Below are 69210 nucleotides of genomic sequence, written 5' to 3'. Positions count from 1 at the left end.
CCACCGGATCATTGAGTCCAACCTTTCCCATCAATCACTAACCCATGTCCCTCAGCATCTCGTCCACTCGGCCCTTAAACCCCTCCAGGGAAGGTGACTCAACCCCCTCCCTGGTCTATCACAACCTAATGAGTGTTATTTGCTTTTAGGAAGCAGGAGGAGGTCTGCTCCAGAACCTTCCATCCCTCTGCGCTTCTTCCTTCTTGGGAAGATCGGGATTAGAGAGATGATAATGGCCTGAGCAGTGTGAGCCCCTCTGGGCCCCCTTAAGGTACCTCTGCTGTCATGGTATGCGAGCACTTTCCAGGACTTGGTATGGTTTTGCTTGAAATCCGGAGTGCTCAGGTCATCGTCAGTTTACAGGCATAGCTGACATCCCACAGCATCCTTTCCGGAGCACAGCCAGCCTTTGAACTTAGGCTTCCCAAATCCTATTTTAGGAATCACTGGCCTGTTCCTTTTCTTCCTCAGGCAGTTATTGCAGCTGCTGTGACACATGTCTTGGAACTTTAACCCTAAACTAGAGCTGCTGCTATCCATCTCATCTGTCCTCAACCAAGGAAAGGATACCTTATCTTAAATCCAGATTTAAGTAGGTATTGTATAGGTATAATTTTTTATTATACCTATAATAAACCCCAGGGAGTGCAGGGACAGGACAAGAGGAAACAATTTTAATCTGAAGAAGGGGAGATGTCGATGAGACCTTAGGTAGGTGTGTTTTGCTGTGAGGGTGGGGAGGCCCTGGAACTGGTGGCCCAGAGCAGTGGTGGCTGCCCCATCCCTGGAGGGGTTCAAGGCCAGGTTGGTCCCTTCCAACCCAAACCATTCTAGGATTCTAAGCTTGGTCACTTTTAGACTTGTTGGTGCAAGCTACTTAGATCAGACTTGCTGAATCTTCAGCCTGGGATTAGGGAATAAATCATATGTTCAAGGAAATAATACTTTACTGAAAAGCCTCCTGCACTTTTTGCCCTGTCTCCTTATGCCAGTAGTTTGAGTGCACGTGCTTTTTCTCTGCTAGCTAAATACAACCTAGGAAATAAAATAGTTATTTGTGCTAATGCACAATGCTAATTAAAGTTCTGACTTGCGTGATTTTTCTGATGCTGTGAAATGCAGTGCTTAGTTTGCCAGTCAGCAACTTCTACCAGCATCCTGTTTGTTCAGTCTCACAGAATGCCATCCCATAACGTGTACTGGGTTGAAGCAATGCCGTGAGTTGCAGAGAGCTGGTTTTCCTTCACCTTTTACATTATGAAATATCTTAATCATCGGGTTATCTCCTTCTAACACATGTTTTCCATGTTTACCTTTACCAAGAAGCAGCGTGTAAAGCTGGGAAGGAAGTGGCTACTTCCCAGAGTTGATGAGATTGCATGTGAAGCACTTGACACCCTCATGATACTTCCTTGCAGTAGGTGCAAAACGGAAAGATGAGCTCCTGGTAAGTTGAACTATTCCTTTTCTTCAGTTCCCTGTACCTGCTGGGCAGGGAATTTCTGCATTTATTGGGATGGGGGTTTGAGTGCTTATTGGGGCGGGGATTTGTGCATTTATTGGATGAAGTGGGCAAAACACTACCCAGAATGATAGGGGAAAGGCAGAAATTTCCAGTCCCTGATCAATATAAATGCCATGGCATGAAGATGTAGCAAACGTTGAAACCAAATGTTTCAGGGATGTCTGAGTGTGCACTGTACTGAAAAATATGACATATAATTTATTCCCATGTCTCCATTAAACACACCCTATCACCATGCCCCGCTAGTTCCTAGATAACAAACCTACAGTAATTATTAAGTGATTAGCAAAATGAGCAGACCAGGGTTCTTATCCATTTGCATGGGAACGCTTAGGGAGTTTGGTTTATTGATTAACTCACTAAATGAACAGTTTCTATCAGCAGAGTAAGGACAAGCCAGCCCTAAGATGAGCTTACGGTTTGTGTTTGGGGAGGAAACCAACAGGCCAGCTCAGCCCAGGAGTTGGGATGTGGATAAACCCTCCCCTCCTGTCATCTGTGGAGGTTTGGGGGCTGGCAGCCCCACAGCCACACACTGATCGGGCTGACAGGTACTGGCCGCAGCTGGGTTATATTCCACACAGCACCTGGCTGGCACATGGGACTGAGCAGATTGTTTAAGACAAAACACCCCAATGTCATTCCAAGGTCCTCACCCGCTGCATGCTCAGCTCTGGATTTGTGCATTCGCTCCCTTTGTGCACCTGAGCGGGGAGAAGTGCAATGAGTTATTTTTCAACGTCAAAGGCTCTGGGCTCCTGCCTAGTATGAAGAAACTGTGTCTGAGCAGGTAGCTCGTTACACAACTCGACGTAGGTGAAGACAGAACGTTGTCTTCTTTCTGCTCCTGTGCAGCCAACCCAGCAGCCGAGCTGCTTTACGTAAGTTTGTGCAATACCAGGATTTCCTCGCAAGAGGGATTCTTCCAGCATGCCCACCTCACCCATACACGGGTTCTGCAGAGTTTTTGTGTATCAGACACAGTTCCCATCTTGGACTGGGAGGCAAAGAACTCAGTTTTCCCCGTGACTGATGCTGAGAACTGCAGGACCATAGCAGGTAACTAACTTGTATGCTGGGCAGGCTGGTTGACCTCGTTTTTCATCCAGATCGGTTTGCTTTCTGACATAGTGAACGATTTCTAAGGCCATAGTGATGATATTTAAGCCCATCTGCTTCTGTCTTTACAGTGCTGATATTTAAACCCATTTATTTCTGCCTGTATCTCCCCCTTCTGAAAAGCCTCTGGCAGCAGGCGAGCTCGTGCCAGTAGCGAGCTGGCAATCCTGCAGAAGGGACATTTGTCCCTTGGTAATTGACTCCCATATTCATTTCCAAAGAGCTGGCAAACAGCTGCCAAAGGACTGTTTTCCATCTCTGTTGATCAATATTACCTTTCAACGAATATACAGCGTTACTGGGTGTTAACAGCTAATAGCGCTATGCTTCTTGCACTATTTTAAGGACTGTAGAATACCCCAGAGTCCTTGTGTTTGAGAGAAGACATTTGAGTTAAATAACATCACATCAGATGTTATGTATTATCCAGTTCTAACACACTGACCCTATTTCCACCGTATCTTACGCCTGGTTGCTGCCACAGGACATTTATCTCCAACATTATGTTAGTGGCTTCTTAGGTTAAGGGGAAAATGATTCTATGCAGATTTTAAACAGACAGGCAGCAGGTCGGGCCAGGACTTTCTGAAACCAGATTGTGAGCAAATACCTGATTTCCCACAGGAAAAGGGTGAGAGGAGTTGTTACCTGCCACGCAAGTCTCATTTTTGCTGTCACTGAAATCAGCAGCAAAACTCCAACCATGTTCCAGAGTCGCAACTGATTAAATTGCTCACTGCCTCTGGCAAAACCTTTATTGATACAACACACTGCAGCTTTTATCCATCCATTGGGAGACAAAAATACCCTTCTCTGAAGTTTTCACTTTGTAACTGACTGTTCTTCAGTGGCTGAAGATGCAAGTGCGAGCAAAGGACAGGTGAGCGAGCTGGGAGACCCCACGATGACACGTCCCTCGAGTACTCTGGGTGCTGGAGGTTCTTCTGCACATTGAGCAGTCGGTGATTATTTTTGTTTCTTTACATGTTTATTTTATGAATTCATTAATAGAAATGTTTGGGACACACATCTTTTTAGAGATATTTAGTACCCAGTGGGAAAACTGAGCTGTCTGAGCCGCACCACCCTCCCTTCTTTATGGTGACAGAGGAAAGTCACTGCCACAGCGTAATGAAGAGACGGCTTTCGATCACAGAGGTACCCACAGTGTTTAGCAGAAGAAAGATAAAAGTAAGCTTCTTGCTTTTGATCTTAGAAATTATCTTTCCTGAGCAGTTCTGGATCACGACAATGAAATGAGAGCAGCGCACAAGAATCAGGCAGGCGGGTTTTTAGCCTGCTAAGGGAGAACCCTTTGGGCTGAACTTTTAGTGCCCACGTGGCTGCTGGAGAATAATTCTGAAAGAGGATTTTGCTGGTTAAAGATCAAGTAGTTCCTCCCTCATCAGCAGAAGTGTAAATACTCCAGGTAAATTTGCCCAGGAGTGCACCAAGCACCCCTAAGAGAGCCAGAGAAAGCCCAGCTGAACAGTCCTTACATTGCTGACGTAAACCACAAGCATCTCTTTTGGAAAGGGGAATGTCTACAAAGCAGTCTCCAAGCTCCCTTCCTTTACTCATCATGAAGGAGAGAGAACGAAAAGAGCAATTTGAAAAGCAGAAACGAAGTTCCCCCAGCGTTAGCAAATTCTCTTCTGCTGTCAGGTATTGATTCTGTCCCTAGGGAAGCAAAGAGGGAATGTTCTAAAATAGTCCAGCAGTAGAGTACCAACTTTGTATTGCTTCACCATTTTATAGAATCATAGAATGGTTTGGTTTGGAAGGGACCTCACAGCCCATCCAGTTCCACCTCTGCCATGGGCAGGGACACCTCCCTCTGGATTTGGTTTCTCCAAGCCCCTGATATCTCATCTAAATCTCCCCTCTTCTGCGAACTAGATCTAACTGCCTCACTTACTTCAGACTCTGGGGTTTTGGTAACACTGATGAGGGACAGATAGATTTTCTTTTGCCAAGTAATTAAATTTCTGGCAGCCCCGAACCTGTTGTGCCTTTTGTTTGCTCCCCAACAAGGAAACCATTTGAGCACTGGGAACATGTATCCGCTACCTGACCATGCAAGCCCGCTGACTCACATCTGTGCTGCTGCACTGCCTTCATCAGCTTGTAAAATACAGAAAACGAGTGTTACTAAAGGAAAAATTGGAAACCTTCTCTCTCCCTGAATGGTGAAAGCACCTCTTTCCTGCATGTCTCTAGAAAATCTGTTTGTATTATGTCTTCCGATGTAACACAGTTGGTCATTAGGCCAAAATATTCCGATTTCTCTTTGTTTTTTTAAGTTTGTTTCTCTGGTTATTTTTGTGATGTTGCTTTTTGAGGCTGGATGTGTTCAACCGTCTCTGATAAGACTGAAAAATAAAATACTGCCAATCATGAGTATATTGGTCTTAACCAAATCAGAAAGAGTTTATATTTTCCCATAAGGAAATCAGTTCCTTGGGGTCTTTAGGCTTCTCATCAGGTTTTCTGAAACTCGCTTCCAATTTCGAAATGGTTTCTTTTTTCCCCACTGTGAATGATGCCATCCTAGACTACGGAATGGGGTAATTAGAAGCGGGTATTTGTGTGTGCCCTAAGCAGGATGAGACTTGTTCAGCTGCATGATGTAGGCTTGAGACCACGAACACTGGAATGACATTTTCCTCTCACTGGCACGGGGTTTCTGTTGAAATGTGCTTTTGTTTTCCTCTGCTCTGTCTGGAGAAACTGGGACCTGTGTGCTCTGTAAGTAGCGCAAAACTTGCATCCACTTAAAAGCCCCATCGCTTGTTTACGAGTTCTTAAACCTAAAAGAACTCTAAAACCTGTACTTAGTGCTACTGTTTACTCAGCTTTCTCCTGGCTAGGGGACAGTGAAAACAGGCCTGGCAGTTTCACTGCTGTTTATAGTTTCTAATAGTTTTCTCTTTCATGTTATCACTGCCTCGCTTAGGCCTGCACTGACATAAACTACAAACAGATCTGTACACTACTTAAAACCAAAACTTGCTGGATAACACGCCCTTGGGCTGCAAGCCTGCTTTAAAAATTAAACATTGAAAGAAAGGAAAGCAATTGCTTGTAGTCTATGTGGAGTTTCATAAAAGCCTTTTTTGAGTGTTGTTCGAGCCACACTTGACCTCTTGTTTTCCCTTCCAAACAGGGAGCTGAAGTCAGCGGAGCCTGCGGAATTCTGCTCGGTGTGAGGAAACAGCAGGCGTGTGCAGCCAGCAGAGTCCAAGTCCGCTGCAGCTTGTCATGAATCCAAAAGGCTGATCCAGAGTAAAGGCTGAATGAGCTGTGAAAACAGCTCCTCTGAGGTCCTAGGAAATAGCCAAAGGTTAGGACGGAACTGAATGCAGTTGGGCAGAGCATTATCAGACTCGCATATTTCGAATACCGAGAAAGCAAGTCACCTCCCACTCTCCCCGTAGATGACATTAAGAAGAGACGTCTAGGTTTGAAACAGATGGTTTTCTCCTTTTGTTTGTCGGTGAAGGGTTGTGTCCTGCGTAAGAACAGAAGCAGACCGCCGCTCGTTTATTTGCATCCAGGAAAGGGAAGGTAACTGATACAGGAGACCAGCAGTGATTGTATCCATGACAACCAGCAGATATGGCCTCGCTGCCGCGCAGCTCATTCCCCATCGCCTCCCCTGCCTTCCCAGGGCACATCCCAGCTCTGAGGGGTCACTCTCCTCAAGTCACCTCTTCGCTACAATTCAATGTGCCTGAATGATAGGTGCAAAAGTCACAAATTAAGTGCATTGCTTGGAGCCAACAGCTTAATCAATTCTGCCAGCAAAACTCTTCCCTGGCTGCAGCCGGGGGCTCCCTGTGAGGTATTTCAGAAGATGTGGTCCATGGGGCTGGCATGGTTTACAGTAACGCCACGTAGAAGCAGGGTGAGCTTAGCAGACCTAGAGTCAGTTTGTGGAACCAGCTGGCAAAATACAACGTATTTTGCAAAAGAAAAGGTTGTAGATGTGCTGGATACCTTCATGGTAGCATGATGCTGACCTTTGCAGGAGTTGTCAGCAGAAATTAAAGGTTAATGGTTGGACTTGATGATCTTGGAGGTCTTTTCCAATCTAAGGCGATGGTTCTATTCTACGGTGATGGTTCTTCAGCCCCTTGCAGGGCAATGACAGCCGTCTGGGCTGTGCTCACCCCCCAGGACCTTTCCTGCCTGCTGTGGTGTAGTTTCTACATTCCGACCGCTGCCTGGACCTGCCTTGGAAAACTCTGGCATTCGAGGCAGCTGCCATTGCACATGGTGCTAAGGAACGGAAAGAAATCCGTCAGAAAGGCAAAAAGCAATTCTGCTGTGAAACACAGCCAAGGTTCCTCATTTCCAGGGCCCCTGCTTTATATCTTCAACACGATGTTTGTACCACGCAAAGGAAAAGCGTGTCCCTGGGATCAAAACAAGGCGATCTATCATCTCTTCCTCTGTAGTGGAAAAACAAAGCAGAAGAGGCAAGGAAATGAGATGGTGAATTGAGAGCTGGGGATTAAAAGACAGGACGTGGAGTTCAGGTTCTACCCTGACGACCTATTGAAAACATGACTCGGTTTCCCTGATTAGTGCAGCAGGGATAACGAGGAACTACAGAACCGATTAGTCAATCTTCAAAATACAAAGAGGGTTGCTGCAAGCACTAATTGAATGACTCTCTTAGCGTAAACACAAAGCAGATTACACAAGTCTGTAAGTCGCAGCAGGCATTTCTCGTGCCTGCAAGCTTTTTGCATTTCCTCGTGTGTGTAAAAGGAACACAACGTGAAGCAGGCAGTTAGCAGCGATGCTCCCTGGCGTTGGGGAAAAGAAAGGATGTGGTGAGCCATGGGAGCAGAGGGTTGATGTATGGGGAGATGGAGAAGCACGTGGGCAGCTTTTGGAATAACAAGGAACGATTGGATCTGGTAATGTGGATAAGGACCAATACGTCCACTTCTGAAGTGCTTCTTTGGGAACAACCAGCTTAACAAATGTTGTTAAACTCTCTGAAAAGGAAAGCATCGCGCACCGATGCAGTGGGGAGGGACTGTTCACAAAGGCTTGGAGTGACAGGATGAGGGGCAATGGGTATAAACTGGAGAGGGGCAGATTTAGACTAAACATAAGGAGGAATTTCTTCATGGTAAGAGCGGTGAAGCACTGGAACAGGTTGCCCAGAGCAGTGGTGGCTGCCCAATCCCTGAAGGTGTTCAAGGCCAGGTTGGATGGGCCTTGGGGAGCCTGATTCAGTGGGAGGTGTCCTGCCCATGGCAGAGGAGTTGGAACTGGATGGGCTTTGAGGTCCCTTCCAACCCAAACTATTCTATGGTTTTATAACACCAGCCAGCTGCGGAGGCAAAAATACCTACAATTGCATTTGAGGAGGATTTGGTGTTTGTAAAACCAAGCTAAGACCACAACATTTTGAATTTTCAGCAATACAACACTAACAAGGGGGCTCCCAGCTGGGATGTGATGCCTGTTTACCGAGGCAGCAGCAATCCCTAGCCTGCAACTGTCTCAGAAAAAATGCCAGTAGATCTGGTTTAATCACTGTATTTAGCCACAACACTCACCCAAACATCAGGCTCTGCTCTTCAACTCCAAAGAACGCTTTTTGTACCCTGCTTTTTATAGCTGTGCTTTGCCTGGGAAATAAACCTCAGGGGAGATCACTACCTCATTTCTTTCACCCAGGCATCCTGCCCTGGACTCACCAGCAACCCCGCATGGCACATTTCTCGTTCTGTTAATCAGCTACGGTTCAGCCTTAGCTGGTGCAGGAATCAAGGGAAGGTCAGTCTGATAACAGCTTCTCTCAGCAGACAGAGTGCTTCTCTCTCAGTCCTTCACTTGTCTTCTCAGCTTGATTGCTGTGGTACAACTTAGGCTTTTGGGGGTGGGGGGACGTGTATAATTTTGAGAAAAAAGGGAACTTTTACTCACATTTTACCAAAGCACCGTGTTTTCTTGTTTCCTTACAGAATTATTGGTTACAAAAAAGACCCAAATCTTTTTCAAAGGGTGCATCGCTAAGGGTTGACTTCATCAAGGTGTGGCTGGAAATACTTAATGAGCCTAAGTAAAAGCATGTAGAGCTGGGGTTTAGCATTCCGAAGGCAGCTGTCCCAGGAAGCTGGGGCTCTACAGCCCATAACCCATTCGGAGAGGGAAGTGCACTCCAAAAAAGGTGAATTAGGACAGAGCTTTGAAAAATTCCAGTTAATCTTCCCAGCACTTGGAGCTAATCTGTAAGTCATAGAATCATAGGCTCTGCTTGTGATTTCAGCTAGAGCTGTCATCTCTCTTCCCATGGGGGAGAATGTAGCGTAGAAAATTCCCACAGTGTTTGAGCCAAGCCCAGGACCTGCTGTCTCCAAGTCCTGTGCTCAGAGCCCCCTCTCTGTGCCAGAAGCGTTGGAGCCCCAGATGAAGGCATTAAATAACACAAACCCACCAGACTGGGACTAAGTGAGGTCCTGTTATAGCCAATTAAACTTATGTCACTTACTGTTGGAGCAAGCTGAGGCAGATCTCATGGAGAGTTATTCATTCAGCTCTGAAGCTACCCATAATTTCCCCTTATTGCCTGGTACACGGTGTGCCGTCTGCTTACATCCATCCTCCAGCTGCTGCAACCTGCTTTAAGCGGCATCAATAACATGATGATGTCAGTACCAGCATCCCTTTTACCTTCTTCATTTGGCTGCAAAATGCATCTCCCTTTCATAGAATCACGGAATAACCAGGTTGGAAGAGACCTATCGGATCATCGAGTCCAACCATTCTGATCAATCACTAACCCATGTCCCTCAGCACCTCGTCCACCCGTCCCTTAAACCCCTCCAGGGAAGGTGACTCAACCCCCTCCCTGGGCAGCCTCTGCCACTGCCCAATGACCCTTTCTGTGATTTTTTTTTTCCTAATGTTCAGCCTGAACCTCCCCTGGTGGAGCTTGAGGCCATTCCCTCTCGTCCTGTCCCCTGTCCCTTGGGAGAAGAGCCCAGCTCCCTCCTCTCCACAACCTCCTTTCAGGGAGTTGGAGAGAGCAATGAGGTCTCCCCTCAGCCTCCTCTTCTCCAGGCTAAACACCCCCAGCTCTCTCAGACGCTCCTCTTGCTCTCCAGCCCCTTCCCCAGCTTCGTTGCTCTTCTCTGGACTCGCTCCAGAGCCTCAACATCCTTCTTGTGGTGAGGGGCCCAGAACTGAACACAGGATTCGAGGAGCGGTCTCCCCAGTGCCGAGTCCAGAGGGAGAAGAACCTCCCTGGCCCTGCTGGCCACGCCGTTTCTGATCCAAGCCAAGATGCCATTGGCCTTCTTGGCCACCTGGGCCCCTGCTGGCTCCTGTTCAACCAACCCCCCCAGGTCCTTCTCCTCCAGGCAGTTTCCAGCCAGACTTCTCCTAGTCTGGAGCTGCTCAGGGTTGTTGTGCCCCAAGTGCAGGACCCGGCATTTGGCCTTGTTGAACCTCATCCCACTGGTCTCAGCCCATGGATCGAGCCTGTTCAGATCCCTTTGGAGCCTCCCGACCCTCCAGCAGATTTCCTTCCGCTCTGTGTTGGGTGGATCCAGAGCAGGGGTGGGGAGGGCGTGAGGGTAGGACAGTGCTCTCTGCATCCTTTCTGGAAGGAGAACAAAGTGAGACAAGTACTTTGTGACCTGGTCCCATGAATCCAACCTTTGGACATCACGTTCTGGTGCACTTGGAGCTGTGGACAAGCCCACAAGGAATATTTAAATTGTAATGCCATGTGCAGTTTTGCAGTGAGGGGACCCACCGAGTGCCTCCCAGCTTCCAGGGAGGGTTATACAGGGAAATTGGGCAGGACCAGGTGCTGAGCTGTTACCTGCAGCAGCTGAGGGTGTAATCTCAGCCTGGCTGGTTATTAACACCTGGGAAATCTCTGACTCCAAGGTCATGACTGTTCTTATAAACAGGAGGGAAAATAAGTTAGAAATAAGAGAAATTCCTTTTGAAGTGTGGAAAAGCAGAGTTACAGGGCGGTGTAGAAACCAGTGGAGAAGCAAGTCTGCGATTTCAAGGTCACGGTGGGAGGTTAACAGTAAAATATCCAGAGGAACCGTTTGAAAGGAAGAGCGAGGCCTCGTGCAGCTCATTGAGGAAAGGGAGACAGGGACCTCAAGCTCCACCAGGGGAGGTTCAGGATGGACATTAGGAAAAGATATTTCATGGAAAGGGTCACTGGGCACTGTCAGAGGCTGCCCAGGGAGGGGGTTGAGTCCCCTTCCCTGGAGGGGTTTAAGGGACGGGTGGACGAGGTGCTGAGGGACATGGGTTAGTGATTGATGGGAATGGTTGGACTCGATGATCCGGTGGGTCTTTTCCAACCTGGTGATTCTATGATTCTATGACTGTAGGTCTATTGAGATGCAGAAAACCCCTCCATATTTCACAGCAGAAAGACAGGCGGGCTGACCATGAGCTTGACAAAAGGCAGGAAAGATGAAGCTTTATGGAGCAAAGACTTGTTTAGGCTGGAAGAAAAAGACGGCTGTGCACCTAACTAAAACTAACAAATTCCTGTTTCTTTTCATAAACCAGCAAATTAAAGATTTGACAGGCTGAGAGAGTTGGGGATGGAGAAGAGAAGGCTGCGGGGAGACCTTAGAGCAGTTTCTAGAGCTGCAAGGGGCTGCAGGAAAGCTGGGGAGGGGCTCCGACTCGGGGAGGGCAGGGATAGGACGAGGAGGGGCTGCGTTTAAGCTGAAACAAGGGAGGTTTAGATTGATTAGGAAGAAATGTTTTCCTGTGTGGGCGGGGAGGCACCGGCGCAGGTTGCCTGGAGCAGCGGGGGCTGCCCCATCCCTGCGGGTGTTCCAGGCCGGCTCGGATGGGGCTGGGAGCGGCTTGATCGGGCAGGAGGGGGCTGGCCCCGGCCCTTTCCCCCCCCCGGGTCCTCCCGGGGGCGGTGACCGCCCCGCCCCGCCCGGTTCGGGCTGCGGGCACGGGCGCTGCGAGCCCCGCGGGGCCCCGGCAGCCGCGATGCCGCTCGCCCAGCTGGCCGAGCCCTGGCCCGACATGGAGATGGTGCATCTGGACACCGAGGTGAGCGGGGGCCTCCCCGGGCTTGAGGATGGATGGATGGGGTGGGGGGGGGAGCTGCGCCGAACAAAGGAGCGACCGGCACGGCCTCTCCGAGCTGCCTGCCCCCCCCCCCCCAACCTCGGCTGCGGGGACAGGGACCGGGGGGACGGGGCTCCGGGGTGCAGGATGGGGCTGCCCCGGGGCTGCTCTCGGGGCTTGGGGTGCGGTGCCCGGGGCTCTCAGGGCTCAGGTGTGCCCGGTAGGGCTGCCCAGTGCGGCTCCCGGAGCTCGGGGTGCGGTGCCCGAGGCTCCCAGTGCTCCAGTGTGCTGTTCGGTGCTGCTGCCGGTGGCCTCCGGTGCTCGGGTGTGCACGGTAGGGCTGCCCGGGGCTGCTCCCGGGGCTCAGGGTGCGGTGCCCGGGGCTCCCGGGGCTCGGGGGTGCACGGCAGGGCTGCCCGGTGCTGCTCCCGGGGCTTGGGGTGCGGTGCCCGGGGCTCCCGGCGCTCGGGTGTGCACGGTAGGGCTGCCCGGTGCAGCTCCCGGAGCTCGGGGTGTGGTGCCCGAGGCGCCTGGGGCTCGGTGTGTGCTGTTCGGTGCTGCTGCCGGTGGCCTCCGGTGCTCGGATGTGCACGGTAGGGTTGCCCAGAGCTGCTCCCGGGGCTCGGGGTGCGATGCCCGAGGCTCCCGGGGCTGCGGTGTGCCCGGTAGGGCTGCCCTGGAGCTGCTCCCGAGGCTCGGATGTGCATGGTAGCGCTGCCCGGAGCTGCTCTCGGGGCTCGGGGTGCGGTGCCCGGGGCTCCCGGGGCTCCAGTGTGCACGGTAGGGCTACCCGGTGATGCTCCCTGGGCTTCAGTGTGCACGGTAGGGCTGCCTAGTGATGCTCCCGGGGCTCAGGGTGCGGTGCCCGGGGCTCTCAGGGCTCAGGTGTGCATGGTAGCGCTGCCCAGTGCTGCTCTCAGGGCTCGGGGTGCGATGCCCGGGGCTCTCGGGGCTCAGCTGTGCACGGTAGGGCTGCCCGGTGCTGCTCCCGGTGCTCCAGTGTGCACGGTAGGGCTACCCGGTGATGCTCCCGGTGCTCAGGGTGCAATGCCCCGGGCTCCCGGTGCTCGGGTGTGCACGGCAGGGCTGCCCGGAGCTCGGGATGCAGCGCCCGGGGCTCGGTACGGGCAGCCTGGAGCTCCCGGTAGGTGCCCAGCGCTGGGGCTCTGGGGCTGCTGCCGTGTTGGGGCTCCCTGGCTGCACTGCTGCTCTTGCAGCCTTCGATTATCCAGGGAGCATAAGCAGCGCGCTCCTAAATCTCCTTCCAGACATCCAGGCGGCCACCACTGAAGGCCCAGGGAATAAATATCTGCGATTCAGGGTCTTGCACGTCTCCTCTCTCTCTTACTCCCCAGCCCCATCTGCACTCAGAGGCCTGAGTTTCAAACTCTAATCACAATCCTGTGTCGCTTTAGGTGTCTGTTCTTCCCTCTTTTGCCTTGCTCTTTTCTTTCCAATTCAGACCTCTGAGCCAGATGTGCGGGGCAGCGCGCAGCATCTGTCCACATCTGCAGGCTCCATCACAGCCCCTTCGGAATAAAGGGACAGCTTGGGGCAGGTTGTGCCTGTGCTCTGGCGCTCATTAGTTAAACATCATCTCATCCAAATTGGAACCAGCAGCTCTCCCGGCGAAGACTTTGTCCCAGGTGTTTACCCACACCTTGATGCTTTCCCATCATTTAGTGATTGATGGGAATGGTTGGGCTCAATGATCCAGTGGATCTTTTCCAACCTAGTGATTCTGTGATTCTCTTTTCCCTGGATTCGATGCTGTCGGGCTGTTTGCTCAGACCTTGATGCTTTCCCATCGTTCTGTCTCGGCTTCGATGCTGTCAGGCTTCTCTATCGCACTTAGGGATGTTGTTGAGGGCAAATCAGTCAGATTTGCTTATTCCCATTCAAAATTACGAGCCGTCGGCTGTGAGTAGAGGCAGCGTTTCTCCGCTGACAGCGGGGAGCTGCTACCCATCAGAGGGGAGCGTGCTTAATTTTCATCGGCTGGATACAGCACGGATTCTCCTGGAGGGAGCAGAGAGCATCTGCTTGAGTATCAGAAACGGCGTGGCCAGCAGGTCCAGGGAGGTTCTTCTCCCTCTGGACTCGGCACTGGGGAGACCGCTCCTCGAATCCTGTGTTCAGTTCTGGGCCCCTCACCACAAGAAGGATGTTGAGGCTCTGGAGCGAGTCCAGAGAAGAGCAACGAAGCTGGGGAAGGGGCTGGAGAACAAGAGGAGCAGCTGAGAGAGCTGGGGGTGTTTAGCCTGGAGAAGAGGAGGCTGAGGGGAGACCTCATTGCCCTCTGCAACTCCCTGAGAGGAGGTTGTGGAGAGGAGGGAGCTGGGCTCTTCTCCCAAGGGACAGGGGACAGGACGAGAGGGAATGGCCTCAAGCTCCACCAGGGGAGGTTTAGGCTGGACATTAGGAAATAATTTTTCACAGAAAGGGTCATTGGGCAGTGGCAGAGGCTGCCCAGGGAGGGGGTTGAGTCCCCTTCCCTGGAGGGGTTTAAGGGACGGGTGGATGAGGTGCTGAGGGACATGGGTTAGTGTTTGATGGGAATGGTTGGACTCGATGATCCAGTGAGTCTCTTCCAACCTGGTGATTCTATGATTTTATGAGTGACAGGGATGGGCTTGTGCTCGAAGGTGGAAGACGAGAAAAGTCCTGGGGCAACTGGGTTGTTAAAACCATGCACCCCGAGCCAGGTTGTAGCTTATTCCTGGGAGACAGGGCTTTTTTATTTGTGGTTTCTCTTCTTCTAAGTGGGAAAAGATAGCCAGAAAACGCAACTAGACTCGTAAGAGGAGGAAACGAAGCCTGTGCCCAGGGCAGCGAATGCCATGGGCGAGACTCATTTACTACTTAATCTCAGGTCTCCCAGGTGCCAGGCAGGCGCTGTGTCAGCACCACGGGATCTCTCCGGAGCGGAAACTGCTGGCTGGGTCCTGTGTATTTGTCAGCTGTGGAGATAAAGGGCAGCAGCAAGAGCTGTTTTTCTCACTGCTTTAGTAATGAGTGTGTTAATTGTCAACTGAAACTGGAGGGGCTGCCTCTGCTGTATCCCCTTCCCCCATCTTACCTTGGCCGGAGCTCTAGGTCAGGGTCAGGAGCCACTGGAAGGTGATACTTCTGCAGATTGGCCTTTTTATCTCTCAGGATCACAAGTGGGATGTTAGCAACTTACATCCCTTTGTTTTGAGGTGAGCAGGTACCTGCAACTTGACTCCAGCGAGGAAAACAAGGATGCTCTTCACCAATGAACCTGGCTGCTGCCAGGTTCAGGGATTGGGACTGGGGCTCAGGGGGAGATTTGCACCTCGAGAGGTTAAAATCACCAAGGCTAGGGGCCCAGGAGAAAGTTTTCACCTCTCCTGGCCAAGGCAGCACCGCTGAGAAACCAAAGAGACTTTTCTGGAACGCCAGTTACGTAAATTACCCTGGGATCGCTGCCATCCAGGTTAGAAACCGGCTTTCTCCAACCTTTGCTTTCTGAGTCACGGAGCAGAGGTGCTGTCACCGCACCGGTGGAGGCATCACTCCTATTGTTAAGGGATTTGGGTTTTTTCCACTGCCCTCCAGGAGCGTTGGGCATGGGCTGCTGGTGCCCCTTGTCCTGCCCCGCTGGAGCCATTCTAGGAGCGGGCGGCAGTGGGAGCTTGAACTGAACCCTCGCAGCAGACGAATCCCTCTGTCCCGGGGACTGCGCTGGCTTTGGAATACTTTTTCCTTCCTCCCCTTCCGTCCCCCATTCTCTCTGCTGCTTATATTATTCCAAATATTGCTTATGGAGCAAAAAAAACCTGGCCGGGGCAGAGTACGAGCAGCAGAGAGTGGACCCGAATGACTTTATCACCATAGCGATGGATGCTGTCATCGGGGCTGTGCTTTTCTTTACGCTCTTGTCTTGCTACACAAACACAACTGATGGGGGATTACGCCAAGACCAACCACTCCAAGCTAATTCTTTTTTGTGTCATCCTTAACCGAGCAGGAGCTTATTCATGAATAATTATCTTTTTCAAGCATCTTAGCTGAACAGTGCATAAAACAATGATCAAAAGACAGGAGGAAGCCGAGTGGCTGTCGTCTCTGATACGTCTTGTGCAGACTCCTCAGTCTCTTTGGGCTTCCTGAGTTCTTTTGGAGAGCTTAACATTTGCAGAATTGTTTTTTCATAGAATCATAGAATCATCAGGTTGGAAGAGACCCATTGGATCATTAGGTCCAACCATTCCCATCAATCACTAACCCATGTCCCTCAGCACCTCGTCCACCCGTCCCTTAAACCCCTCCAGGGAAGGTGACTCAACTGCAGTAGGTGAGATCCATAAATTCCAGTTAATAATAATAATAAAATGCCTTGTTCTTATGTTGAAGTAGCATAAGTTCTGGGATGAAGGGTCTCTTCCCCTGCTTATTCCTGCTTGAATGCTTCACAGTTCATCCCAGTTGTCCAGAGCAGTGGTGGCTGCCCCATCCCTGGAGGGGTTCAAGGCCAGGTTGGATGGGGCTTGGAGCCCCTGATCCAGTGGGAGGTGTCCCTGCCCATGGCAGGGGTGGGACTGGGTGGGCTTTGAGGTCCCTTCCAACCCAAACTGTTCCATCGTTCTATAAAAGAGCATCTCTGGATACCAGGTACCCTTGCTGGATTGTGTCTGGGCATCTGAGAAGTGACCGGTCAAACCCAAGAGGTCCAGAAATAGCATTGGGCTGCTTTTCTCTGCAGAGTTGTCAATAATCCAGGCTGACTTATGCTGATGGTGCTGACTGCTGAGCGCAGCCCTCGACGGCCCCAGCAGTGGGCACGGTCTTGCTCAGTCCCACCATGGGTGCAACTCGTCCTGGTTTCAGTTCAGAGCAGCGCTCGCCTGTCCTGTAAATTGTTCCCTGTGCTGCAGATTATGTGGAATTAAAGGGATTTAAAATGCAAGATGTCCTAAGATAAATATCTCCCAAGTTCAGCCAGGCTGGCAGTTGCGTAACCGCGTGTGCTTGTTTCCAATGTACTTTTCTGCGTGCAATTAAGAAAACTTATTAGAGCGGCGTGTGTGCAGGAGGGTTTGTACTACTTCTGGGGCAGTTTTAGCTCTCGCTCCCCCAGAGGTGCCCTTGCTGCTGGGCTGTGGCTCCACGTGCCCATCAGATTAGCTCTGTAATCCCTGTTTCCGCTCGCCCCAGAGCGGTGCCGGCTGGAAAGCTGCAGGGACGAGCTGCTGGTCCCAGCTGAGGCACATGCCACAACCTTCTTGGTAGCCCAAGCCTTGCTCTGCCACCATCCGTACCCCTCTTTACGGACCTGGGCACCCATGGGAAGAGCCGTGGCTCTGTCTTAGAATCACAGAATCACCAGGTTGGAAAAGACAAATCAGATCATCGAGTCCAACCATTCCCATCAATCACTAACCCATGTCCCTCAGCACCTCATCCACCCGTCCCTTAAACCCCTCCAGGGAAGGGGACTCAACCCCCTCCCTGGGCAGCCTCTGACAGGGACCAATGAACCTTTCTGTGAAGAATTTTTTCCTAATGTCCAGCCTGACCCTCCCCTGGCGGAGCTTGAGGCCATTCCCTCTCGTCCTGTCCCCTGTCCCTTGGGAGAAGAGCCCAGCTCCCTCCTCTCCACAACCTCCTTTCAGGGAGTTGCAGAGAGCAATGAGGTCTCCCCTCAGCCTCCTCTTCTCCAGGCTAAACACCCCCAGCTCTCTCAGACGCTCCTCTTGTTCTCCAGCCCCTTCCCCAGCTTCGTTGCTCTTCTCTGGACTCGCTCCAGAGCCTCAACATCCTTCTTGTGGTGAGGGGCCCAGAACTGACCCCAGGATTCGAGGAGCGGTCTCACCAGTGCCGAGTCCAGAGGGAGAAGAACCTCCCTGGCCCTGCTGGCCACGTCGTGTCTGATCCAAGCCAAGATGCCATTGGCCTTCTTGGCCACCTGGGCCCCTGCTGGCTCCTGTTCAGTCGCTGTCAACCAACACCCCCAGGTCCTTCTCCTCCAGGCAGTTTCCAGCCAGACTTCTCCTAGTCTGGAGCTGCTCAGGGTTGTTGTGCCCCAAGTGCAGGACCCGGCATTTGGCCTTGGTAAACCTCATCCCACTGGTCTCAGCCCATGGATCCAGCCAATTCAGATCCCTTTGAAGCCTCTCAACCCTCCAGCAGATCCACGCTCCCACCCAGCTTAGTCTCACTCACAAACTTGCTAAGGGTGCTCTCGATGCTTTCATTGCCGCGGGTATCGCGTGGTTGCTGCCTGCAGGGAGATCTCTGGGGTTGCTTGCAGAGCAGGACATCCAGGAGGCTCCTTTCCAGCCCCGAGAACAATGTGCTGCGAGAGGGCATCTGGCACGGAGGCAAACACGCTCCCGCGCTCTGCGTGGTGTGCAGGGGGAGTGCAGCGAGAAAGCGTTTGTAAAGAGATAAATGTCAAACTGAGAAACCCACAAATTATTTCAGCTCTACTTACAACGTGGTGAATGGCCGTATTTTATCTCGGAGGTGATGAGTTTGTAGCTGCGAGTGTGTTTCCATCTCGGACGCTTACAAATGGCTCTTTAATTCCTTATGAGGGAATAAGGACTGGGTTTGCTCTGGGGTAGAAGGAAAGCTCTTGGCTCTCAATACTGCAGTTCTCTCCTTACACATCTGTCTTATGTCAGCTTGAGAGTGTGAACGTTTCATCAGGAGCTTCATCCCTCTAAGACCATGGATCTGCAAGCCCAGGAAACCTCCCTGGCATGGACTTTCTTTCCGCATCCCTTCCATCCCCAGGTAGGATGGATTCCTGGCTACAGCAGCGTGTAGGACACGTGTTCCTTGGGGTAGGGAGGTGGTGAAATGCAGCACTCAGAAGGCCTGGAGGTAGCACTTGGTGTCTCCTGACTCCTCCTTGAAGGTGAGGGGTTGGATGGACCCTGCGTTCACTCACCATGTGTTGCTCTTCCCTGGGGGAATAAAGGATTTTGTCCTCTGCGTCAGCCCGCCGCCCTCCTGATATGTGCCTTGAAGATCTGTTCTCTGGAGCATGATCCAGGCAGAATGGAAATTCTACTTTGTAAGCTGTTTTAGATGTAAACAGCCCTCCTTGAGCTTTGGTTTTGATTAGCAGAGAGTTATGAATTGTTGATCAGAGGCAGCTAAGCCAGTAAACATAAGCGCGTTTCCCAGTCTGGTTATCTTGAGCATGATACCTCCCCCCTCTTTATGGAGGCTCTACATAAACATGAAACCTTACTTCACTTCTCAACTATTCTTTGTGTTAATGGCACCAAGAGCTCTGTGTAAACGTCAGGGCAACGGTCCTCAAGAAGAACTTGGCTTGCTGGTAGCGCTGTTGCCTTTGTCAGCCGTTGGCTGGAGATGCTGAGGAACTCCATCCCAGTTTAAGTTGGTGCTAAGGTGAGTTATGGAGCTCGGGGTGGATTCTTATTGATGTAAATGTTGCAGGGCCAGCATCAGGCCGTGAGGTAGGAGGTTTTCTCCCCAGCTGGTGCGGGGGTCGTCCCTGTTGTGGTGGTCGTCCACATCGTGGAAGGACTAAGCTGTTCTGTGAGGGGCTGCAGGTGGGGTGGAGAGACCTAGCGATGAAGATACGTGGAGACTCAGGCTGTGGATTTGAAGTATCCGAAAACTGAACTTGTGCTTAAATTTAGCTTTTTAGTGTTCCACCTCTTCTTGCGAGCTACCCGCAAGCACTTTGAGAGCAGCAGCGATGACGACCTTCTGTAAAGCAGGAGAGCATCAACCTGGAAGCACCCATTGAATGTCACAGAAAGCGAGGGCGTCGTTAGAGGGAGGTTTTCTCAATGGCCCCAAAGATCTCTCAAGACCAACAAATGCCAGTTTCGCTTTGCATTAAATGGCAGTGCAAGTTAAATTTGGCACGAGAGGGAGAAGGGGATAGTGTACTCCTAACGTGGATGTCAGGTTGTAGAATCATATCATATCACAGAATGGTTTGAGTTGGAAGGGACCTCAAAGCCCATCCAGTCCCACCCCTGCCACGGGCAGGGACACCTCCCACTGGATCAGGGGCTCCAAGCCCCATCCAACCTGGCCTTGAGCCCCTCCAGGGATGGGGCAGCCACCCCTGCTCTGGGCAGCCTGGGCCAGGACATCCCCACCCTCACAGGAAGGCATTTATTCCTAAAATCCAATCTAAACCTCTCTTTCTTCAGCTTAAACCCATTCCCCCTCATCTCATCCCTGCCCTCCCTGATCCAGAGCCCCTCCCCAGCTTTCCTGGAGCCCCTTTCAGTCCTGGAAGCTGCTCTGAGGTCTCCCTGGAGCCTTCTCTTCTCCAGGCTGAACAACCCCAACTCTCTCAGCCTGTCCTCGCTAAAGAAAGTCCATCAAAACAGGAGTGAATAAATCTGCCTTGTTAAAAGAGAGAGCGACTTCCATGAATTTTTGGAGCCTGAGACCGTGGTACAAATAGGTCTCTAAGCAAAAATCTTCTTGCCCTTGTTTTTCTCCACAGCCTGCAGGAAACCTTACGTACGTGCTTATCTTGCTCTGTGTTTAAGTAAATCCCACCTGCTTCTGCTCCTGCTGGCTCCTCCAGGCACAGTTCTGTTTGGAACCTGCCACGTCTCCGGTGCAGCGCGGAGTGTGACCGGCCGGTGCCGTTCCAGGCGGTTGAGGTCACCTGCTGTGACTTTGTCTGGAGCTCCAGCAGCACAAGCTGGACTCGCGGGCCAGAGGTGGCCTGGAGCCAAGCAGGTGATGGGGATTATGGCAGCATTATCAGCTGTGATAGGTAATAAAGAACTGATAAGCGTTCAAATTAAAGCCAACATCACGGCAAAATGGCTGTTTAACTGCATCTAGCAGCACTTCCACCTGATCTTGGGCTGAGACCAATGGGATGAGGTTTAACAAGGCCAAATGCCGGGTCCTGCACTTGGGGCACAACAACCCTGAGCAGCTCCAGACTAGGAGAAGTCTGGCTGGAAACTGCCTGGAGGAGAAGGACCTGGGGGTGTTGGTTGACAGCGACTGAACAGGAGCCAGCAGGGGCCCAGGCGGCCAAGAAGGCCAATGGCATCTTGGCTTGGATCAGAAACGGCGTGGCCAGCAGGGCCAGGGAGGTTCTTCTCCCTCTGGACTCGGCACTGGGGAGACCGCTCCTCGAATCCTGTGTTCAGTTCTGGGCCCCTCACCACAAGAAGGATGTTGAGGCTCTGGAGCGAGTCCAGAGAAGAGCAACGAAGCTGGGGAAGGGGCTGGAGAACAAGAGGAGCGTCTGAGAGAGCTGGGGGTGTTTAGCCTGGAGAAGAGGAGGCTGAGGGGAGACCTCATTGCTCTCTGCAACTCCCTGAAAGGAGGTTGTGGAGAGGAGGGAGCTGGGCTCTTCTCCCAAGGGACAGGGGACAGGACGAGAGGGAATGGCCTCAAGCTCCACCAGGGGAGGTTCAGGCTGGACACCAGGAAAAACTATTTCACTCTTCTGTTAAACACGTTTTCTTTCCTTGGCAGACAGTGTCCTCTCTGGGTATGGGAGTGTTCAACCGTCTCATACTGTGTCTCAAACTGGCATCCTCCCCTGCTTGTCCTGCATGAAGGGCTCCTAAAGCCACCAGCCTTTGTACGGGGGAGTGAGGAGCAGTTCCATGCATGGTGTGAGCTAACAGCAGGTTCTTTTCCTTTGCAGAATGGACAGGCTGCTCCAGAAGAAGGTGGGAATCCTCCATCCAAGGTAAAAATGTTCTGGGTTGCGTCTTTTAAGTCCTCCCTCAGAGTTGCGTGCAGGGTGTGAGCTGACTTGGGGGAAAGGGTTGGGGACGGCTATTTTTAAATCCTGTAAGCTGTTGCTCTGTAATCTGGATCAGTGCATATGGGAGCGTAAGGGAGTGGAGTAAGGGAAGAGAAAAGAGAAACCCATTTTTCTTCCTCTCCCTTGCGACGTCCAAACAGATCTGGAACATTTCCCAAAGGGCCACCTCGGTCCAGCACATGGGAGGTGGACTGGAGGCTGTAGCAGAAAGCTAGAAGTGAGAATCCCTTGGGGTGTTTCGGTGCCGTGTTTACACCCTTCTCTATGCTGTGATCTTGCCAGATGGGATGAGAGATACAGGAGTATGTGATGGTTTTGGCACAGCTGCCCTTGCTGAGCGCCTGGTATCTGTTTATTCTCTTGGTGGGGCTGGGAAAAGCTCCATTTGTGTCAAGTTGCTCTCGGTGGCCCCGTTAACATCAGTGGAGGGAACTGAGCTGCTGTGTTTGGGGTGAGGATCTTCATCTGCTAGACCTTCTTCAGACACATAAAGCTCCTCCTGCTCTGTACACGAGCAACATGAGGTTGAAGGACTTGATTTCTTTGATGTGAGCCCTCTCCAAGTAGGAGATTGATGACCAATGTTGTTAGCATGGATATTTCCTAATTGTGCCTGCACTTCTTTGTCCTGGAGACACAATGCAGGGTACAAGAGCCCTATCAGTGTCTTGAAATCATAAGCCTTTCAGGATTTCCTTTGCTGATAGGTACACACTCTAACCATGGAGAACGACACGGCGTGTTTGGTTTGGCTTGGGAGACCTTGCTGAACAGGTTGTCAAGAGTTTGTCGTGTTCCTTACCCTCGGTGCCCTGCAGCAGTTTCTCTCTCTGAATCATCATCGTGCTAAAGGCCACGGGGGTTTCTTGTATTGTTTTCCCAGTTGGTTACTGTTGTGTTTCTGTCCCAGTTGCTGGATTGGTGCGTTTCCAGTGGTCTGCAAAGAAATCTGGTGTGGGTCAGATTATAGAATCACGGAATGGTTTTGGGTTGGAAGGGACCTCAAAGCCCATCCAGTTCTACCCCTGCCATGGGCAGGGACACCTCCCACTGGATCAGGGGCTCCAAGCCCCATCCAACCTGGCCTTGAACCCCTCCAGGGATGGGGCAGTCACCACTGCTCTGGGCAACCTGAGCCAGGGCCTCCCCAACCCTCACAGCAGAACATTTCTTCCTAAGATCTCATCTCAATCTCCCCTCTTTCAACTTAAAACCATTCCCCCTCATCCTGTCCCTGCCCTCCCTGATCCAGAGCCTCTCCCCAGCTTTCCTGGAGCCCCTTTGAGCACTGGAAGCTGCTCTAAGGTCTCCCTGCAGCCTTCTCTTCTCCAAGCTGAACAACCTCAACTCTCCCAGCCTGTCGTTGGATGGGAGGTGCTCCAGATGAACTCAGGTCACTGAGACTCTGCACTTCCCTTCCCTGAGAACAGTGGTTTTATGGTTCTTCATTGTGCCTGCAACTCTGGCTTGGAAAAAAAAACTTAATCTTTGTCTTCTGGTTGGATTCCAGCTGGGTTTCTAAGACTTGAGGTTTTGCCTCTTTGATCTTCAAACCCTTGGCTAAACTGCCCTCCTGTAAAAGCAGCTGAAGGACGTTGCTTTAAAAATAATTGAAGTTTTTTTTTAGTTTGAGGGACATCACTGAGACAAACCCTGGGTGATTCCCTCTGTAGGTGCAGCCCCTTGCACTTCATAGAGGAAAAAAAACCCTAGGAGTTCTCATTGCTGCTCTGCCTGTCTCTTTGTGGGACATGGAAGCGACGTCCCCGCGCAGCTGGGGAGCTGGAACAGAGCAGCAGGCGAGTTGTCCAACATCCCGTGGCCGGGAAAGCCCAGGAGCCCTGTGCTGCACGCAGATGTCCTGCTTGGAGCCCTTCCAAGGCGCGGTGGCCAAAGCGCCTGTGAACAGTGTCCAACAATCCCATTTTCGGTAACTTTTGAACGTGTGAAGCCCTGCTACGTGCTCCTGAAATAACCGCCGTCGGGTTTTCCAAGTTTGTACAAGGTATATTTGCTCCCAGCGCAGACAACTGAAATCCCTCCTGTAAACACACCCCATCAACATTAGGAAACAATTTTTTACGGAAAGGGTGATTGGGCAGTGGCAGAGGCTGCCCAGGGAGGGGGTTGAGTCCCCTTCCCTGGAGGGGTTTAAGGGACGGGTGGATGAGGCGCTGAGGGACATGGGTTAGTGATTGATGGGAATGGTTGGACTCGATGATCCAGTGGGTCTTTTCCAACCTGGTGATTCTATGATTCTGTGAACTTCAGGGCAAGCTCTGAACCAGCTGCGATGCTGCAGGCGGGGAAAAGGACAATGTGCTGAATATCTGTGTATAGTTGTGCTCGCTTGAGGGTTGGCATTGTCAGCAGCAGCTTCTGGCACTGGCTCTACCTACAACAAGGACTAAAGAAGGAGAAGGAGGCAGCAGTAAACACCTGGGGTTGGCTATTCTCTAGCTGAAGGTTGTTCAGCTTCCCTCCTGTGCCCTCTGTTCTAGCTGCGCGTGCAGAGCTGTAAGAGGAAGAGGCACCTTTATTCTAGGTTTGTACTCGCTCTCCTTTTGCCGCTAATGCCATGATCTCTTCTAAAAATAGCCTGAGGCAGTGACAGCAGCGATTACTCAACGCCCACACAGAAGTGCCATCCCTCCCTCTGTCCCCAGGAGTGGGATGCTGCTGGAGGTACAACCAGGATTTGCCTGGCCGATAACTAGAGATGCTTTGCAAAGGAAGGAAGTGCAAAGCATTCCTTAAAAGAGTTGGGAACTTCACAGCTGGTAAAGTGATGCAGTCTCGTGCCTCCAGCGTCATCTCACCTGCTGCTGTTGCATGTTAGGATCTTTGGGGATGAAACATAGAATTATTTAAGTTTGAAAAGACCTCTAAGCTCAGACAGTCCAACCGTGCCAGCTAAACCATGTCCTGAAGTGCTGAACATTAGGAAAAAATTTTTCACGGAAAGGGTCATTGGGCACTGGCAGAGGCTGCCCAGGGAGGGGGTTGAGTCCCCTTCCCTGGAGGGGTTTAAGGGACGGGTGGACGAGGCGCTGAGGGACATGGGTTAGTGATTGATGGGGATGGTTGGACTCAATGATCCAGTGAGTCTCTTCCAACCTGGTGATTCTATGATCTCCACACTTTTTGAACCCCTCCAGGGATGGGAACTCCACCACTGCTCTGGACAGCCTCTTCTAATTTCTTCTGGTAAAGAAATATTTTCTAATATCCAATCTAAACCTTCCCTGGTGCAACTTGAGGCCATTTCCTCTTGTCTTGACTGCAGAGCTAGTGAGGAGATGTGATCTGGTACCTTCTACCTGCCTTTGTAGCTCCAGCTCAGCTTCCTACTGAGGAAGGCTGGTGCATTTCACAATTTCTTGTGGTTTTTATTCCTGTGTGGATTCCCATCTTTCAAGAACAATTGTGGTACGCAAGTCCCTGCAAGCACTGTACCTCGCTGTGTTTATCTGAGTATCTTGGAAACACCTGCAAGATCCTGCAGGCTGGGCTGTCTGGAGCAGCTGCCTCCCTTTGCATGGTCCCAGGGAAAGGAGCCTGGGTCTGCAGTTAGCACTGACCCAACAGCATTCCAGCTCTGTGACCAGAAGGAATTCCAAGCCAAACCCTCTCCTGGCAGCAGGCATAATCCTGGATTGCTCTTGCCTGAGTCTTGCTTGTCTTGGATGTTCCAGTGTGTCCCTACTGTAAGAGTTTGCATTCATAGAATGGTTTGTGTTGGAAGAGACCTTAAAGATCATCCAGTTCCACCCCCTGCCATGGGTAGGGACACCTCCCACTGGATCAGGGGCTCCAAGCCCCATCCAACCTGGCCTTGAACCTCTCCAGGAATGGGGTATCCACAGCTTCCCTGAGCAACCCCACCTTCATCATAAAGAAATTCTTCCTAACATTTAGTCTCAATCTTCCCCGCTCCCATTTATAACCATTATCTGCCAGGCAATCCTGGCTGCATCCCTAAAACCAGGTTGCTAACCCAGTGCTGGATCGAACAGGAGACTTTGGCAAAGATAGGTACATGGTTGGCTTTGGGTTTTTACCTCCTCTCCTCTTTGGTGGTGGCGTTTGACCCTGTTTAAACTTGATATTGGCTTCAGAGAGCAGGTTCAGAGCTTCAGAGAGCAGGTTCAGAGCTTCAGAGGGCAGGTTCAGAGAGCTTCACAAGGTTGCAGTGCAGGGTCTGCAGGATGCTGAACAGAAGAGCGGGTCTGTTGTGTTTATATTGGTGGTGGAGGAGCAGGACTGCTCTCCTCTGCATTTCAAGGACTCGGGGCTTGCTTGCCTCCTGTTCTACCTGTTTTCTCTGACACAGACTGCGCTGACACTGAGAGAAGCATCTCTTGCGACAGCCCTGGGTGAGCCTCACCTGCATCTCTGTGCTGGTCAGGAGCAGAGCTCAGAGCTCTCTCGCCTGGCTCTCAAAAGCTGCTCTGCCCCAGGGGTTAATCAGCAGTGCTGTGTGTTGGTCTCTAGGTGCCAAACCTCGTTCTCTCCTATGTTCTTTAGATTTTAATTGTCAGGTAGGCTGCAGATTGGTCCTTGTTCAGCTGGGGAATGGCAACAGAGAGCTTGAATTCAGCGGAAAAATAAAACCTCACATAATTGGGGTCTTACAGCTCTGCAGCCGGCTTGGCTGAGGGGTGAGCTCCTGCACCCTGAAGGTGCCAAGGGTGAGGAATTATGCATGAAAGTACAACACCCAATTAATGAAATCACTTCATAATGAAGAGCAGAGGAGTGGGTTTGCAGTGCTGAGTGCGCCCACTCTCTCTCCGGAGGTACGGCTGGCGCGGGCTAGGAGTGCCGATCAGCTTGTGCTGGGGTGATAATCACAGTGAATACCGGGGAAGTGAATAAATAACCTCTTCCAGCTCTGCTTTGCACCATAAAAGAGACCTTTGAGATGGGAGCGGGTGCTCGCCCTGCTGTGCACCCCAGGCGTGAATCGCCCCACCTGCTTAGGCTGAGCCTTGCTGTTCGACACCAAACCAGGAATGCACTGAAGAGGAAGGCTCGGCTTCATCCCGGATCTGTGCAGCTCCTGCTCAGCCATCAGTGTGTTATGAGCAGGGAAAGCCTGCAGGAAGGTCCTTCCCCACAGCATCTTCTGCAAAGGAAGCTACAGGCAGAAACCCTGGATGTGGATATTTCTGGCCAAAGTAATACCCACATCACCAGCTTCATCCTTAGTTTGTGTTCTGGGTGAAACACCCTGCTCTAACACGCTAGTGATCACAGAATCACCAGGTTGGAAAAGACCCACCGGATCATCAAGTCCAACCATTCCCATCAATCACTAACCCATGTCCCTCAGCTCCTCGTCCACCCGTCCCTTCAACCCCTCCAGGGAAGGTGACTCAACCCCCTCCCTGGGCAGCCTCTGCCTCTGCCCAATCACCCTTTCCATGAAAATTTTTTTCCTGATGTCCAGCCTGACCCTCCCCTGGTGGAGCTTGAGGCCATTCCCTCTTGTCCTGTCCCCTGTCCCTTGGGAGAAGAGCCCAGCTCCCTCCTCTCCACAACCTCCTTTCAGGGAGTTGCAGAGAGCAATGAGGTCTCCCCTCAGCCTCCTCTTCTCCAGGCTAAACACCCCCAGCTCTCTCAGCCGCTCCTCTTGTTCTCCAGCCCCTTCCCCAGCTTCGTTGCTCTTCTCTGGACTCGCTCCAGAGCCTCAACATCCTTCTTGTGGTGAGGGGCCCAGAACTGACCCCAGGATTCGAAGAGCGGCCTCCCCAGGGCTGAGTCCAGAGGGAGAAGAACCTCCCTGGACCTGCTGGCCACGCCGTTTCTGATCCAAGCCAAGATGCCCTTGGCCTTCTTGGCCCCCTGGGCACACTAAGATGGAAAAGACTTCTAAGCTCATCCAGTCCAACCAATGTGTCCGATGGTGTGATGCTCATCACTCCTGAACACTGCTCTGATCACGGTCTCTTAACATGAAGGGATTTAAAGCAAACAAGTGAAGTCCTCTGCTTTGAAACAGGCCTGTGTGTTTGTACAGCTGCTGCTGTTTTCTCTGAGAACCGGAAAACTCTCCAGTGCTGGAAGAGACAGGTACCTCAGCAAATCCCTCTCTGCCTGCTGCCCCTCTTCTGTGGCTTCCAGCTGCTCGGCCAAGAATGCTCTGGCTGATTTGGTCCCCCTAGGATAACCTGGCAGGTTATAGGGGCATAGGATAGGATGAGGGGCAATGGGGATAAACTGGAGAGGGGCAGATTTAGACTAGATATAAGGAAGAATTTCTTCACGATGAGAGCGGTGAGACCCTGGAACCGGTTGCCCAGGGAATTTGTGGCTGCCCCATCCCTGGAGGGGTTCAAGGCCAGGTTGGATGGGGCTTGGAGCCCCTGATCCAGTGGGAGGTGTCCCTGCCTATAGGGCTGGGATGGAACTGGATGGGCTTTGAGGTCTCTTCCAACCCAAACTGTCCTATGATTCTATGATTCTGTTGCCGCTCGCTTAATTTTCAGCCTGTCAGCAGCCGAGTTCTTGGTTTAAACTGGCTGCTCCGTCTTGTCAGCTGAAGTAATCAAGTGGGTTTGTTTTTAATTTAATGCCTGACAGCTGCCCGGCTTATTCCTGCCAGAGCATTTGCTCCTTGTCCTTGGCCAGGCCAGGCTATGGTTAACAGCATCTGAGCTCTTCAAAAGAAATAACAGATAAATGGCTGTTTGAGGAGCAGAGTCTCTGATGAGCTGCAGGCTCTAATGAATAATTGAAGAGGGGTCAGTTTACAGGACTTGCACACGAGGAATGCAGCAGAGTCTGCAGAGCAGCGCTCCAACAGCCCTCTCGCGCGGCGCGCTGGTCTAGTCCGACCCATCAAAACCGCTCCGGTTTCTTCTCTTCCATTTCCATCCCCCTTGTGGGTTAAGGGAAACAGCCTCCAGGTCTGTCTCTTCTTTTATTGAAAAAGAATTAGTGATAATCTTGTACTGTGTGCTATACCCAGAGGAAACCATCATCCTGCTCCCCATCAGAGCTAAAGCAGCAGAGCGAGGGATCGTCCTGCCAGCCCCTCCTCAGCCAGGCTTCTCCGAGCTCTGGGGGTAGAGGGCAACACAGCTGCTGAAGTCAAATTTTTGTGGACCTAGGAGGAAGTGTGAGCAAGGCCAGAGCTCTGCTGGTGCTTCCCCAGAAAGGTGGAGGAGTAGCGGGATCCTTGTTCTACTTGAGGGAAAGGTGGATGAAGAGCAGCCACGGGGGATAGGGTGGTGGCAGCTCCCTCTGTGGCAGGGACAGCAGCGAGCTGGCACCAAAGAGGACTTCAGAGAGCTCAAAGCAAAGAACTTACTCATCTCTGATTGTTGAAGGGGTCAGAGTGGGCTTGGATCTCTGGAGCATCCCACCCTGGGAGCTGGGAGTCCCCATGGCTGAGCGTGTTGAGGGGTCTCTGGCTCAGATGCCGACCCAGGACTCCAGCAAGGGAGCCAGAGGTGTTCTCCCAAAGACTCCAGCTGATCTCAAGGCCAGGTTGGATGGGGCTTGGAGCCCCTGATCCAGTGGGAGGTGTCCCTGCCCATCGGGCTGGGATGGAACTGGATGGGCTTCGAGGTCCCTTCCAACCCAAACCATTCAGTGATTCTATGATGCTCTGAGGCAATAAGGATTCCCCGACTGCCACATGAAATCTGCATCCTTCCCTCGCCACCCCTGGAGCGCGCAGCCGGGAAATGTCACCCCTATGGGAAATGAGAGGGTTTATTCCTTGTTTGTACTTGAAACTTCATTCTTATCAGAGCTCCTGGCGGCTCTGGGAACACCAAATGGACTGTGAACACAATCCTTTTGTGCTCCTATAAGCACTCTGAGACGTGGAGGTATTGATTTCTGTGCTGTTTGAGAGCTGTACTTAACCAGGAGGCTCGGGTGGCCTGGATGCAGATTGGAAATCGGCAGCGTCTGCTTCCAGAGCGGGGGAGGCGATGGCTCAGCACCATCCCTGGGCAGCGGGGCCGCAGCGGGATTCAGGGGGGTCACACAGGAAGGGAGCCCTGGGGTCTCTGCGTGGATAGAGCAGGGGGAAAAAGCTCTGTAAAAAGCTTTTTCTGTATCATAGAATCACCAGGTTGGAAAAGACCCCCAGGATCATCGAGTCCAACCATTCCCATCAATCACTAACCCATGTCCCTCAGCGCCTCGTCCACCCGTCCCTTAAACCCCTCCAGGGAAGGTGACTCAACCACCTCCCTGGGCAGCCTCTGCCAGTGCCCAATCCCCCTTTCCAAGAAAAATTTTTTCCTGATGTTCAGTCTGACCCTCCCCTGGTGGAGCTTGAGGCCATTCCCTCTCATCCTGTCCCCTGTCCCTTGGGAGAAGAGCCCAGCTCCCTCCTCTCCACAACCTCCTTTCAGGGAGTTGGAGAGAGCAATGAGGTCTCCCCTCAGCCTCCTCTTCTCCAGGCTGTCGTAGGGGAATGGGACAAACCAGGTTATTACCAGTGTTCAGGCTGAGCACAATTCCGTGATGTCTGGTAACGGGTGGGTGGTGACCTTCACGTTATGGTCCCATCCCTGGCACATGCGCCTGTGCCACAGCAGAGGGGTGGCTGCTGGTTGTATTTGATGGGAACGGTTCGACACGATGATCCGGTGGGTCTTTTCCAACCTGGTGATTCTATGATTCTGTGATCTGTCTTCTTTACAAGCATTAAATGACAAAATCATGCTTTGCTTTTGCACTGATCCTGCATGCTCGCACTGGGCTGTTGGCAACAGCCCAGGGTGTGGGTTGGACGTGGTTTTTTTTGATAGGAATGGTTGGACTCGATGATCCGGTGGGTCACTTCCAACCTGGTTATTCTATGATTCTATGATTCTTTTCCTTTTAACACTATTGTAGTTAAGACCCACTGTGCCAATGTGACTGTCACTTTTCTTTCTGTGTATCTCACCCTTGGGTCCTTCCCATTGGGTGGGAGGGAGTGGGATTCTCCCAGCATGCACATACCAAGCCCTGGTGGGCTCCAAGCGAAGGCTTGAACGGCTTTTTGCGTGGCTTCCAACAAGAGAACTGCCAGCAGCATGTGTGCTGTGGGAGGAGTATGGAATTCCTGCGTTCCTGCAATAGAAAATAGTTTCCACATGCCACGATCACTGCAAGGGCAGCAACCAAGCTTTGGTTCTCGTGTTTTATAGGTCAGTTAGATTTCTGTTTCATCTTCTGTACTGGAAGTGGCAAAACTGCATCATCATGCCTAGATGGAATGATAGAACGGTTTGGTTGGAAGGGACCTCAAAACCCATCCAGTTCCACGTCCTCCCATGGGCAGGGACACCTCCCACTGGATCAGGGGCTCCAAGCCCCATCCAGCCTGGCCTTGAACATCTCCAGGGATGGGGCAGCCACCAATTCTTAAACCCATCCCACCTTGTCCTGTCTCTGCCCTCCCTGATCCAGAGCCCCTCCCCAGCTTTCCTGGAGCCCCTTTCAGTGCTGGAAGCTGCTCTAAGGTCTAAGGCTGCCCAGGGAGGGGGTTGAGTCCCCTTCCCTGGAGGGGTTTAAGGGACGGGTGGATGAGGTGCTGGGGGACATGGGTTAGAGATTGATAGGAACAATTGATGATGATCTGGTGGGTCTTTTCCAACCTGGTGATTCAATGATTCTGTGATTCTATTCCTGGTTTTACCACCATCACAGCACAAGCTGGTCAGAGTTTGCCAAGAAGGGACCTTTCCTCCTTGCTGGGAAACGTGCGCAGGGCTGCAGGAAGGGGAAGCAGTGTATCCCTTGCACTTTCTAAATGGAGCCTAATTTGTTCTGTAAGAGCTCATAATTAAGTAATTCCTTATCTCCTGGCAGTTAAAGGTGTTCTCCTTTCTGGCATTTCGTTTCACTGGGTGCAAAATCCCCCCAGCTGTCAGCGCTCCTCTTGCAGCTCCAGAGAGTTGTCGAAAAATCTCCGTGGGGTTTGGGAAGATCTTTGCCTGAGCTTGTATCTTTAGCCCAAACTGCTCAGTCAGCTTATCCCGGCCAGCTGCAGCTTGTAGTGCCTGGAAAGGGTGGAGAGATGTTTTTATACTCATGGTTTTTTTTCAAAAGAAACTTGCAGAATCTGGTGCCACAATGTCCCTGGGAGCAGGGATGGGGAGTGCAACGGGGATGCCTGTGCCTGAGCCTCCGTGCTTGCCCCATCCCACAAGGAACCTGAGCTCCCTGGTGTAAAGCAGGGATTTTGGTGCTCCTGGTTAACTGAGTTAGATAAAAACAGGTCAGAAATGATGTTGTGAAGCAGAAGGGCTCGCCTGGACGTGGGGGCTCTGCTGCATCAAGCCACTTGCTGCTTCTCCCTTCCTGAACCTTTGCAGGAGAGAAAACATCTTATCCCTTTATGCAGTCCTGGATCTCCTCTGTTTTAGGGGTGTTGAATCTTCCCACAGAGGTGTTTATGAAATGGATGTTTATGAAATGAGTCCTTTTGGCTCTCAGCCTCCTGTTGCAGAACAGAAACACGGTTTGGTCATTAAAGATGCTCTGAGTGCCACCTGCTGGAGTGTGCTCGGGGAGGGAGTGCCAGCCTGGCAGGGTCCCCTGGGGCTCTCAGCCTCTTTTGGGGTGACACAGCCTGTGCCAGGGCTGCAGACACCGGTACCTGTCACCTTCAGCCTCTTTGGGGTGACACAGCCTGTGCCAGGGCTGCAGACACCGGTACCTGTCACCTTCATCCCTTTGGGGTGACACAGCCTGTGCCAGGGCTGCAGACACTGGTATCTGTCACCTTCAGCCTCTTTGGGGTGACACAGCCTGTCCCATAGCTGCAGTCTCAGCCTCTTTTAGGTGACACAGCCTGTGCCAGGGCTGGAGACGCTGGTACCTGTCACCTTCAGCCCTTTGGGGTGACACAGCCTGTGCCAGGGCTGCAGTCTCAGCCTCTTTGGGGTGATACAGCCTGTGCCAGGGCTGCGGACGCTGGTACCTGTCACCTTCAGCCTCTTTGGGGTGACACAGCCTGTCCCACAGCTGCAGTCTCAGTCTCTTTAGGGTGACACAGCCTGTTCCAGGGCTGGAGACATCAGTACCTGTCACCTTCAGCCTCTTTGGGGTGACACAGCCTGTGCCAGGGCTGCAGACACCGATATCTGTCACCTTCAGCCCTTTGGGGTGACGCTGCCTGTCCCATAGCTGCAGTCTCAGTCTTTTTGGGGTGACACAGCCTGTGCTAGGGCTGGAGACACTGATACCTGTCACCTTCAGCACTTTGGGGTGACACAGCCTGTGCCAGGGCTGGAGACACTGGTACCTGTCACCTTCAGCACTTTGGGGTGACACAGCCTGTCCCATAGCTGCAGTCTCAGCCTCTTTGGGGTGACACAGCCTGTGCCAGGGCTGCGGACGCTGGTATCTGTCACCTTCAGCCCTTTGGGGTGACACAGCCTGTGCCAGGGCTGCAGTCTCAGCCTCTTTGGGGTAACACAGCCTGTGCCAGGACTGGAGACACCAGTACCTGTCACCTTCAGCCTCTTTGGGGTGATACAGCCTGTGCCATAGCTGCAGTCTCCGCATATTTGGGGTGATACAGCCTGTGCCAGGGCTGGAGACATTGGTACCTGTCACCTTCAGCCTCTTTGAGGTGACACAGCCTCTGGGATTTGGCAATTTGCCTCCTCAGAGGATGCTGTGGGTCGCTTTCTGCGAACAAGAAGCAAACTTTCTTTGTGGTGAGAGAAGGGGCCCATGAAAAAGGGTGGAACTGCTCCATTTGAACACCAAAGAGGGTAAAACTGCACTGTCTTGGTCTGACTTTTCCCTTTTTAGGGATTTGCATGTAACTCCCATTGTGGGGAGCCAGGATCCCAGCTTGGAGTGGCAGCAAAGTCCTTCCCAAGGGTGACGCGATTAGTGGTGCACTGAGCTGCCTCTCAGAGTGGAGAGGAATTGTCCTGGGATAGACAGCGGTGTGCTTCTCTGATGCTCAAAGGCTTTTTTAAGCCATGCAGAGTGAGATTCCTGGCATTGACTGTGCCACGATGGAGTTGGTCGCTCATTGCGCCCAGTTGTTGTGGTTTGTACCTGCAGATAATGATGCTTTCTAGGCAGCAGCGTTACCAACGCCCTCGCTGTGTAGAGGTTTGACTGTGTGGCCTGGCTTGCTTCTCCCTCCCTCCATTTTCAGAGAATCATAGAATCACCAGGTTGGAAAAGACCCACCGGATCATTGAGTCCAACCATTCCCATCAATCACTAACCCATGTCCCTCAGCACCTCGTCCACCCGTCCCTTAAACCCCTCCAGGGAAGGGGACTCAACCCCCTCCCTGGGCAGCCTCTGACACTGCCCAATGACCCTTTCCGTGAAATTTTTTTTCCTGAAGTTCATCCTGAACCTCCCCTGGTGGAGCTTGAGGCCATTCCCTCTCGTCCTGTCCCCTGTCCCTTGGGAGAAGAGCCCAGCTCCCTCCTCTCCACAACCTCCTTTCAGGGAGTTGGAGAGAGCAATGAGGTCTCCCCTCAGCCTCCTCTTCTCCAGGCTAAACACCCCCAGCTCTCTCAGACGCTCCTCATAAGGTTGGTTTGTTTTTCAGGAGACCAAATAAGCAGTCCTTGGAGACAGTGTAGGGTGAAACGTGCCTCTCTTCCACCGCAGCGCTGTTCCCTCTCAGAAATCCCTTCTTGCAAACCTCTAGCAGCAACGCTCCTGCCTGGAATCCGCCCCCGTCCTTATCCACTTATCGGGAAGTTCCAGTTGCCGAAGTCTCCAGCGCTCCTTAGTTGTGTTTTAGAAGTGGCTTTGTCCAAGACTTCCATCTTCAAAGCCGCCCCGTGGTGCCTCTGCCCTCCCCTGGCTCTGGTTGCCTCCCCGAGCCTTTGTGTGTCTAAACAGCAAATGCCCTTGTTCAGCGTGAGTTAACTTTAAAGACCTAACGAAGCAGACTCTTCCCTGCAGATCTTCTTGGATTGCTCTAAGAATCTCCCTCTTCTTTTAAGCTTTGTCCGTGACTCCAAGGGTTTATGTTGTCCTGTTTCACGGGTGGACGAGGTGCTGAGGGACATGGTTTAGTGTTTGATAGGAACGGTTGGACTCGATGATCCGGTGGGTCTTTTCCAACCTGGGGATTCTATGATTCTGTGATTCTATGATTCTGCCTCCTCCTGCAAGAGCTGAGAGCGCCCAGAGGAGAGCACAAAGTTGGTGAAGGGTTTAGAGGGGAAACCGTATGAGGAGTGGATAAAATCACTTGGTCTGCTCAGCCTGGAGAAGAGGAGAATGAGGGGGCACCTCATCATGGTCCAGAGCGTGTCCAGAGAAGAGCAACGAAGCTGGGGAAGGGGCTGGAGAACAAGAGGAGTGTCTGAGAGAGCTGGGGGTGTTTAGCCTGGAGAAGAGGAGGCTGAGGGGAGACCTCATTGCTCTCTGCAACTCCCTGAAAGGAGGTTGTGGAGAGGAGGGAGCTGGGCTCTTCTCCCAAGGGACAGGGGACAGGACGAGAGGGAATGGCCTCAAGCTCCACCAGGGGAGGTTCAGGCTGAACATCAGGAAATAATTATTCACAGAAAGGGTCATTGGGCAGTGGCAGAGGCTGCCCAGGGAGGGAGTTGAGTCCCCTTCCCTGGAGGGGTTTAAGGGACGGGTGGACGAGGTGCTGAGGGACATGGGTTAGTGATTGATGGGAATGGTTGGACTCGATGATCCAGTGGGTCTTTTCCGACCTTGTAACTCTGTGCTCTGCAGCTTCTTCACACGGGAGGAGGAGGAGCAGGTGCTCAGCTCTTCTCGCTGGACTCGAATGAACAGCAGGAAGATGCCAGGGAGGGTTAGGTTGGACTGTAGGAAAAGGTTCTTCCCCCAGAGCGTGGTGGGGCACTGGAACAGCTCCCAGGGAAGCAGTCACGGCACTGAGGCTGACAAAATTCCAGAAGTGGTTGGCCAAGGCCCTCGGCCACATGGTGTGAATGTTGAGGTGTCCTGCGCAGGGACAGGAGTTGGACTCGATGGTCCCTGTAGGTCCCTTCCCACTCAGGGCTGCTGTGATTCTGTAAACTTGTTAGAACGTGTGTGGGAGAGCACAACAGAGTCTTCTCTTAGGCAAAGAAATTTTTCAATCTCCTTGAGGATTCCAATTATTTTTTTTCCTTTAATTGCTTGTGGTGTGTGCAGGCACGAGCAAGATAGCTTTGGTGTTTAATCATTGAATACTCCTTGATACTGCGATGCCCAATTAATTAGATAGAGTAAAACTCTTGAATTCTCCCAGGTGTGCTTAACATCACCAACAGGATAATATTGGTGCTATCTCACAAAATGCTCTGCTTTGCTGGACTTCTTTTTTTCAACTTCTTTTCTAAGCTGTAGCAAGCAGCAGGCCAGGAAATAACTCTTTTCCTGAGTAAAGACTAAGTAGTTTATTCATCAGCAGGGACACCTCCCACTGGATCAGGGGCTCCAAGCCCCATCCAACCTGGCCTTGAACCCCTCCAGGGATGGGGCAGCCACCCCTGCTCTGGGCAACCTGGGCCAGGACCTCCCCACCCTCATAGAAAAAATGTTTCTTCCTAAAATCTCATCTCAATCTCCCCTCTTTCAGCTGAAAAACCATTCCCCCTCATCCTCTCCCTGCCCTCCCTCATCCAGAGCCCCTCCCCAGCTTTCCTGGAGCCCCTTTCAGCACTGGAAGCTGCTCTAGGGTCTCCCTGGAGCCTTCTCTTCTCCAGGCTGAGCCATATCCTCGTACTCTGCCCTGGTTCTTGCTCCCAACACAGCCCCAGGAGCGGCAGGTGGGCTGACGCGGTGACCGTGCCCCGTAGCACAGGTACAGAGTGACATTTCACAGCTTCCAGAAGGTCCCCAGAGCAGCTGCAGGCTTCTCGAGAGGCGTCGCTCAGAGGGCAGGTTTCCTGTGGGGGTTTGTCGGCGTTGCCTGCCTCACTTTCCTGGAAGTCGGTGGAAGGCAGCAAAGCGAGTTAAAATCTGCAGCTGCTGCTCCGACTATCTCGTGGTTGTGGGCAGCGCTTCCTCTTGTGTCAGAATCAGCTCTGCCTTGGGGCACAGCTACCTTCTGGTCCTCAGCGCTGGAAGGACATAGATCTCTGCCCAGGGAGGGGGTTGAGTCACCTTCCCTGGAGGGGCTTAAGGGACGGGTGGACGAGGTGCTGAGGGACATGCGTTAGTGATTGATGGGAATGGTTGGACTCGATGATTCAGTGGGTCTTTTCCAACCTGGTGATTCTATGATTCTCTTAGAGCAAGTCCAGAGGTGGCTACAGAGATGATTCGAAGGCTTGGAGCACCTCCCATACGAGGAGAGGCTGAGAGAGTTGGGGTTGTTCAGCCTGGAGAAGAGAAGGCTCTGGGGAGACCTTAGAGCAGGTCCCAGGACTGAAAGGGGCTCCAGGAAAGCTGGGGAGGGGCTCTGGATCAGGGAGGGCAGGAATAGGATGAGGGGGGATGTTTTTCAGCTGCAAGAGGGGAGATGGACATGAGATCTCAGGAAGAAATGTTTTGCTGTGAGGGTGGGGATGTCCTGGCCCAGGTTGCCCAGAGCAGGGGTGGCTGCCCCAGCCCTGGAGGGGTTCAAGGCCAGGTTGGATGGGGCTTGGAGCCCCTGATCCAGTGGGAGGTGTCCCTGGATGGAACTGGATGGGCTTTGAGGTTCCTTCCAACCCAAACCGTTCTATGATTCTCCCCATCCCAACTCTCCAAACAGCTCCAGTCTGTGCTGGCAGGTGGGTCTGCTCAGATGCTGGTGCCACAAGCTGGAACCTTTCACTCTGCAAGGCTGTGTGGTGTCTCTGCTGAGGAAAGAGCAAGGCTGCTCTGGGACAAGTGTCCCACAAGTTTTCTCAGGCTGGAGGGGAGCCATCAAAGAAGTGCAGACAAAAGCAGGTGGTTCTGGCCAATTCTTTGGTTGCAAATGAGCCCAACTGCCAGCCTTGCCCAAATAAGGCCTTTGCAGGAGGGCAAGCAGTGCCTGAGGAGGTTCCTTTGCATTATTTGTTCCTCTTTTTGATAACCATCACTAGAAAAAAAAAATGAAGCTCCAGACAGAGCAGCCTTTGCCTCTCGCTGCTCTTTACAACAGCAAAAAGCGATGTTGCCTCCTCTGCAAAGCTGCGGCGTCTCTTGCTTCCCATTTATTTCAAGCTTCCTCCGGAGCAGGGGGTGCAGCTCTGCAGGGAGGTTGTTGCTCTGGAGTTGGGTGGCATGAACTAACTTCATGCACAAGTTCAGGAGCGTGAAGCTTGCGCTCCTGAGGCCGGGAGCCGTTTGTGTTGAGGGATAAGCTGCATGCAGTCAGAGGTCTTCTCCTTCCAGTGCCGAGCCGTCCCTTTGGTCTGGCACGAGGGCACCAGCTCCGCTTTGGAAGCGCGTTGCTGTGAGAGCAGCTGGTTCTCCTCACACCATCACCTTCCTGTTTATGAAACCCTGATCCTTCCCTCCCCGCTGCAGTTCCCGCTGCTCGCTGGGATGTAACTGGATCTTGGCAGAAGGCAAAGCCGGCCCCTCGTTGATCTGATTTGAATCTATAGGGCTAGCGAGCATCCTCTTTTATGGAGCTGATGTTGGGACTCGCTGGAGTTTAGCCCTGTGGTCTTTTTTGCTAACACAGCGTTGGATTACAGCTTCTTTAAACTGTGCGCTGAGAGCCGTTTCTCTCTGGCACCACTGGGTTTGGGGATCAGCTTTCCCAGGAGTGACGTGCCAACGACAGCAGGTTCACGCAGAGTTTACAGCCGGGTCTTGGCACTTCAGTACCAGCATCTGTTCCAGCATCATCTCGCTTCTCCCAAGACCCATGGATGCAGGAACAGAAAGAAGACGACTGGCAAACTCACCAACTTTTTGCTTTTCAAAAACACGCAAGGTTTACAAGTGACTTAATTCATAGACTTACAGAATGGGTTGGGTTGGAAGGGACCTCAAAGCCCATCCGGTTTCATCCCAGCCCTATGCGCAGGGACACCTCCCACTGGACCAGGGGCTCCAAGCCCCATCCAACCTGGCCTTGAACCCCTCCAGGGATGGGGCAGCCACCCACTTTGGGCAACCTGGTCCAGGGCCTCCCCACCCTCACAGCAAAACATTTCTCTCCAAGATCTCATCTCAATCTCCCCTCTTTCAGCTGAAATCTATTCCCCCGCATCCTCTTCCTGCACTTTCTGATCCAGAGTCCCTCCCCAGCTTTCCTGGAGCCCCTTTCAGTACTGGAAGCTGCTCTAAGGTTTCCTCAGAGCCTTCTCTTCTCCAGGCTGAACAACCCCATCTCTCTCAGCCTCTCCTCGTACAGGAGGTTGGATCAAACTCTCCTGGGATGTGTAAGGCCATTTGGAAGCTGATGGAGGAAGGCTCTTGCCTAGTCCCATGTGCCTCTTGGCACGTTGCTGCTTGCACCACAATTTCTTTTGGTTTATGCTTCTTGCTTTGCATTTATTGATTTTTATTGGGATTGTTACCTGCTTGCTTGGCTCTGGTCCCTTCTCTTGGGGAGCAAAGCAGTGGAGGTTTGTGCTCTTGCCATTCGTCCCATGGCTGTTAACTGCATCCAAAGCAAAGAGCTGATGGCTTCTGCTTCTGACCCAGACTGGTTTTTTGGTCTCTAGGTTTAGCAGAGGAGGCTTCAGAATGGACTTCTTCGTTGTGAAGAGCCTTAGACCCTCAAAGCGTTGGTTTTAGGAGAGAAAAAGGGCAGCTAGGCTGAGCCAGGCCCATGGCAAAGCAGGATGGGATGTGATTATCTGTGTCCCTGTCAGAAAACCATCAGAAGAGAGGCCAGAGCATGAACCAGGTGGCTGCGTTGTCCTGTCTCACACTGAAGCTTCCCTGCCTTCTGCAGCTCTTTTAATTCCTTCCACAATCCGTAGCTCCAGCTTCTGTGTTTTTCTGCTGCAGAATTGTTTTGAGATCCCTTGTGCCTCCTCGAGGTGCTGAGGGACATGGTTTAATGTTTGATAGGAATGGTTGGACTCGATGATCCAGAGGGTCTCTTCCAACCCGGTGATTCTATGATTCCTGCCACTGAGGAGGGTGCGATCTCCTCTGGGAAAGAGGCTCTAGGAGTGGGAAAGAGCTAGTGGGATGCTCCATGCAGACACGGATGCAGCCTGGAAGCATTTTGAACGCTGTGGTCCAGAGCAGCACCGAGCAGCTTTACACCTGCAAGAGTTGTGTGGATCTAGGAAGAGGTTTGGCAGGAACCGTGGCTTTTTTTTTTTTTATGAGTGGGGACAGCTAAAAGGATTCTGTAAGGCAGCACCAGTGACACTGGTGAAACAGCTGGGTAGCTTTTGAAGCCATCCAGGGCATCTGTTTTGCATAGAGGAAACATAGATGGGCTTTTGATAGGAACTGGCAATAAGCACGTGGCTCACCCTTTTCCTTGCAAACATAGAAACTGGGAAAGAACCGATCTGGTCCCTTTGCTGGCACTGCCTAACTCAGCCAATTTGAGGGACGTGGTTTAGTATTTGATAGGAATGGTTGGACTCGGTGATCCAATGGGTCTTTTCCAACCTGGTGATTCAATGATTCTATGATCTCCTTTTCCCTCTCCAACCTTATTAAGGCATCCCTCGCTGTGTAAGAGCAGGGTGCAGCGTCCCGGTGCAGGAGCTGAACCCCTGAGCAAGCAAGCAAGGGTTGTGCAACCCTGCCACGAGATGTGAGCGTGCAAACCCAGCAGCATCCCAGAGACCTGGCACAGCAGAAAACCGAGCAGCAGCTCTGCCACAGGACGGGGACAAACCAGGGGTGGATGCAGGAGCTGCCTCCTCCTGGAAAGCTGCAGTCACGGAGGGGGCTACGTGGGCTCTCGGCTGCTTGTTGCTGCATTGTGTGGCGGCTGAAAACGCTCGTTCTATGACTCAGGGGACTGCACTGATCCTGTTGAAAAGCCTGCTGAGGTTTGCTGATGGGAAGAGCCATGCCTAAGCACCCGTAAAGCCATCCAGTGTTTTCATTTGGATGGCAGTATTGTGCAGCCGGCGCCACACAATGCAATTTCCCCATACGAAACCACAGTTTCCTTTCAGTGAAAACTCCCAAAATACATCCCAGTGACGTAGCTACTACACCCGGGGTTCTCGTGCTGGTCTGGGTGCTGCAGAGAGCTCGGAGTTCGGAAGCCAGCTCGCAAAGTATGGGAGAGTAGCTGCCTAAAGCTTTGGAGATGCTGAGGCTCCTCTTTCGCAGCAAGCCAAGGATCCAGGAGGCAAGTGTCTAGCTGATAAAATATCTGCTCTGCGTGCAGTGCTGTGCTCTGTCTCTCCCCCAGGACACACGCAGTTGGTGAATCGCCTGAGCTTCGAGACCAGCCAGGCTTTACCCGGTTTTAATTGACAATTTTGCTTTTAGAAAAATCATTTCTAATGGTAAAACTGCTTTCTAAGAAGCGGCTTTCCTAGGTGCTGCCAGAATTTGGGAGTGTTTTGGGACCAGAGCATGTGTTGAAGCAACAGAAATTAAAACAGCTTCTGGTTAGTTGTTGATGAATAGGAAGCAAAATGCCAAAAGCGTAATCTGTTTCTAGCTCTTGCCTTTTTTTTTTTTTTCTCCCCTTGCATTTCAAAGTGACTGCCTCAACCAGCAAAGTGACAAAACGCGAGCAAAAACAAACCTGTCTCTTGGCTTCTGGCTTGTAAAATCCTTCCTTAAAATAAGGGGAAAGTAGGAAAGAGGGCTTGTATTTTGAACATGGGGTTGGAAAAAAAAACCAAACAACCCTGTATGTACATCCCCAGCCCCTGCTCTGGGATGAGTGAGCCATCTGTGCCGTTCGAAAGCAGCGTTGGGAAGTTCAGAAGAAGTTGTTTCCTCCTCAAGCTTGAGCGACCTCCTGGGCTCAGACCTGGGTGTCGTAGGGGCGTCCTTTTCTTTTCCAGGAGAGCAAATATCATTTCCCAGTGGTGCTGGAATCTGTAAAATGGTCCCTACGAGGCAGAGGGTGCTGGCAGCTCACAAGAGCAGCGTTGGTGCTGCTGGGATGGACCTGCAGAAAGATCTGTGCTTGTGGGAGAGAAATTGGTCCCTCCCCATCCAGCGCAGGGCTCGGTGCCCACTCGTGCTGGTCAGAGCGGTGATGGAGCTGGTTTCTCGGTGGGTGGGTGTGATCCCCAGGGGTGGAGGAGGCTGCTGAGGTGTTTTTTATCGCTTCTGGGGGCTCGGAAAGGGGTTGAGTTGTGGCTTTGGTTGATGGGTCAGCTGGATGCCCCAGCAATCACTCCCCCCAGCCACCTTCTCCGAGGAGATCTTGGGCTGCTCCTGCAGCGTGGGCAGAGCGATGGAGGGGAGGAAGGGGAAGACGTGGCTGCCGGGGCCCCCTCCGATCTGATTCAGTCCTTCCGGAGCCGAAAATCAGTTAATTCTTAACTCTAATCTCAATGCTTTCGTGCGGTTCCTCCCTTCCCTCAAGGCTTGCTTTTAATTCTCTAGCATCTCCGTAGCTCCCGTCCTACTTTCAGGTCCCTCTGTCTTGCCTGCTTGATGCTGCTGGTGCCGAAGAGCCGTGGGCTCCGTCGTGCTGACAAACTACTTGGCAAGACACAAGAGAAGTCACAGCTCAAGCCTCTCTCAGATCCCTTCATGCAGTCACATAAGTTTTATCTCATCCGCAGCCAAAGACTTGTACCTCTCGCAGGAAATGTTTCAGAGCTGATTTGACCTTTTAGGGTGTTTTCTTTTCTATTCTATTCAAACTTAGCTCGTTCTCTCAAAAATAGGTGAAAGAACACCTAGACGTGATAAAAAATCACACAGAATCACAGAATAACCAGGTTGGAAGAGACCCACCGGATCATCGAGTCCAACCGCCCCTATCAAAATCAAAAAAATCTACGTATGATCATTAAAACACAGCAGACTTGGGGACTGACCTTGCAAAAACTGAACTTTTTCCCTTAAGCCAGAGATCTGGGAGGAGAAGCAGCCATATCCAAGCTGAGAAGATCTTTTCAGAGCTCCCTTTAAATACTTCAGGAGCTCTCCCTATAAGGGTCCACAGAATTGAATCTGACCCCATAGGGAGCATAAACTGCATTTCTAAGGCTGCCAGAGCAGCTGGGTTGGCCCTGCCCTGTCCTCGAAGGATGTGAGGAGTTTGGATATTTAAGTATGTTCCCCCTGGTTGCTTTAGAAAGGCTGAGCATGGAGAGAAGTCCTCTCTCTGAGCTCGTGGTGCCAAACTTCCCTGCAGACCCAGGGCACCACTGCCAGAGCAGATGCTTTTGAAGTCTGTCCAGGAGTAGCTGAGAGTAAAATCTGACCTAGATATTAATCAACCTGCCAGAAATTAATTCTCTCTCCTTGGCATTGGTGTTCTGATTCTTGGAGAACATGTGTGACCAAGTGCAGGCACTGTGTCCTTCTCCACTGACCATCAGAGTTTATCGAAGCCTTTAACAGCGCCAGCTGCTCCCCTGGAGCCACCAACACAGCTCAGAGTCGAGGAGCGATGTCTGGTGGAACATCACCAGTGTCTGTAAAGAGCTCACCTGGTAGAACATCACCAGTGTCTGTAAGCAGCTCACCTGGTAGAACATCACCAGTGTCTGTAAAGAGCTCACCTGGTAGAACATCACCAGTGTCTGTAGAGCTCACCTGGTGGAACATCACCAGTGTCTGTAAAGAGCTCACCTGGTGGGACATCACCAGTGTCTGTAAAGAGCTCACCTGGTGGAACATCACCAGTGTCTGTAAAGAGCTCACCAGGTAGAACATCACCAGTGTCTTTAAAGAGCTCACCTGGTGGAACATCACCAGTGTCTGTAAACGGCTCACCTGGTAGAACATCACCAGTGTCTGTAAAGAGCTCACCTGGTGGGACATCACCAGTGTCTGTAAAGAGCTCACCTGGTGGAACATCACCAGTGTCTGTAAAGAGCTCACCTGGTGGAACATCACCAGTGTCTGTAAGCAGCTCACCTGGTGGAACATCACCAGTGTCTTTAAAGAGCTCACCTGGTGGAACATCACCAGTGTCTGTAAGCAGCTCACCTGGTGGAACATCACCAGTGTCTGTAAAGAGCTCACCTGGTGGAACATCACCAGTGTCTGTAAGCAGCTCACCTGGTGGAACATCACCAGTGTCTGTAAAGAGCTCACCTGGTAGAACATCACCAGTGTCTGTAAAGAGCTCACCTGGTGGAACATCACCAGTGTCTGTAAAGAGCTCACCAGGTAGAACATCACCAGTGTCTGTAAGCAGCTCACCTGGTCTTCCCGATCAAGTTTGTTAGGGAAACCTTAGCTGCATTTCACGACCCCTCTGTGCTGACTTTTATTTGTTGTCCTGCAGGCAAAATCAGACGTCACTTGGATAGAGAAAGACCTCGTGGACTCGGCAGACAAGGTAAGAGCCTGCTGCAGGTGTTCACCTCGAGGAGGCTCATGCGTTTCATTTGCTCGTTGTGCCATAACGAGTCGCCCACATACATGGGGGTGTCAGCAGTGAGGACCTCTCTGAAACCCAAACCCTTTCTTGCAGCACGCCCCTGCCCACCCTTCTCTGCTAATACAGTAAACAGCTATTACTCATTTGCTCACATGACATCCTGGACTTGACTTCATCCTCCTCCTCCTTCCTCCCCACACCAAACCCCTTTCCGTGCTGTCATTTCTGTCTCCTGCGGCTTTCTGATCTTGTCAGCTTGCTGGGGCTCCTGCGTTTTAGCTGCGTGGACGTACAGTGGGGGGTTTTGATTGCTCTTCTGAGGCTCCTTCTCCCCACGCCGAGGGCCTGATAACAGCCCAGACAGAATTGTCTTGGTCGGGACGAGATTTATCAGATCTTTCTGGGCCCACACGCAGGGAACTGGCTGCCTGCATCTCCAGCACGGCTTCACTGAGCAACGCAAAGCTTCCTTGGAAAGGGTTTTGTTCATCTTTGAGCAGCACATTGTGGACATGATTTCTGCTTCACTAAATCATGGAATCATAGAATCACCAGGTTGGAAAAGACCCACCAGATCATCGAGTCCAACCATTCCCATCAATCACTAACCCATGTCCCTCAGCACCTCATCCACCTGTCCCTTAAACCCCTCCAGGGAAGGGGACTCAACCCCCTCCCTGGGCAGCCTCTGCCAGTGACCAATGACCCTTTCAGTAAAAAAATTTTTTCCTAATGTTCAGCCTGACCCTCCCCTGGTGGGGCTTGAGGCCATTCCCTCTCGTCCTGTCCCCTGTCCCTTGGGAGAAGAGCCCAGCTCCCTCCTCTCCACAACCTCCTCTCAGGGAGTTGGAGAGAGCAATGAGGTCTCCCCTCAGCCTCCTCTTCTCCAGGCTAAACACCCCCAGCTCTCTCAGCCGCTCCTCTTGTTCTCCAGCCCCTTCCCCAGCTTCGTTGCTCTTCTCTGGACTCACTCCAGAGCCTCAACATCCTTCTTGTGGTGAGGGGCCCAGAACTGACCCCAGGATTCGAGGAGCGGTCTCCCCAGTGCCGAGTCCAGAGGGAGAAGAACCTCCCTGGCCCTGCTGGCCACGGCGTTTCTGATCCAAGCCAAGATGCCACTGGCCTTCTTGGCCACCTGGGCCCCTGCTGGCTCCTGTTCAGTCGCTGTCAACCAACACCCCCAGGTCCTTCTCCTCCAGGCAGTTTCCAGCCAGACTTCTCCTAGTCTGGAGCTGCTCAGGGTTGTTGTGCCCCAAGTGCAGGACCCGGCATTTGGCCTTGTTAAACCTCCTGCCATTGGTCTCAGCCCAGCGGTCCGGACGCTGAGATTGTGGCAGAGTGAAGGAGGTGTCAGGATGAACCGAGTCATGCTCAGCAGCTGCCCAGGGCTGTTCCGTGCTGCTCTCTGGTATCTACCCCCAGCTCCCTTGCTGTGGACCTCATCGACTATTGAGGTTCCCTCTGTGGAGCTGGGAACCAGCTGCCTCGCTGGTTTTAAGTCATTTGTTTCTTTCATTATCGGTTCTCAAAGAGGACGGTGTGAGGTTGGAGGAGGCGAGACAGTCATAAGTAGTCGCTCTGGGTCCAAACCAAGATCCTGTTTTCATACTCTGGAGCAAATCAGAAAGCGGTGCGGACACGGGGTTATTTCTAATTGCAAAGGGGTGGGGGTGTCTCCCTGCTTGTTTCAAGGGGTTTCTTTCTTACCTGCACTCCCTGGGTCTTGCTGCAGAGAACATCTGTCTGTCCAGACCTGATGGAAAGGTGAAAGGGGAACAGGTTTGGAGGGGGGGAAGATGCAAAAAGGATCGGTTGTGAAATAAATACCAAGTGATTCAAATAATTCTATCCCATCCTGCAATAAATGCAAGCAGGAGGGGGTTCAGAAGCTGTCTGCATCAGAAATGCTCTTAAAAGCACCTTGCATGGAGCTTCTCAGGATGGCTCTTGGACAACTCCACTGTCCACAGCAGGGACTCTTGTGCAGCAGAAAGCAAATGAAGGGAAAGGTGCGAATGCTAGTGACACCAAAGGATTTGCACGTGGGATCGATACACCCTGAATCCCATCACGGGTGACCCACCATCCCTGCGCCAGTGTGAGAGCAGAGATGTACAGCTTTCCAAGGAGGTGTTAGACTTCTGTGTGGGGTTTTGTGAGTTTTTCTCTTCCTTTTTAAAGTGTAAAGTGGCTTCTCGGAATGTTCCACCATTGTGGAAATACCCACAAAGCTCACAGCCTGGCATGAGATCTCATTGCTCTCTACAACTACCCGAAAGGAGGTTGAGGAGAGGAGGGAGCTGGGCTCTTCTCCCAAGGGACAGGGGACAGGACGAGAGGGAATGGCCTCAAGCTCCACCAGGGGAGGGTCAGGCTGGACATTACGAAAAAAATTTTCACAGAAAGGGTCATTGGGCAGTGGCAGAGGCTGCCCAGGGAGGGGGTTGAGTCCCCTTCCCTGGAGGGGTTTAAGGGACGGGTGGATGAGGTGCTGAGGGACATGGGTTAGTGATTGATGGGAATGGTTGGACTCGATGATCTGGTGGGTCTCTTCCAACCTGGTGATTCTCTGATTCTATGAGATTCCTGTAGCACCAGGTGGAAGTCCCTTTAACTACACCGCGCATGTTCTCTGCCAGCATCTTGGCTGAACCGGGGAACAAGAACGTGAACTGTGAGGTTATTTTTTTTTCTAAAAGCAAAACCAAAAGGGAAAAAAAACACCAACCACAAGCGCTGTTGCAGGGGAGTGGGAGTGTGAACCTGCCTCCGTGCGAGCGAGCCGCTTGTCTCCACTGCGCATCTGCCAGCCGAGCTTTAACCACCTGTGTCTTCTCCATCCGGCAACTTCAAGCGTGGGAAGTCCATGCAGCGCGGTGGGAGCCTCCCTGAGCCCCAAGAGCTTCCCTGGGAGCTCGCGGGGGTGATGGTGACTGGGGCTGTGCGATGTTGAATTGGGATGGGAGAATGGAGAGGGACGCTAAACTTCCTCGCATCTGCGCGTTCCTCACGCTCTGGCTGCAGAGGAAGCATCGAGCCAAGCCCTGCAGCCTGCAGCTGCCTGCGCCAGCCCAGCTCTCCAGCCCGGTCAGTACTGCCGCTGCCTCGCTTTGCTTCGCTTTGCTGCTGGTTGCTCATCCAGGTGGGCTGATTCTTCAGGGGGATATTCAGAGCAGCCCGGTTCGCTTTGCTTTTTCTGCCGTCTGGGATGCTTTGCTTAATGGTGCCGTTGGAAGGAAGTTATCTCAGTGCAAGCAAAACTGGTTGTGCTGCAGCTTAGTGACATGATGGCTGAGAGAGCTGGGGGTGTTCAGCCTGGAGAAGAGGAGGCTGAGGGGAGACCTCATTGCTCTCTCCAACTCCCTGAAAGGAGGTTGCTGGGTCCAGTGCTGGGTTCAATGTCTTTATTAATGACCTGGATGAAGGCATCGAGTGCACCCTTAGCACGTTTGCAGACGACACTAAGCTGGGTGGGAGTGTGGATCTGCTGGAGGGTCGGGAGGCTCCAAAGGGATCTGAACAGGCTGGATCCATGGGCTGAGACCAATGGCAGGAGGTTTAACAAGGCCAAATGGTGGGTCCTGCACTTGGGGCACAACAACCCTGAGCAGCTCCAGACTAGGAGAAGTCTGGCTGGAAACTGCCTGGAGGAGAAGGACCTGGGGGTGTTGGTTGACAGCGACTGAACAGGAGCCAGCAGGGACCCAGGTGGCCAAAAAGGCCAATGGCATCTTGGCTTGGATCAGACACGGCGTGGCCAGCAGGGCCAGGGAGGTTCTTCTCCCTCTGGACTCGGCACTGGTGAGACCGCTCCTCGAATCCTGTGTTCAGTTCTGGGCCCCTCACCACAAGAAGGATGTTGAGGCTCTGGAGCGAGTCCAGAGAAGAGCAACGAAGCTGGGGAAGGGGCTGGAGAACAAGAGGAGCGGCTGAGAGAGCTGGGGGTGTTTAGGCTGGAGAAGAGGAGGCTGAGGGGAGACCTCATTGCTCTCTCCAACTGGTGGACGCGGTGCTGAGGGGCATGGTAGCACATAGGTGCTTTTGTGCTGGAGGCTTGTTCTAGGTGCTACCCAACAGGCTGTGGGAGCTGGTCTCCAGAGTCCTAACTGTCGTTACTGCATGGGAGGAAGCCTCCCGTGGGTCAGCGAGATCCCAGATGGCATCTCAAAGCTCTGCTCAGAAAGCTTTCGACAGCATCCCTGCTGATGCCACTTCTGGTCCAGTTAGCATGTGGCTGTGTTGGCTGGGGTGGTCTGGCTGACAGGCTGCGTACGCCCATCTCTGCCTGCCTCGAGATCCAGCTCGGGCTGTGGAAACCACTTGCAGTTACACACACTGGGTTTTGCTGTTGGCCAAGGCAAGGGATTCCCACAGCTGTGCAAACACATCGCTCTGCAGCTCCTGAGGAGCTCTGCTAGGAGGATGGGTCCAGATGCCTTGGAGGTGGATACACGAGTTCATTGTAAGCGTTCCTCTGCGTTTAGGTGTGAGATGCTGCGGGGTGAAACCTGCATGGTTGTACAAGTGGTGATGTTGGGTAGACCTGGACTGAGCCTCCAAGCAGAACTAGAAGTGTAACGTGGTCGATTTAAGCTGGGAGATGATGTAGAACATGAAAACTTGTTGTTACGGGGATTATAAGATCTTTCTTGTCTGTGATCACTAAGAAGACTGCAAAAGGCAGGGTAACATGGGGGGCTCCTGCCCTCTCCCCGTGCTGTACGCGCCGCGCTGCCGACAGCGTGGGCTTCTTTGCTAGGTCTTAGTGTATGAAAAACGCAGGATCTGGAGAAAGCAAAGCTACCACCGTGGAAACAAAGCCACTTCCTAATCTAGAGGAGAGCCAAGCGTGAGAACGAGAAGGGAAGGGTGCTCGGTGCAGGTAGGCAACCACATCCGCGGGTGCTCGGCAAGACCACGCTCCCCAGGAAGGTGCCAGGAGGGTGGAGAGTGGGCTGGGGCGCAGAGCAGAGGCTGAGCCTTGGTTCCTGTTGTTTATAAAAGCTGTTTTGATTTAGGTGGGTTCCAGACCAAGTGTCTGAAGAGTTTCAGAAAACAAAGCATTATTTTTTTCCCCCACCCCAGCTCTTCAAGGGGAGAAAGCAAATGGCAGTTCCAGCTTTCTGGTATCTCTACCAGCCACCCCTGCCCTGAGGCCAGAGAGCAACTGAGGTTAACACCACTTGGAGAAGAGGAGGCTGAGGGGAGACCTCATTGCTCTCTGCAACTCCCTGAAAGGAGGTTGTGGAGAGGAGGGAGCTGGGCTCTTCTCCCAAGGGACAGGGGACAGGACGAGAGGGAATGGCCTCAAGCTCCACCAGGGGAGGTTCAGGCTGGACATTAGGAAAACATTTTTCAGGGAAAGGGTCATTGGGCAGTGGCAGAGGCTGCCCAGGGAGGGGGTTGAGTCCCCTTCCCTGGAGGGGTTTAAGGGACGGGTGGACGAGGTGCTGAGGGACATGGTTTAGTGTTTGATAGGAATGGTTGGACTTCATGATCCGGTGGGTCTTTTCCCACCTGGTGATTCTATGATTCTATAATTGCTGGCCTTCAGGTCCAAATAGCAACCAGACCGTGTCTCACGCTGGATAATGTGAGACTGAAGTGCTAAGAAGCCTGGACTTGCCCATATGAGATGTTCAACTACCAGGGATTTCTGGCCCGAGTGAGATTCGGGGCTGTGGAATTGGGAAGTTGAGTCCAGCCTGTCTTGTGTGCTCTGCCAACGGTCTGCTGGGAGAGGGGCTGGAACAGGTCCTGTTCAGAGGAAACCAAGGGAGGGGATTATCCCCCTCTACTCATGAGAGCCGCATGTCCAGTTCTAGAGTCCTGGATGGGGCTTGGAGCCCCTGAGCCAGTGGGAGGTGTCCCTGCCCATGGCAGGGGTGGGACTGGATGGGCTTTGAGGTCCCTTCCAACCCAACCATTCAATGATTTTAGGATATACTGGCTAGGTATGGTTTAAGAGAAGCAGAAGGAAAGGCACGGCTGGAAGGCTAACAGCATAAAAGGTTTCTTTATATTTGGGGTGCAAACAGAAGGCAGGACAAGGTGTCTCTGTTGAGCTGAACCCTGGGCTTTCTGCCCCAGAGACGTGGACACGGTGGTGTTTCAGCATCACCTTGGGGTCTTTGGCTGTTCTTGTGTGCTGGCCTAGCTCCGTTGGCGAGTTTCTTCTAGACACGGCTGATTAAATCGCTTTTTCTTCTTTATTTTTTTTTTTAAATAAAAGAATGTGTTTTAAACAAAACATGTGCCAGAGACCTTGGCTTCCCCTCAATCTTCTTGAAGGCTCGAGTCTGTTAAAGCATCATCTGTATGTACTGAAGATGCACTAAGACTTATGTTGCCGAATTGCTCAGATTGCTGAGCAGATGGGCTCCAACATGTCTGATTTTTGCCAGCCCTGGCCGTGTTTTGACAACAGCGCCGTATTTTTGTGTTTGTGGGATTTCTAGTGGCATAAACACTCCTGTTTTTTGCCACCAGCGCCTTAAAAAAGGAAGGTGCTTTTTCAAGCCCTCTTCTCAAACGCGGTTCAAAGAAATGCAAGCCCTGCGGCGCGAGGAGCGGAGCCTTTGGGGAGAGCAGAGGGGTTTTAACAAGGCTGCCTGGTGCGAGCCTACCGATGCCTGACTTTTTCCAGATGTTGGAGGCAGGAGACAGCTGTGGGAAGCACCAACTTTTATGGGTCTCTCAGATGTGGTTCCTGCGGGCCTGTAGCTACAATCCTTGGTCTTTAATCCAATAAAGCTTCTTTTCCCTTGTTCGGGATTATATTCCCAACCAACCGCGTCTCCCTCTTTTTCAGGGCGAAGGGGTTGTGAAAGAAATCAACATCACTCATCATGTGAAGGAAGGTTCCGAGAAAGCTGACCCTTCGCAGTTTGAGCTCCTGAAGGTGCTGGGACAAGGCTCTTTTGGCAAGGTGAGTTCTAGACTTTCAATGTGCCATTCCAGATAAATGATATTGGTGACAAAAGGGACTGTTCTCAACAAAACCGCTTTACCAATTCCCACCCGATGGTGACAATCTGAATGATGAGCCCACATGAGAAATGGTTGCTTCTTAATGGCCTCAAGCTCCACCAGGGGAGGTTCAGGCTGAACATTAGGAAAAAATATTTCATGGAAAGGGTCACTGAGCACTGGCAGAAGCTGCCCAGGGAGGGGGTTGAGTCACCTTCCCTGGAGGGGTTTAAGGGACAGGTGGATGAGGTGCTGAGGGACATGGGTTAGTGATTGATGGGAATGGTTGGACTCAATGATCCAGTGGGTCTTTTCCAACCTGGTGATTCTATGATTCTACGACTCTATGAGTTGATCTAGCTGTCAAACCAGCAAGGCTCAAGGAGGCTTTGTGGTAATTGAAGCATCAGTGCTTCAAGTCACAGCTCCCAGGCATCAGCCACGGCCCCACAGTAACCGTGGAAGAATGGAGAGGAAGGAAGTGCAGTATTCAAGCATGAGCCCTGTAGTGGCTGGAGATAAGGGGCAAAAAGAGTCTACACGCAGTACTTCCCTGAAAATCTCCTGGGGTTTGCCATGGAGAGCTCGAGGTCCATCTCCCCAGCCCTGTGGCCGGCTGCTGCTGAGGGTTACCACGAGGTCTGCCACTTCAGGAGGCATCCAGTGCCTGCTGCTGGTATTAAGCACTCTGTGAACGTGTTTTTCTTCTGCCTCAGGTTTTCTTGGTGAGAAAAATAACACCGCCAGACAGCAACCACCTCTATGCCATGAAAGTGCTGAAGAAGGCGACGTTGAAAGGTAGGAGACTCTTCCTGCAATGTTCTTATCCTCCGTGTCTCAAAGAGCAGTGGGGAATCATCCCAGCGGTCACTGTTGGCCCCAGGGTGGTCTGGGTGAAGAGAAATACCTTTTCTTCTTCTTCTGGGTGAAGAGAAATACCTTCCTTTTCTCTCCTGTTGCACTGATGGAGGTGAATAAAGATCTGGCTCAAGCTGCCTGGTACTAAAGAGCTTAAAGCTGGGGACAAGGCTGACACCGGGGAGCCGCGTGCTCTTTTCTGTCTCTGAGCTGTTCCTCTCTCTTCCCACAGTGCGCGATCGAGTGAGGACAAAGATAGAAAGGGACATCCTGGCTGATGTAAACCATCCCTTTGTGGTGAAACTCCACTACGGTGAGTGTGGAGCTGGTTGGATGCTGGGGCTGCGGGCTTGAACATGTGCTGACTGCTTTTAAGCACGATAAAGGTGCTACCACAGGCAGGTCTGCCATGAGCAGGTAGATAAACTGCAGCAGAGGATGCCGAGAGCCTCCCAGGGTTCCTAACAGGCTTCTGGAGGCACCTGAAATGGAGAAGAGGCCTGGATCAGTCTATGTCCCTCAACGGTTGTGGTGCTCTGGAGCGTTCGTGGTCCCCTCAGCACAAATCCTTTCCTGCAAAGATCTTTGGTCCCATGTGCGCTCAAGATATTGGATGGGGAATGGAGCATAGACTGGGAGAAGAGGTTTAAACATCAAATCCTTGGGATTAAAACCTAAAATCAGGAGAAACTGAGAAAGCAGAGATAGGTAGTCAAGGCAGAGTTTGACTCTGAAGGAGGTGAGGACACCTTCTTTCCCTGTAAAGTGAAAACAGCCCTTCCGTAGAGCATCACTGACTGAAAGGGAACCAGCCCCCATAAAATATGGACTTTCTGCCGTGGCAGAGAGCTGCTGGTGAGCTCCCATTCCAACGTCGCGGCCAGGCTATCTCATTTACCCCAAATAATCAGCCCTACCTGGGTTTAACCTAGTAACCACGCAGGGCATCTGCACAACGGGAGCCGTTGGGATTTAAGTGATTAATGTAGCGTCACGGAGCCTTCCCTCGGCAGAGGGGTCTGATTCCTGCTCTGGCTTGTGTTTCAGCATTCCAGACAGAGGGGAAGCTGTATCTCATCTTGGATTTCCTCAGAGGAGGTGACCTTTTCACTCGGCTTTCCAAAGAGGTGGGTACGCTCTGGCATCTTGGCGTGGGGTGCTGAGGATCCCAGTTCATTTGGGCTTAATTGCCTGGAGAAGCGATTGACCCTTGCAAAATCTTTGGGAGGGGTGGGACAAAACCTCCATCCTGCTGCTAGCCCAGAGCTGGCAAGAGGGGAGAATGTCTCAGAAGCCCCATCCCCTGAAAAGCATCAGCATAGGAGGTAGATCTCACTGCTGCTGAGCATCACATCAAGAATGAAAACAGGCAAGACCCATGTTCTGCTGGTTGTGTGGGCTCGGTGGGACGCGGTGAGGGCAGGGAGTAGGAAGGGTAATTAGAAGTTGTGCCAGGTGAATACAATAGAGAAACGTAACCAGGTGAATGTAAAACAAAGAGTTTTTTAAAAACTCACCGGCTGCTGAGCAACCTGGTGTGGTTTTTTGGTGCTACTGCTTAATTGGTGCTTTAGGATGGCAGGCAAAGCCTGGGGAACTTGGGTGTGGAAAGGCAGGAGAGAGCACCACAGAATCATTGAATGGTTTGGATTGGAAGGGACCTCAAAGCCCATCCAGTTCTAGCCTCCTCCCACTGGATCAGGGGCTCCAAGCCCCATCCAACCTGGCCTTGAACCCCTCCAGGGATGGGGCAGCCACTACTGCTCTGGGCAACCTGGGCCAGGGCCTCCCTACCCTCACAGAAAAAGCATTTCTTCCTAAGATCTCATCTCAGTCTCCCCTTTCTCAGCTGAAAACCATTCCCCAATCATCCTATCCCTGTGCTCCTTTATCAAGAGCCCCTCCCCAGCTTTTCTGGAGCCTCTTTCTGTACTGGAAGTTGCTCTGAGGTCCCCCCAGAGCCTTCTCTATATGGAGATATAGATGTGAAAGGTCTTGCATGGGTGCAGCAGACGTAGTGCAGCATTCTCACCCTGTCCTCTTTCTCCCCTTTCCTGCAGGTCATGTTCACTGAGGAGGACGTGAAGTTCTACCTAGCAGAGCTGGCTCTGGGGCTCGACCATTTGCACAGCCTGGGAATCATATACAGGGATCTCAAACCGGAGAAGTACGTGCGGCACAGCTGAGGCAGGGAGCCCAGTCCTTCGGTTCAGTCCCAAGCCCGTAGTCAGCAAACAGCTCAGCCTTCTTCCACAAAAGCAAAGCTGACTGGTGGCCCCAGGCCAGCCAGATGGAAGGCGGCAGTGCCAATTGACAAGGCTCCTGCTCCTCAGATCAGCAGTTACGGCCAGGAGCGCTGTGGAGGCAGCATGTGTGCACCACATGTCTGAGCAGTAATCCTTGGCAGGCTCTAGGCTCCAGCTTTAAGCGCTGAGAGCCTGCGGAGGGAACAGGCACCAGGCTGGGGCTCTGCAGGGACCCCCACCAGCCGCGTGAGTTGGTTCTTCTTACCTGGGGTACGTGGGGGATCAAAGGTGATGTGACCTGTGTGGGTCATTCATTCAATGTGAAATTGAGAGTGTAGAGAGAAGGGAACCGCTCTTTGTCCTGCTCATGTCTTGCTGATGGAGCTTAAAGCACCGGGGGAAGGGTCAGATAACTGTCTCCTCTGGATTCTGGTAGCATCTCAGACCAGGCTCTGCGTCTGTACTTGTTCTTACCAGCCCTTATGGCAGATAGTAACAACTTGGGTTTTTTGTTCATGCTGTAGCATCCTCTTGGATGAAGAAGGGCACATCAAGCTCACAGGTAAGAGACTCCAACAAAAGCCTTGTGCTCCAGCAAGGTTGGTTTGTGAAATATGGAGCTTCTCTTAGGCCTCTCTGCTCTGTGGGTGCCCGCTGACGGGTTTTTCTCTTTAACGTAGATTTTGGCTTGAGTAAGGAGGCGATAGACCACGAGAAGAAAGCCTATTCCTTCTGCGGGACGGTGGAGTACATGGCACCAGAAGTGGTGAATCGCCAGGGCCACTCGCACAGCGCTGACTGGTGGTCCTACGGCGTGTTGATGGTACGTACCCACCTAGCAGGGCTGGGGACCTGACCTGGTTCTGGATATGCTGACCTGGGGATGTTCTCCCAGCTCCCCGAAAGGGCTCTGCCATGGGCCGTCTTGGCATGAAGCACGTGGTTTTGCGGGGGAGGCAGAGCTCCTGAGGCTGTGGCCCCAGTGGGGTGTGCAGTGTGGGGTGCATGGGGGTGTTGTGTCCGCCCCAGCGCTGGGATGTGGTGTCTGTGCAGATCTGGTGCCACCATCTGGTGGTTGCTTCGCCCAAGGGCTTGAACATGTTCCCACCACAAACCTTGTGAACCAAGCTCCTTCTGAGAAAATAGGATGTTTGCGATGTTTTTTAGAGCCAGGCGCCTGATCATGCACAAGCTTTTCACTGGCTTTGGCGAGCTCCCAGGTGAAGGTGCAGTTTGTAAACACCATCTTTTTTTTTCCTGTGGTCACTCCCCGCACCTCGTTTGGGAAGCTGAAACCAGGTGAAAAAAACCTCGTTGTGGGTCAATAGTATGTGGCTTGACAGTTGGACTTGGTGGTCTTGGAGATCTTTTCCAATTTTAACGATGCTATGGTCTGTGCAGCCTTCAGACTTGCTCAGACCTGACCTGCTTTTCTTCTCCTTCCCTCCCAGTTTGAAATGCTCACTGGCTCGCTGCCCTTCCAGGGGAAGGATCGTAAGGAGACGATGACCCTCATCCTCAAGTAAGAGGAGTTTGACTTTCGTGCATGTATAGCAGCCGAGCTTCTGCTCCATCTCTGAGCGTGTTGCAATCTGGGGCTTCTCGCAACTTCATGGCATTGTTTGGCAAGTGGTTTTGTCCCAGCAGTTCGTTTGAAGGGTGCAGCGTAAATGCCAGACAGATGATTGTACTTTCGGGGGTGGAGGTGCCGCTTGTGGCTTGACTTCTTTAAACCTGCAACTTGATTGCACAACTTCCTCTGCAGAGCGAAGCTGGGCATGCCGCAGTTCCTCAGCGCTGAAGCACAGAGCCTCCTGCGAGCCCTTTTCAAAAGGAATCCAGCCAACAGGTTAGGTAAGACGTTGTTTTGGTTTCTGACTACACCTGATGCTGTGTAGAGGACTCGCGCATCCTCCTGGCTTGGCAGCGTGTTCACACTCGTCTTCAGTTAATGGGCTCGTTTCATTAGAGCCAGGTTCATACCTGGTTGTGTTGCAGACGTGGTCGCTTTTGCTTTATTGGTGGTTGTGATTTAACGTAATGGGCTCCACGGGTGCGTCTTTCAGGTTCTGGACCAGATGGGGCAGAAGAGATCAAGCGCCATCCTTTCTACTCTACCATTGACTGGAACGTGAGTATCAGAGACCAAAAAGCAAATTTTGACACCAGTAACACCGTTCGGCTGACCACAGTGCCAGCCCGAGCACGGTGGTTGCACTAACCAGCCATGGGAGAGCTACCAGTCCCCATTCCCATCCGTTCCAGTCATTCTTCCTGAAACTGAAGTTCTGTTTCATAGAATCATAGAATAACCACGTTGGAAGAGACCCACCAGATCATCAAGTCCAACCATTCCTATCAAACACTAAACCATGTCCCTCAGCACCTCGTCCACCCGTCCCTTAAACCCCTCCAGAGAAGGTGACTCAACCCCCTCCCTGGGCAGCCTCTGCCACTGCCCAATGACCCTTTCCGTGAAAAATGTTTTCCTAATGTCCAGCCTAAACCTTTCCTGGCAGAGCTTGAGGCCATTCCCTCTCGTCCTGTCCCCTGTCCCTTGGGAGAAGAGCCCAGCTCCCTTCTCTCCACAACCTCCTTTCAGGGAGTTGGAGAGAGCAATTTGTCACGAGAATAACTGTTTTGTACTCAAGTTGACTGTGATCTCGCCTTGAATTTACTCGTCTCTCAACATTAGGGTTTTAATTGAGGTTTGGCACCATGAGGGTTGACTTGGACAAAGTGGGAAGGGCTCAGGGAAGCATTTCTGGCAGGAAAATACCTTGTTTTGTACAGAGAAGCAGGGCGATAACTAAGCCGACGTTTCTCAATTGCTTCTGGCCAGCTCCTTGCTTCACCACATCCTTTTGTTTCCTCCCCGTTTTCCCTTACTTGGTAAGGGATTTCGAAGATTGGTCTTTCGATGCTTTCAAGGCACCCAGCAGGCTGCTAGGCTGAACCTCCAGCAATGCTGGTAAACCTTATTTCGTTTTTTCTCTTGAAGAAGCAATTAAAAAAGGCTATTTGTGGGAGTGCTGGGATACAGATGAACTCCTAGGGCATCTCCTCTGGCTGTCCCTGGGGAGATATGTGTCAGCAAAGCCTGAACGTGAGGCAGGAGGGGACGGAAGAGCCTGGTAAATACTTGATGGATTCTGCATTTGGAGTGGGGCCCGAGCGGCACACACAACACTTATTTTTCTTGATTTAATATATGGTAGAACTAATATTTCCCCACAGACTGATTCAAAATCACCCCACCAGCCAAGGAGTTAAGTGCTAAGGCGCTGAGGGACATGGTTTAGTGTTTGATAGGAGTGGTTGGACTCGATGATCCGGTGGGTCTCATCCAACCTGATGATTCTATGATTCTAAGCCACAGAGCTGTTTCTAGTTTCAAAAAATCTCTTCTTGGCCTCTCATTCCAAGCAAGCCTTTGCACCCTTGTGAGCACCTACGAGAATGTTGACCTGTCAGAGGACTTTCAAGCTGTCTTTGTTTTGCAGAAGCTGTACCGCAGGGAAATCAAACCGCCCTTCAAGCCTGCTGTGGGCCAGCCAGATGACACCTTTTATTTTGACACAGAATTTACATCGCGGACACCAAAAGGTTTGTATGAATCCAAAGAAAAAGTTTCCAAGTGCAAAGTCCTGCACCTGGGTTGGGGCAATCCCATGCACAAACACGGGCTGGGTGGAGAACGGACTCGGAGCCCTTAGGAGAAGGACTTGGGGTGCTGGGGGATGAGAAGCTCAACATGAGCCAGCGATGGGTGCTCGCAGCCCAGAAACCACCCGTGTCCTGGGCTGCATCCAGAGCAGCGGGACCAGCAGGGAGGGAGGGGATTCTGCCCCTCTGCTCTGCTCTGGTGAGACCCACCTGGAGCCCTGCATCCAGTTCTGGAGTCCTCAGCATTGGAAGAATGTGGAGCTGTTGGATTAAGTCCAGAGGAGGCCATGGAGATGATCTCAGGGCTGGAGCACCCCCTGTGTGAGGCCAGGCTGAGAGAGATGGGGTTGTTCAGCCTGGAGAAGAGAAGACTCCGGGGAGACCTTAGAGCATCCTTCCTGTACTGAAAGGGGCTCCAGGAAAGCAAGAGGAAGGCCTCTGCTTCCACAGAGACCCTCTTCACATTGTCTCTCCCCTGCCGTTGCAGACTCCCCAGGCATCCCCCCGAGTGCAGGGGCCCATCAGCTCTTCCGAGGCTTCAGTTTTGTGGCGACCGGATTGATGGAGGACGGCAAGGTGAAGCCTGCGCAGTCACCTCTACATTCAGTTGTACAGGTAAGAAGTGGGGACGGAAGAACAACTGTTGGAACCTGCCGTAGTGCTCCAGAGCGGGTCTGTGGGACCTGATACCAGCTGGAGCAGAGCCAAACGGAACCCCAAGGCAGTGTCGATCTGTTTTGAATTCTTGCATCGTGTTGTTCCTCCATTTGTATTGACTGTCAGCACGCAGAGGTCATCAGTGCGATGCGAATTCATAGAATCACCAGGTTGGAAAAGACCCACAGGATCATCGAGTCCAACCATTCCTATCAAACACTCAACCATGTCCGTCAGCACCTTGTCCACCCGTCCCTTAAACCCCTCCAGGGAAGGGGACTCAACCCCCTCCCTGGGCAGCCTCTGACAGTGCCCTATGACCCTTTCCGTGAAATATTTTTTCCTAATGTTCAGCCTGAACCTTTTCTGGTGGAGCCTGAGGCCATTCCCTCTCATCCTGTCCCCTGTCCCTTGGGAGAAGAGCCCAGCTCCCTCCTCTCCACAACCTCCTTTCAGGGAGTTGGAGAGAGCAATGAGGTCTCCCCTCAGCCTCCTCTTCTCCAGGCTAAACACCCCCAGCTCTCTCAGCCGTTCCTCTTGTTCTCCAGCCCTCTCACCAGCCTCGTTGCTCTTCTCTGGACTCGCTTTTCTCTCTCCGCGTGGACTCCTGCTAGCGAGAGGTCTCTGTCAATGCCCGTGGGTTGCACGGCGCCACCAAAACGCACCGTGCTCGGTGCAGACAGCATTAGCCCACTGACCTATATCTGCCTTGTCCTCTTCTCCTCCCTCTCCCCAGCCGGGAGGAGAAGCTGTGGGATGCAGCAGACAGCAGTCTGTCGGTTCGCTCGGTGTTGCGGTGAACTCATCACGTTGCACAAACCCTTCCCTGATCCCTCCCAGCTCACCCACTTTCTGCTCTCCTCTTGCAGCAGCTGCACGGCAAGAACGTCCAGTTCAACGACGGCTACGTGGTGAAGGAGGCGATCGGTGCGGGCTCCTACTCCGTGTGCAAACGCTGCATTCACAAAGCGACAAACATGGAATACGCAGTCAAGGTCTGAGATTTACCGTGTGAACTGAACTCCTGTCAGACTTCTCTTCATCCCCGTGATGACTGAAGTAACAGCCAGGAATGAAATTGCTTTCCCTGCTTGTTTAGGGCTTAAATGAACAATTTCTCTGCTGCACAAGCTTTCCTGTCTAGGAATATCATAGAATCACAGAATAACGAGGTTGGAAGAGACCCACCAGATCATTGAGTCCAACCATTTCTATCATAGGGAATAGCAGGGAAGCAGGACTCTCCTCTCAGAGGGAGGACAGGATCTCATCTCCCTTTGCAGAGCTCGCTGTGGCCGTGCCAACTCTGAACAAATAAACCAGACGAAAAACTTTGGGGTTCAGGGGCACAGAAATGCAGCACCTTGGGGATTCGTAGAGCTAAAGAGGTCAAGGACAACGATCAGCTATGGGACAGGATCTCTGCGGGGCTCCAAACGCTCAGCTTGTTTGCTTTGTCCTGACCCCTCTCCCACCCTGTTGGGGGTTAACACTTATCCACGCTCTTGCAGGTCATTGACAAGAGCAAGCGAGACCCTTCCGAGGAAATTGAAATCCTCCTGCGATACGGGCAGCATCCCAACATCATCACCTTGAAAGACGTGAGTGTAACTTGAATCATTTCCCTGGTTTTTGGTTTAGGAAGCACAGACTGATCTAGGGAGGGGTACAACGCAGCTCCAGCATGAGCAACACCATGGTCCTGCTCCACGCGTGGCTCTGTGGTGGGGAAGCATCCCCAGACCCACCTCTGCATTGCTGATTTCTGCTTCTTGGTGCTAGAAGCACAAAAGAGAAGCTCTGATAGCACTTTTTGGTGAATCTCCTCGGTGTTCGTTTTGGTAGGTGTACGACGACGGGAAGTACGTGTATCTGGTGACTGAGTTGATGAGGGGAGGGGAGCTGCTGGATAAAATCCTCAGGCAGAAGTTTTTCTCGGAGAGGGAAGCCAGTTCGGTCCTGCACACGATCTGTAAAACAGTGGAGTATCTGCATTCCCAAGGGGTGAGTACGGTTACCTCTGGATTCCTGGGAAGCTCTCTGGCATCGTATAGATCCCTCTCCTCTGGGGAGTAACTGTGCCTGTCAGGACTGTTATTTCTTAACAGGCTGCCCAGGGAGGGGGTTGAGTCACCTTCCCTGGAGGGGTTTAAGGGACGGGTGGACGAGGCGCTGAGGGACATGGGTTAGTGATTGATGGGAATGGTTGGACTCGATGATCCGGTGGGTCTCTTCCAACCTGGTGATTCTGTGATTCTATGATTCTTGCTGGTGTTGCTGTTTTGGTGAGCCAGATGTGGGGTGAGACCAGAGGTTGGGCGTCCTGCCCCAGCTCCAGACCTTCGTCTCACAGGAGAACGGCACTTTCTTTGCTCCACAGGTCGTCCACAGGGACTTGAAACCCAGCAATATTCTCTACGTGGACGAATCGGGAAACCCCGAAAGCATTCGCATCTGCGACTTCGGCTTCGCCAAGCAGCTGAGGGCAGAGAACGGCCTCCTCATGACTCCCTGTTATACAGCAAACTTCGTGGCACCTGAGGTGAGCACCTCACTGGCTTTGAGACCCTTGGGTAGGTCCTTAGGCAGAACGAGCCACTTTTAAGCTGAAAGAGAGGAGATTTAGGTTAGATATTAGGAAGAATATTGGAGGCACTTATCACTTGTCCTATTGATGTGCCTGGGAGTTCTTCTGTTCCGTGAAACCAAAACCTGATTTAAATCCTGATCTTTAGTCCAAGACTTTGCTGTTCAGTTGGACTCCAGGAGCTTTGTGTACAGACTGCGTGCAGGGGTCAAGCCGCTCTTCGCAAGCTGAAGTGAGCTCAGTGACAAGAACCAAACACACTTCTTTGTCCCTGTGCTTATTCCATTCAGGTACTAAAACGTCAAGGCTACGATGAAGGGTGCGACATCTGGAGCCTGGGAGTTCTCCTCTACACGATGCTCGCAGGGTAAGTGCCTCTGTCTCGCTGGAAGGCGACAGCTGGGGCTGTGCCCACCTTGCTCTCAGATGTTCCATGGTGGCACTTGGATCTCTCCTCGACAGTCCCAGCTCCCTGGCTGAGTTACAGGACAGTAAATCAAATGCTTGTTCTTCTGTCCTCAGCTGCACTCCCTTTGCAAATGGTCCCAGTGACACTCCAGAGGAAATCCTGACCCGGATAGGTGGGGGGAAGTTCTCCATCAGTGGAGGCAATTGGGACACTATTTCTGACATGGCCAAGGTACCGTTTGATTTTCGTCTGTGTCACGTTGAAGGGTTGAGGTCGATCACGGCTGGTTGCTGGGAGACAAGTTTAAAGCAGGTTGGGAGGGAGGACAGGAAAGAGAGGAGAAAACCAGCAGTGTGGCTTCTGCTGTCCCGAGAGCAGCTCAACCACATGCCTCTCTCTGCTTTGTTTTAGCTCTGGCTGTGAATATTTGCATGGAACATGCTTGATTCATGCGGAGTTTCATAGAATCGTAGAATCGTAGAATCACCAGGTTGGAAGAGACCCACTGGATCATCGAGTCCAACCATTCCCATCAATCACTAACCCATATCCCTCAGCACCTCATCCACCCATCCCTTAAACCCCTCCAGGGAAGGGGACTCAACCCCCTCCCTGGGCAGCCTCTGCCACTGCCCAATGACCCTTTCTGTGAAAATTTTTTTCCTAATGTCCAGCCTGACCCTCCCCTGGTGGAGCTTGAGGCCATTCCCTCTCGTCCTGTCCCCTGTCCCTTGGGAGAAGAGCCCAGCTCCCTCCTCTCCACAACCTCCTTGTACCTCCCAGGCCTACCAAAACATTTCTTATCCAAAAGGAGATTAATATCTGGGGATTTTAAACTTGGCCTCTGAATTTAAAACCTAATTTGAGGGCAGACAGGTGGTATTTGGCCTCTTCTCCCAAGTAACAAGCGATAGGACAAGACAAAATGGCCTCAAGTTGCGCCAGGGGAGGTTTAGATTGAATATTAGGAGAGGTTTCTTTACTGACAGAGTGGTGAAGCCCTGGCAGAGGCTGCCCAGGGCAGCGGTGGAGTCTCCATCCCTGGAGGGGTTCCAAAAATGTGTATCAGTGGCACTTTGGGACAGGGTTTAGTAGGCACGGTGGTGTTGGGCTTGATGGTTGGACTGAATGAGCTTAAGAGGTCTTTTCCAACCTCAATGTTTCTGCGATTCTATGACTTTTTTGCATTTCAAGTATGAAATCTCCTAGTTTAATTTTCCAAACAATGCCCTTAGGATCTGGTGTCAAAGATGCTTCACGTGGATCCCCACCAGCGCCTAACAGCCAAGCAGGTCCTGCAGCATCCGTGGATAACTCAGAAGGACAGCTTACCCCAAAGCCAGCTGAATCACCAGGATGTGCAGCTCGTAAAGGTACAAAGTCTGGGCTGGGCCTTCAGATGGTTCCTCATGTTCCTTGGGTTCTTTGGAAAGCAGAGGTCCAGGTGGGGTGATGGTGGCGTGGCTGAAGCAGGATGGAAGGCAACACAAGACAAGCAAACCTAGGGAGGTTCTTTAACAACATGGGAAGGGGATTTAGAGGAAAAAGAAAGATGCTTCTGGATTTGTCTGTGGATCTGGCTGCTCTGGTCCCTCGTCTAGTAAAGCCGTGAGTCTGAAATACTTCTTCTGCCTCAATGTACTTCTCCCTCTGGACTCGGCACTGGGGAGACCGCTCCTCGAATCCTGGGGTCAGTTCTGGGCCCCTCACCACACGAAGGATGTTGAGGCTCTGGAGCGAGTCCAGAGAAGAGCAACGAAGCTGGGGAAGGGGCTGGAGAACAAGAGGAGCAGCTGAGAGAGCTGGGGGTGTTTAGCCTGGAGAAGAGGAGGCTGAGGGGAGACCTCATTGCTCTCTCCAACTCCCTGAAAGGAGGTTGTGGAGAGGAGGGAGCTGGGCTCTTCTCCCAAGGGACAGGGGACAGGACGAGAGGGAATGGCCTCAAGCTCCACCAGGGGAGGGTCAGGCTGGACATCAGAAAAAAAACAATCACAGAAAGGGTCATTGGGCCCTGGCAGAGGCTGCCCAGGGAGGGGGTTGAGTCCCCTTCCCTGGAGGGGTTTAAGGGACGGGTGGACGAGGTGCTGAGGGACATGGTTTAGTGATTGATGGGAATGGTTGGACTCGATGATCCTGTGGGTCTTTTCCAACCTGGTGATTCTATGATTCTCTGTCTTCTCGTATCTTCTCTCCAAGGGAGCGATGGCTGCCACGTACTCTGCACTGAACAGCTCCAAGCCGAGCCCCCAGCTGAAGCCCATTGAATCCTCCATTCTGGCCCAGAGGCGGGTGAAGAAACTTCCTTCCACCACCCTGTGAAGCTGGGGCTGCTCTGCAGCCGCGCGGGGCCGTGCAGGCACCTGCCAGACCTTGCACACCTCCTGAAGATGGGGAGCAGGAGATCAGGTGGGCAGTGCCTGCACAGGAGCTCCCTTGAGGACTTCTTGAAAGGCCAAGTGCCTCTCTGGTTTGGAAAGACTGGCTCCTCCTTGTGTGGACTGATCTTTACTGAGAGAACTTCACTGTAAAACTTTTTTTGACGTGTAAATTGTTGATTTTTAAAGACCTCCATCTGTGTATATGAGATCTAGAATGTATAACTGATGTCAAATGGCACTAAAAAGCAGCTCTGATTCACCCTTTCCTCTGTAGGGCCAGGTATTTGTTGTAGCTCCATCTTGGAACTGATCCTCTCCAACACCATTGCAGCTGGAAGACCGTGTAACGTGTAGGGTTTAAGCTTTGGGGTGTTTTTCCTCTCTTAAACCTTTGGATGCCATTTCCAGAGTCAGCCCTGTAGACTCCTAGCCAGCAGCGCTCCTGGTTGTTGAGGACTTCCCTCTCCTTCACCTTTTGTGTGTGTGCGTGCGCGTTCAGAGTGTAAGGTCCATATTTTAGACTCTGTTTCATCCTCTCTCCAGCCTAGATGGGAATAAAATGAACCACGGGTTTTCCAAACACCCCGGTAGATGCTCGGCTGTCCAGAATACCCGATCGGTTTGACTTCTAACTTCCCTCTCCATATTCACCCCATCACTCCTAGGGTAGTTTGTGCAGCAGGTGATGGCAAAGGAACCTTCTTGGCGAAGCTGAGGCTTTGGGCTGGCTCTGCCTGCTGCATTTCTCATTTTTTATTTCCCTTTCCTTCAGCAGGAACCTACGAACCAAACCACCCTCTTCTTTAACTTTGTTCTACAGCTGGTAACTCAGGGTTTCTTTCCGAATTGTACAATAAATGTGTCTTTCGGTTGATGGTTTTTTTTTTACTGACTGACTTTTAGCTGCAGAAGAAGCAACCCCGGTCGTTTCCTCATGTCGTACAAGGGTAACGACTCAAAATGCCTTTGGGGAGATCTGCAAAGCTTTTCCAGCTGGCCCTGCGATGGGAAAAGCAGCAGTTCTGTAGCAGGGCTGCATATAGAGCCACCTTCTCTCAGGTGCAATTCCTCACTTGGAAGGAATAAGGCAGTAATCGATGGGAAAGGGAGCAGGATGGGGGCTGTGGAGGGGAGCTTCTTACTCTCGGGACATTTTTGTGCTAGCAGAAATGAACACTTGGAGGCAAACTGTGCTAAAAATTAAGTCCTGACCCGTTCTGGCTTGTAGGAAATTGTTGGAGCTCCCTGGTTTGGAGGTGGCTGTTTCTCAGGAGGTGCAGGATGGCTACGGGGACTGCAAACACTCATGTTCTCGAGGATGCAACTGCAGCCAGCAAAGGTTCTTGGGTGAATCTCTGCTGCTTTTGTTTTGTTCATTCTCAGTTGATCTGAAATGGAAAATAACGTAAGAAAATGTTCTCCGAGATGTACAGCTCTCTCCTCCTCTGCCCTCATCCAGGCAGCTCCTATTCTGCTCCCTGGAGCAGCCAGTGAGAAGCTGGAAGAGTCACAATGTCTTTCTCTCTTTATTCCGAGTGTCCAGCGCCGCTGAGAGGAGGAGGCCGGTGCAGACTGGATCTCCTCACTGCTTTGGCCGCTGGGTTTTGTGTTTAGCTGGGGACGGGGATGTTCCACCACGCAAAACGCCTTCCTTGCAAATACCAGCTCTCTCCTCTGGCACAATTATTGCATCGGTGCCAGGGAACCTGCCTTATGTTTCCTACAACTGTGCAGTAGCGCTCGTGCCAGGGAAAAACCGAAATTTTAGGTAGCTGAAACCAATCCGGTAAAGATAAACAGCTTCTTTCTGGAGCTGGGGGCAGCCCCTTTGGGTGCTGGCGGGATTGAAGCAGGCACTTTGGAAGGTTTTTAGAGTATTCCCTGCACTGGAAAGGGCAGGGTCTGAACCAGGGGCTGGCGTTGGACGTGTTGGTTGGGATCCCCAATCCCTGTGAACCAGTAGGGACCATCAGGGTGGGTCTTAAACCAAACGTTTGCCTTGCTTGGATGGTAGCCGACTTGTTTGTATGAAATTGTAAGTGCTGTCAAATCTCAGTCAGGAAAAACATTGCAACATTTGCTTAATCCTCCCTGTAATGGTGCTGGTGTGAGGTCAAGTAGCGGCAGCTCAAAGATGCGTAGGACAAGCCAGTGCGGGGCTCTGTGGGCACAGGGGGAGCAGCTCACGGTCGCTGCAGGCTCTGCAGAGCATCAAACTCCGATATCTGGAGCATCAAACTCCGGTATCTGGAGCATCAAACCCCAATATCTGGAGCATCAAACCCCTCCGTTTCGCTGGGTTCTTCCATCAGAGGAACTTTGCTGGAGCTGGAGCTTCTGGGACCTCCATCCCTTTGGACAGAGCAAACAAGAAGGGCTACACCTTGCTTTTTTGGGGTGCTTTTAACCAAGTTGTTTTGAATGATCCTTCCATAAGTAAAAATACGTCTTGATTTGTAGTTCCGAATCAACCAAGTGCTGTTACTTTTTTAATTCCAGTGCTCAATAAAAAAAGGATTTGTTGATCTTTCTGTGTATGAGAACTCTAGGTGTTTGTGACGGGTCCCCTTTTTCCCTTTCTGGTTTTGTCCTGACAGTATTGAACTTTTACCAAAATACACTTGGGATCCAACTGCTGTCATCTTAACGGAAATTGTAATTTTTTTATGTGAAAATTGGGCCTGGGTCAGGCTGGGTCTATAATGCCAGTTGAGGGGAACCTCTAGGTGTCTTAGAGAAGACCAAATTATCTGCTCTTACAAGAGTTTGAGGTCATTCAGCTTTAACTGGGGACAGAGAGGAGATCTAGCTTACCTTCATCTTGATTTGAAATGGGACAGAAATGTCTTTAACCTTCATGCATAAGGAAATTTTTACAAGGAAAACCGCTTGTGTTATTTCAGCTGTTTCACAGCCAACTTGACCTTTGAGATTTTGTCCTGTACTAAAGCTCAAGGGAGCAGAAATGCCAGAATCCAGCCTCGAATAGCTGAGTCCACCTGGAATTAACCTGTGCAGGTAGAGCATCTTTATCCAGAGCAAGGAGCCTGAAGATAATATTGAGCAGCCCTCTCGAATGCAGCTTCTGTACAAGAAAGGTTAAACTTTCCTGTTTGGGGGCATAAATCAGCATCTTTTCTGTTGTAAAAGAGGTTGACCCAGCTGAGAGGCTGTTTTCCTTCTTCCCACTGTGTAAAGTAGTCGTGCCTTCCTCTTAATGATGTTGGACTGACCTCTGTCAAATCAATATAAATAATAAATGTATTTTGGCCTGATGAACATTCCCATCACGATTATTTAGGCTGTCTTTAAAACTACACGCTGCTAACTTCCTCAGTAATCATCTTTTTATTGTCTTCGTGAAACTTCACCAGGCACCCAACCCGCTGTTTAATTTTCCCTCTAATGAATGCAAACGCCCTCGTCAAATCCCCACCTTTGAATCAGTTGGTGTAATTCTTTTTTCCTGCATTCTCTGCCTTTTATAGACAGGGAATTACGCAGCCGGTGACCTCCTGGGTGCCACCACCTCCTCGCGGCAGCCGCCGCCACCTTCCCGGGAACACGGAGGCTTCGGAAATACTAGTTGACTACGAGCGTGTTTGACGGTATGCGGGGTGGACGCTGCGCTTTCATGTAATATTCAACAATTTAATCCCTCTTTTAAGGCCGCGAGAACATTTAAAATATTTCAAAGTCTCCTTTCGCAAGTACACGGGGGCTCTGAATAAAACCTTCATTCATGCTATGGAAACTGGAGGTCTGCTGCCTCTCCATTTTCTTGCCTCTGGTTATTAAAACATCAAGCTGTCTTACTACTTAAGCTCAGCTAACTTGCTGCCTTCCTCCTTTTGTGTTACCCTGGAACACCTGCCATTAATACTAATTCTACTCGGGAGAGAAACTCCCTTTCAGATATGCTTGTCTGAAAATAAATTGACATGTAAAAGGTCTCTTTTGTGGAGGAGTGCGGGTAAAGTGCCGGGGTAAGGAGCCGATCGCTTACAAAAGGAGCCACTGACTCTTTAAATGATGCGCGGGGAGGGGGTTAGAAATGTTAAATACGGAGAGGATGCTGTAAATGGGCTGATGTGATACGGCGCGAGAGAGAGCGCAGAGCTGTGTCCTCTGTTTGGGATTAGGCTTTGATATTTCGGGTGGGTTTTGTCTAAATTCGCAGCAATAAAACTACTGCGTTGTCCCAGGGTGAACACCCAGGCTCCGCAGGGACCTGTTTAGAGAAAAAACTTGGTTTTTTTAAAGAATTAAGAATTATTAAGAATACCTGCCTGCTTTTTAACACATATGACAAAACCTAGGAGCGCTGGTGGCGAGTCCTTTGGTTTCGACGCGCAATGAACCTCAGGACTCTGTCTTTTTTATCCTCTAACAAAAATTGGAAGCAGTGAATTGGAAGCAATTAGAATCATAGGATCATAGAATCATAGAATAACCAGGTTGGAAGAGACCCACCGGATCATCATCATTAGGAAGCAGTAAAACAGTCCTTGGTTTGAGTATTTATTCTGTCATACAGGCAGCAGTGTGAGACAGCAAAGCTAAATATTTTTCATTTTCAATAGGCAGAATGATTTTCTTCAAGATCCTCATACCCTGCGGAGTCCGTGGCGCTCTCGGAAGAAAAAAGGTTTGAAGTAGGTTCTTCGGGCCAAGCTTTGGTGGGGAAGAACAGAATTGGGATCAGATTCTTCATTGGGTGGATGAGGTGCTGAGGGACATGGGTTAGTGACTGATGGGAATGGTTGGACTCAATGATCTGGTGGGTCTCTTCCAACCTGATGATTCTATGATTCAGGCCAAGTTCTGGAGAGGAAGGACAGAATCAGGATCAGATTCTTCAGGCCAAGTCTCTGGAAGGGAAGAACACACTTCAGAATCTGCTTCAACACCAAAGAGGTGGATGGAGGCTTGTGACTGTAGAGGAAAATTGAAGTTCTGTGGTGTGGACTTGGCTTTCAGCTGCTGCTCATTGGCTTTCTGGGTCTTCTACCAAAGAAATAATTCACTTTGCAATTAAGATCAAGTCAAAACGTGTTCAGGGTTTGAAAGAACGAGGGAGAAACGTACCAATTACACAAACCTCCTAGACGAGCCAGTGTCACTTGTGGTTTATCAAGCAAGTACAAACTCTTGGGTGCTGCTTGGCTCAAATGCTGTCTTATTTTTAAACAGCAGATGGTGTTAGAAACCTGTAACAGGTGGAACCTCTTCAGTTTTATGGGAGAGATCAGACATAGCAGCAATTCCTCGTTTCCCTAGGGGCAGTTTCTTGATGAGATAAAGAGCAAGCTGGCCCTCCGCTTGGATATTTATTACAGAGGGGAAAAACTTTCGAATCGCACATGTTGATATGAAAGAGAGCAATTCTGGTTTGACTTGTTCTGGTTGTAATAGAGGCAACCTGGTAATGGTCTCCATAATCCTCTGTTAGCGACTCTAAAAGAGAGATGTAGCAGGAGAAATGAGCTGTTTGCTGGTGCGCCTCGAAATCCAGCTCCAATCTGCCATAGCCTATTGGTTTCTTGTCTATGATAATAGCACTTTGCATGCTTAAAGCGTTTTATAAACATTTAATTACTG

At 51.7% G+C, this 69210-nt stretch overlaps 1 protein-coding gene and 1 long non-coding RNA gene across 6 annotated transcripts; one reads left to right on the top strand and one right to left on the bottom strand.

Moving 5' to 3' along the window:
* The first annotated feature begins 11591 nt into the window (after positions 1-11591).
* RPS6KA1 (ribosomal protein S6 kinase A1) lies at positions 11592-66888 on the top strand. 5 transcript variants are annotated; one of them, XM_069875547.1, is made up of 23 exons: positions 11592-11716; positions 21378-21422; positions 43744-43797; positions 50651-50767; positions 51525-51606; positions 51899-51979; positions 52714-52793; positions 53727-53833; positions 54437-54474; positions 54593-54735; positions 55364-55434; positions 55678-55766; positions 55979-56043; positions 57416-57518; positions 58066-58193; positions 59105-59230; positions 59747-59836; positions 60081-60239; positions 60616-60777; positions 61113-61189; positions 61345-61462; positions 62467-62604; positions 63428-66888. In XM_069875547.1, the coding sequence occupies exons 1-23, from the start codon at positions 11654-11656 to the stop codon at positions 63548-63550; spliced, it is 2259 nt and encodes a 752-aa protein (XP_069731648.1). In that variant the 5' UTR covers positions 11592-11653; the 3' UTR covers positions 63551-66888. The 5 variants fall into 5 exon arrangements, with proteins under 5 accessions (XP_069731648.1, XP_069731651.1, XP_069731650.1 ...); XM_069875550.1 differs by lacking the exon at positions 43744-43797; XM_069875549.1 differs by lacking the exon at positions 21378-21422 and having other exon boundaries at positions 11594-11716.
* On the bottom strand, positions 42874-43763 carry LOC138730394 (uncharacterized). Its single transcript, XR_011339015.1, has 3 exons — positions 43659-43763; positions 43191-43226; positions 42874-42904 (listed from the first exon to the last, which is right to left on the bottom strand). It is a non-coding gene; the product is annotated as an uncharacterized lncRNA (long non-coding RNA).
* Positions 66889-69210: the final 2322 nt, after the last annotated feature.

Source organism: Phaenicophaeus curvirostris, chromosome 23, assembly GCF_032191515.1.
Source record: "Phaenicophaeus curvirostris isolate KB17595 chromosome 23, BPBGC_Pcur_1.0, whole genome shotgun sequence".
NCBI lineage: Eukaryota > Metazoa > Chordata > Aves > Cuculiformes > Cuculidae > Phaenicophaeus > Phaenicophaeus curvirostris.
Note: the sequence above shows the minus strand (reverse complement) of the source record. Positions and strands in the feature narration are given on the sequence as shown.

What these genes read in the sequence shown, in the direction of transcription:
- RPS6KA1 (XM_069875547.1), top strand. Translation starts at nt 11,654, where the DNA reads ATGCCGCTCGCCCAGCTGGCCGAGCCCTGGCCCGACATGGAGATGGTG. An exon ending in TCGTGGACTCGGCAGACAAG is followed by an intron (nt 43,798 to 50,650) that starts GTAAGAGCCTGC and finishes CCTCTTTTTCAG; the next exon opens with GGCGAAGGGGTTGTGAAAGA. An exon ending in AGGGATCTCAAACCGGAGAA is followed by an intron (nt 53,834 to 54,436) that starts GTACGTGCGGCA and finishes TTCATGCTGTAG; the next exon opens with CATCCTCTTGGATGAAGAAG.